At 43.5% G+C, this 63,757-nt stretch overlaps 1 protein-coding gene across 2 annotated transcripts; it reads right to left on the bottom strand.

Annotated features, from left to right (window-relative positions):
* Nucleotides 1-19,065: 19,065 nt before the first annotated feature.
* Nucleotides 19,066-44,516, bottom strand: SNX33 (sorting nexin 33). 2 transcript variants are annotated; one of them, XM_063926410.1, is made up of 5 exons: nucleotides 43,688-44,516; nucleotides 35,267-35,375; nucleotides 24,713-25,419; nucleotides 22,182-22,894; nucleotides 19,066-21,048 (listed from the first exon to the last, which is right to left on the bottom strand). In XM_063926410.1, exons 3-5 carry the CDS (start codon nucleotides 25,393-25,395, stop codon nucleotides 20,795-20,797), a joined length of 1,650 nt encoding a protein of 549 aa, XP_063782480.1. In that variant the 5' UTR covers nucleotides 25,396-25,419; nucleotides 35,267-35,375; nucleotides 43,688-44,516; the 3' UTR covers nucleotides 19,066-20,794. The 2 variants fall into 2 exon arrangements, with proteins under 2 accessions (XP_063782480.1, XP_063782478.1); XM_063926408.1 differs by lacking the exon at nucleotides 35,267-35,375 and having other exon boundaries at nucleotides 43,688-44,515.
* Nucleotides 44,517-63,757: the final 19,241 nt, after the last annotated feature.

Here is a 63,757-nt window from a genome sequence, read left to right as displayed (position 1 = left end):
ATATAAGGGACATGTTCCAATTTAAAGTAATCCTTCCCAACAATGGAAATTATTGGAAAATTAAAATAATAAAGTTGATAGACTTATATGGGGCACTCGGTAAAAGCTGTTACAGCACTATGCAGTAGTGTATCTTTGCTTGTTTTTCTCATACCCCACAGAGGAGCGCAGAAAAATGAGCAAAGATTCCTTAACGGTAATAAGTGGCAGTGTATCTGACATTGTAGCTGGTCATTGAGGATAAATCTTCCCTTATTGTTTTTTTCCAACAAAATACAAACAGCAGTGATCTATAACAACTTATCAGCAACTTCCTTTGCTTTTGTTCATGTTAAACAATGTAGGAAAATGTAGGCGGTGGCTATGTCTCTATAGGTGCATATTTGAACCTTTTTCTTTTCATCTTTACTATCGTAAATTTTTGGGACGTCTTTCCTTTTTCTTCTCTGTATGTGACACCTGTGCATCCCTGTGTTTCTTATTCCTTTATCCGATATGGTTATACATTTTTTTTATGATAACCTTGCAGTGTTGTTATTTGATGATTTTCATGAGTGTCTTTGTATTCATCTTAAGGTGGTATGGCAAACATATATAGATATAACAGGATTTTTATACCTACCGGTAAATCCTTTTCTCCTAGTCCGTAGAGGATGCTGGGGTCCACTTTATGACCATGGGGTATAGACGGTTCTACAGGAGCCATGGGCACTCTTAAGACTTTTCAATGGGTGTGAACTGGCTCCTCCCTCTATGCTCCTCCTCCAGACCTCAGTTATAGGAACTGTGCCCAGGGAGACGGACATTTCGAGGAAAGGATTTACTTTAATACTAGTGGTGAGATACATACCAGCTCACACCTCAACCATGCCGCACAACATGGCATTCAACATAACACACGCCAACAGGCATGAACCAATTACAGCAACATGCTGAAACTAATATAACAACATGTATAACCTAATGAACAAAACTGCAGGTAAAGTACAGCATCCTCTACGGACTAGGAGAAAAGGATTTACCGGTAGGTATCAAAATCCTGTTTTCTCATACGTCCTAGAGGATGCTGGGGTCCACTTCATGACCATGGAGTTTATACCAAAGCTCCAGTACGGGCGGGAGAGTGCGGATGACCCTGCAGCACCGATTGACCGAACTTGAGGTCTTCATCGGCCAAGGTGTCAAACTTGTAGAATTTTGCAAATGTGTTTGACCCCGACCAAGTACCTGCTCGGCAAAGTTGCAATGCCGAGACCCCCCCCGGGCAGCCGCCCAGGATGAGCCCACTTTCCTAGTGGAATGGGCCTTCACCGAAGTCGGTAACGGCAATCCAGCCGTAGTAAGAGCGTGCTGAATCGTACCTCTGATCCAACGCACAATAGTCTGCTTGGAAGCAGGACACCCAATCTTGTTGGGAGCATACAGGACAAACAAAGACTCTGTTTTCCGTATTCGAGCTGTTCTAGCGACATAAATCTTCAAAGCCCTAACCACTTCTAGAGACTTTGACTCAGTGAACGTGTCAGTAACTACTGGCACCACAATAGGTTGGTTTATGTGGAATGTACAGAGAGAAAAAGTAGCAGGTGCACTGTCTCACACTAGCTCAACCTGTAATAACCAGAGGCACTTAGCATATTCCTGGCCAGGGCTATGAGCTTACCCACCGCATCAAGGTAGCCTCTCATTGGGTAAGTCCCTAACAGTAACTATAGGGGTTCAGGTCCGGGGGGCAGGACACCCCAGAGCCACCCAGCCAGACAACCCCAGGGCATCGCAAGAGTGATACAAATAAAGAGTTAAAGAGGTAGGAGCAGCTGCTGCTGCATGTGTGAGTAATGTGAGGAGTAAAAGAAAATAATGTGAAAGTGTTACATATATATAAGACAAACTAAGTGCCATAGTGTAATGAAAGTGTTAAATAGCGATGCCCCAGGGACGTCCAGCCACGGCAGGCACAGGGAGCCCCGCACCCCAGAGAATCCCCCCAATATTGTCTGCCATAGTAAACCAAAATGTTGGAGTCTTACCTTAGTGTGCTCATTCTATATATGCAGGCAAAGTGCTAGACTATTTAAAATCAGTGAGGGTAGGTGGGGCAGGATGCTAAATTAGGATGAAGGTGTCACCTACCTTCAGAAATATGTATAAAATACATCAGTTACAAAGGGAAGGGGGCCCTAATTTTCACACCTTAATTAGGTAACGAGGTGCTACTCTGCTTGAGACTTAATACAATGTACAGAGAGAAAAAGTAGCAGGTGCACTGTCTCACACTAGCTCAACCTGTGATAACCAGAGGCACTTAGCATATTCCTGGCCAGGGCTATGAGTTTACCCAACGCATCAAGGTAGCCTCTCATTGGGTAAGTCCCTAACACTAACTATAGGGGTTCAGGTCTGGGGGGGCAGGACACCCCAGAGCCACCCAGCCAGACAACCCCAGGACATCGCAAGAGTGATACAAATAAAGAGTTAAAGAGGTAGGAGCAGCTGCTGCTGCATGTGTGAGTAATGTGAGGAGTAAAAGAAAATAATGTGAAAGTGTTACATATATATATATAAGACAAACTAAGTGCCATAGTGTAATGAAAGTGTTAAATTGCGATGCCCTAGGGCCGTCCAGCCACGGCAGGCACAGGGAGCCCCGCACCCCAGAGAATCCCCCCAATATTGATTGCCATAGTAAACCAAAATGTAGGAGTCTTACCTCAGTGTGCTCGTTCTATATATGCAGGCAATTTAACACTTTCATTACACTATGGCACTTAGTTTGTCTTATATATATGTAACACTTTCACATTATTTTCTTTTACTCCTCACATTACTCACACATGCAGCAGCAGCTGCTCCTAACGCTTTATTTGTATCACTCCTGCGATGCCCTGGGGTTGTCTGGCTGGGTGGCTCTGGGGTGTCCTGCCCCCCGGACCTGAACCCCTATAGTTAGTGTTAGGGACTTACCCAATGAGAGGCTACCTTGATGTGGTGGGTAATCTCATAGCCCTGGCCAGGAATATGCTAAGTGCCTCTGGTTATTACAGGTTGAGCTAGTGTGAGACAGTGCACCTGCTACTTTTTCTCTCTGTACATTGTATTAAGTCTCAAGCAGAGTAGCACCTCGTTACCTAATTAAGGTGTGCAAATTAGGGCCCCCTTCCCCTGGTTTATGTGGAAAGATGAAACCACCTTTGGAAGAAAATGTTGACAAGTTCTTAACTCTGCCCTATCTTCATGGAAGATCAGGTAAGGGCTCTTGTGAGACAAGGCCCCCAATTCAGACACCCGCCGTGCGGATGCCAATGCCAAAAGCATCACCACTTTCCACGTGAGAAACTTCAACTCTATCTCTTGTAGAGGCTCAAACCAATCCTATTGAAGGAACTGCAACACCACATTAAGGTCCCATGGTGCCACTGGAGGCACAAATGGAGGCTGGATGTGCAGAACCCCTTTCACGTAGGTCTGAACCTCTGGAAGAGAGGCCAATTGTTTTTGGAAGAACACTGACAAGGCCGAAATCTGGACTTTGATTGATCCCAATCGGTGGCCCGCCTCCACACCAGCCTGCAGAAAATGGAGAAAATGTCCCAACTGAAACTCTTCCGTAGGAGCCTTCTTGGATTCACACCAAGACACATATTTTCTCTAAATACGGTGGTAATGTTTCGATATTACTCCTTTCCTGGCCTGAATAAGGGTGGGGATGACTTCCTTGGGAATACCCTTTCGGGCTAGGATCCGGTGCTCAACAGCCATGTCGTCAGAAGTAGCTGTGGTAAGTCTTGATACACGCACAGCCCCTGCTGCAGCAGGTCCTCGCGAAGAGGAAGAGGCCGAGGATCTTCTATGAGCAACTCCTGAAGATCTGGGTACCAAGCCCTCATTGGCCAGTCTGAGGCAATGAAGATTGCTCGAACTCTTGTTCTTCTTATGATTCTGAGCACTTTTGGGATCAGCGGAAGTGGAGGGAAGACATACACCGACCGGAACACCCACTGGGCCACTAGCGCATCCACTGCTATTGCTTGAGGGTCTCTCGACCTGGAACAATATTTCTGAAGTTTCTTGTTGAGACGAGATGCCATCATGTCTACTTGAGGAACTCCCCAAAGACTTGTCACCTCTGCGAAGACTTCTTGGTGGAGGCCCCACTCTCCTGGATGGAGATTGTGTCTGCTGAGGAAGTCTGCTTCCCAGTTGTCTACTCTCGGAATGAAAATTGCAGACAGAGCCTTTACATGTCTTTCTGCCCAGAGGAGGATCTTCGTCACCTCTGCCATTGCCGCTCTGCTTTTTGTTCCGCCCTGCCTGTTTATGTACACGACTGCTGTTACATTGTCCGACTGGATCTGCACGGGATGATCTTGAAGAATATGTACTGCTTGTTGAAGGACGTTGTAAATGGCTCTCAATTCCCGCACGTTTATGTGAAGGCAGGCTTCCTGACTTGACCATTTTCCTTGGAAGCTTTCTTCCTGAGTGACAGCTCCCCAGCCTCGGATACTTGCATCCAAGGTTACCAGGAGCCAGTCCTGAATCCCGAATCTACGTCCCTTTAGCAGGTGAGAGCCGTGCAACCACCACAGGAGTGAAATCCTGGCTTTCGACAACAGGATTATCTTTCGGTGCATGTGTAAGTGGGAACCCGACCACTTGTCCAACAGGTCCCACTGGAAAACTCTGGCATGGAACTTGCCAAACTGCATGGCTTCGTAGGCCACCATCTTTCCCAACAACCGAATGCACTGATGGATCGACACATTTGTGGGCTTCAATATCTGTTTTACCATTCTCTGGATTTCCAGTGAGAAAAACTCTCTGAAGTTCTGTGTCCAGGATCATCCCGAGAAAAGACAATCTTGTCGTCGGTTCCAATTGTGACTTTGGATAATTTATGATCCAACCGTGTTGTTGGAGTATTGACAGGGAGAGTGTGATGTTTTGTAACAACTGCTCCCTGGATCTCACCTTTATCAGGAGATCGTCTAGATAAGGAATTATATTGACTCCTTTTTGACGCAGTAGAACCATCATCTCCACCATCACCTTGGTGAATACCCTCGGCGCCGTGGAGAGACCGAAAGGTAACATCTGGAACTGGCAATGGCAATCCTGAACCGCGAATCTCAGATAAGCCTGGTGAGGAGGATAAATGGGAACATGCAGGTAAGCATCCTTTATGTCTACAGACACCATGTAGTCCCCCTCCTCGAGACTGGAAGTCACTGCCCTCAGTGATTCCATTTTGAACTTGAATCGTTTCAAGGACAGATTCAGATTTTTTAGGTTTAGGATCGGTCTGACCGAGTCATCTGGCTTCGGAACTACAAAAAGGCTTAAATAAAACCCCTCCCCTTGTTGTGACAAAGGTACAAGGACTATGACCTGATCCTGACATAATTTTTGGATTGGCGCTGTTACGGCTTCCTTTTCCGGAAGAGAAGCTGGCAAGGTCGATTTAAAAAATCGGCATGGGGGGAACGTCTTGAAACTCCAGCTTGTATCCCTGGGACACTATTTGCAACACCCAGGGATCCAGGCCAGACAGAATCCAACCTTGGCTGAACAGTTTGAGACGTGCCCCCACCCGAGCGGCCTCCCGCAAAGGAGCCCCAGCATCATGCTGAAGATTTGGCATAAGTAGGGGTAAACTGCTGCTCCTGGGAACCTGAAGCCGCTGTGGACTTCTTTCCCTTTCCCCTACCTGCAAAGAAGGGGGAACCTCTCGCTTTTTTGTATTTATTGGGCCGAAAGGACTGCATGTGCGGGTGATATGTCTTTTTTGCCGGTGCAGGCGCAGAGGGCAAAAATGTCGACTTACCTGCGGTAGCCGCCGAGAGTAACGCATCCAGTCCATCGCCAAATAAGGCCTCACCTTTATATGGGAGAGCCTCCATATTTCTTTTGGAATCTGCATCCACGTTCCACTGGCGAATCCACAAAGCCCGCCGAGCCGATACTGCCATGGTAGCGGCTTGTGAACTCAAGAGTCCAATATCTTTCATCGCTTCTAGCATGTATGCGGCAGCGTCTTTGATATTCCCTAACTTAAGGAGTATCTCATCTTTACCAGTTGTGTCAATTTCTGATGACACGCTTTCTGACCATTTTTCAATAGCGCGACTCACCCACGCGCAAGCAATTGTGGGCCTGAGCAGCGTACCATTGGCAACATAAATGGATTTCAATGTAGTTTCCATCTTTCGGTCTGCCGTCTCTTTTAGTGAAGCCATGCCAGGTGCAGGGAGAATTACCTTCTTTGTCAACCTGGACAGTGCACTGTCTAACACAGGGGGTGACTTTCATTTTTTCCTGTCCTCCATCGGGAAAGGATAAGCTATCTGAATTCTCTTGGGAATACAAAATTTATTTTTGGGATTCACCCACATCCCTTCAAAGAGAGTATTAAGCTCGTGGGAAGGAGGGAAAGTGACCTTGGATTTCTTTTCTTTATAGAAATAAGCCTTCTCCTGAGGTACAGGAGTGGCTTCCGTGACTTCCAGAACTTCCCTTATAGCTACAATCATATATTGTATATTTTTTGCCAATTTATGATCTATTTCTCTGGAGTCACTAACGTCGACACAAGAATCAGTGTCCGTGTCGGTATCAGTATTCACAATATTCGCAAATGGTCTCTTATGTGACCCAGAGGGGTCGCCTGAGGATGGAAGAACAGAGTCCTGAAAAATCACATCTTCCACAGATTTTCTCCAGCACTCAGCATGAGATTCAGACTTATCTAATCTCCTATTGATATGATGCATACTATCACGTATTTCTTTCACCCATGCAGGCTCTTGGTGTGCCGGCAGTGCCACCACATTACAACTCTGTGTCCCTAAAATGGTTTCCTCCGGGGAGGAACTCCCTGCCTCAGACATGTCACACACGTGGGACTTATAGGGGACAGACCCACAGTAAAATCTGTCAGAGGGACACAGTTTAGGAGCAGCCAGTTCACAACCCCAGCGCCAGTATCTAATGCCTGTGAACACAGAATGCCCACTGACATGCAGCGTTTTACACAGTAAAACACACTTGTAAAGCTCCAAAACCGCTTGTACCCCCCCTTGTAATGCACCCCGATACTTGCAGTTAGAAGTGGAGGAGGACCAGCGTTGTCTCTGCAGCCTGAGGAGAGAAAATGGCACTGAGCAGTGTGCTGGCTGCCTGAGGAAGAAGCTCCGCCCCTGCAATGGTGCATTTTTACCTCAGAGACTTTGCATAATATTTATACTGGCAGGGGTAGGGCTGTGCCTGGGCATCTTATGCCCCCTTTTTGCCAGTTTATATAGGTATTTTGCTGCCCAGCCCCCCCCCCCCACGCCCTGCACTGCCTGTGTGTGTGGGCAGCAATGGCGCGCTGCGCTCCCGCCAGCCGTGCTGTACCTCAGCCGTCACTTTACTTGATAGAAGATCTGTCTTCTTCTACTCACCTGTCTTCTGGCTCTGTGAGGGGGGTGACGGCGTGCTGTGGGAGTGAGCATCTAGACACGGCTAGCATTCAGTACCCTTCAGGAGCTAATGATGTCCTGTCAGCCAGAAGCAGAGCCATGAAACTCTTCAGGAAGTTGGTTCCTACTTCTGCCCCCTCAGTCCCACGAAGCAGGGAGACTGTTGCCAGCAGTTCACCCTGAAAATAAAAAACCTAACATAAGTCTTTTCAGAGAAGCTCAGTACAGCTCCCCTAGAGTGCATCCAGTCTGCCTGGGCACATTTCTAAAACTGAGGTTTGGAGGAGGATCATAAAGGGAGGAGCCAGTTCACACCCATTGAAAAGCCTTAAGAGTGCCCATGGCTCCTGCGGAACCGTCTATACCCCATGGTCATGAAGTGGACCCCAGCATCCTCTAGGACGTATGAGAAATCCTAATTGTTGAGTAAAAAAAAATATTGCTTGTACATCTCATGTCCAAAAACAAATAGCAAGTTTACAGACAAGCCTGATAATTCATGTAATGTGCGGTTCTTGAAACCAAAATGAAAGAAAAACTCTACCCAGGAGCTAGAATGTAGATTTGGTGGAATTTAGTAAATTATAATGCATAGTTCTGCTTACCTGGAAGGGTCCCTGAAGGCTTGAGCAGGCCAGTATTACACTATTTTCTCTTATTACCAGTTGCCTGATTCAGATGTTAATGCCAAGCCTCCATTAACTTCCCAATCATGCAGATGTGCTCAGTAGTCAGGCTGAGAGTGCAGCTCCAGAGTGTCGGAGTCCTCCCCTTAACCCCAGGTAAGTAGACCTATACAACATATTAAAATCCACCCAAAGGTACATTTTATATTATTTGTGGAGTTATTTTTTAAGGTTTAGTATTAGTATGTTGGAATAATTGTAAAGAGCTGTGCTAGGTGGTTGTAAAGCCTACAATAAAAACATCACTGAAGTGCTCACCTTTGGCCCTGGCATAGAAGCGATTTCATCATCTTTTGAACACTACATAAACGCTTGGTGAATACTACTCTACTATACCCAATCTCTACTTTATCACTTCCATTACTCGCTGTGAAAAAAATATCATAGGTGAGAGTATAAAGTCATGCATGCTAAGTTCTTCATCCATCTTCTGTTTTCTTACAATATATATGGCTGATCCATCTTATTCATGACCGGCTGTAGTGTCACCATGGGGGTCATTCCGAGTTGTTCGCTCGCAAGCGGATTTTAGCAGATTTGCTCATGCTAAGCCGCCGCCTACTGGGAGTGAATCTTAGCATCTTAAAATTGCGAACGATGTATTCACAATATTGCGATTACACACCTCGTAGCAGTTTCTGAGTAGCTCCAGACTTACTCGGCATCTGCGATCATTTCACTGCTTGTCGTTCCTGGTTTGACGTCACAAACACACCCAGCGTTCGCCCAGACACTCCCCCGTTTCTCCGGCCACTCCTGCGTTTTTTCCGGAAACGGTCGCGTTTTTTCCCACACGCCCATAAAACGGCCTGTTTCCGCCCAGTAACACCCATTTCCTGTCAATCACATTACGATCGCCAGAACGATGAAAAAGCCGTGAGTAAAAATCCTAACTGCATAGCAAATTTACTTGGCGCAGTCGCAGTGCGGACATTGCGCATGCGCATTAAGCGGAAAATCGCTGCGATGCGAAGATTTTTACCGAGCGAACAACTCGGAATGACCCCCCATGTTCACAAAGAAATAACATTCAAAAGTTGGTAAATTAGTTTCCGAGCTTGGAAGCAGGACTTCCTGATTGGCTTAAATGAAGATGCCCAGGGACTGCTTATGTGTTCCATGGCTGGAAAATGGCACCGGATCATGGAGATAAAGTATTCACCAGCCTGTTTGTTAGGGATTTCTTTTATCTTTTTATTCCACATAGAAGCCATCCAGTACCATATGAATTAGGGAGAGGTTAGTCCATTGCTAGTAAAATGTCAAATGTCCCCTTCTAAAGGTATCTGTAAGAGTTTTTACTGTAATTTGCAAATAGGGCAGTGGTCCAGTGACTCTTCACAATAGTGAAGTCATCAATCATTGCGTCCATCTCACCATGAGCACACAGTCACACACTGGGCCTGAATTTGAGTGGGATGCTGCAGTGTCCATGTGTGAATCTGTGGCGTGTCTTGCGTATGCAGCTTTATGCCAGTACTACAAGCCCTTCCCTAGTGTAGAGTGTGCGTCTGAATGTGCCAGGACTGAGATACTCCCATGCTAGGTGCAGATTCTCTATCACAGTACGGCCACCAATGTGTACGACTAAGCGTCCAAGTTCACAATTAGTTAATCGAGATGGCCGGGACACTCCCATTATGCCCCATCTTCGTGCATCTGAACAGCCAGGCACATCCAGCACATTTCCAATACACCTCTGCAAATCTGCATACACATCATGGGACACGTTTGTAATTTTTTTAGCGACTTAGACAGATGTACAGTTGAAAAACATTGACCATTTGCCACTCACAAATGGCACACATCAACGACAGATGGTGCAACAATGTCATGATCCTAAGCAAATCATGTTGCCCTCACCTGGAGATGCTAAGTATCAACTGCAACCCCTTTTATTCCCCCCGGGAATTTGCCTCAGTTGTCCTTGTGGGAGTGTACATCCCCCCCCCCCCCCCCCCTCGCCTGCACGACCAAAGCCCTGCACCACCTGGCCATATGCATATCCGACATAGAACAAAAATACCCAGACTCTCTGCCTATAGTGCTGGGCGACTTCAACAGAACTAACCTGAGCAAGGAGCTACCTAAGTACAAACAACAAGTCACGTGTCCCACTAGGGAAGGGCGCACCCTTGACCACTGCTACACCACCCTCAAGTCTGCCTTCTGGTCTATCCCGCGTGCTGCACTCGGCCTATCTGACCACTGCCTCGTCCACCTACTCCCTACCTATACACAGAAGCTGAGAGCGGTTAAGCCTGTCATCAAGACTGTTAAGAAATAGACCAACAAGGCTAAGATGAAGCTCTAGGTCTGCTTCGACTGCACGGAATCGGGGGTCTTCGAAGCTTCGGCAACCGACCTGAACGACACTGTCACATCCTACATCAGCTACTGTGAGGACATGTGTGTACCTACCAAGACTTACCGCATTTACAACAACAAGCCCTGGTTCAACGCCCAGCTCATGCAACTTCGTCGGGGCAAAGAGGAGGCCTATAGCAGCAGTGACACAGCACTATACAACTGAACTAGGAACTCTCTGACTAAAGAAATCAGGCTAGCAAAAAAGAAAAGCTGTTCAAGCTGACAAACGATCTCTCCACCAATGACCCAGACTACAAGAAAACATCGAAGTCCACCACCATGCACCAAGACCTAGCAGACAAGATGAACCACTTTTATTGCAGGTTCGCAAAAGAAGTCCCCTGCGACCCAAACAATCACCTCTACAATGCCCTGAACACCGACGGCCAACTCCAGGCACTGCCAGTCGCCCAAGCAGAGGTGGAGGCACTGTTCAAAAGGGCCAAACCCAGGAAAGCTCCGGGTCCTGATGGAGTGTCACTATCTGCCCTGAGAGCATGTGCGGGTCAGCTCGCCCCCATATTCACCAAGATCTTCAACAAATCACTGGAGCTACAGAAAGTCCCTTCCTGCCTCAAAAGGTCCACTATCGTCCTGGTCCCCAAGAAACCCTCTATCACGAACCTGAACGACTACAGGCCGATGGCACTGATGTCTGTGGTCATGAAAACGTTCAAGCGTCTGGTTTTGAATCACCTGAAAACTGTGATTGACCCCCAACCAGACTTGAATCTGATTGAACAGCTCTGGAGAGATCTGAAACTGGCTGTGCACCAACGCTTCCCATCCAACCTGACGGAGCTTGAGAGGTGCTGCAAAGAGGAATGGGCGAAACTGCCCAAAGATAGGTGTGTCAAGCTTGTGGCATCATATTCAAAAATACTTGAGGCTGTAATTGCTGCCAAAGGTGCATCAACAAAGTATTGACCAAAGGCTGTGAATACTTATGTACATGTCATTTCTTAGTTTTTTTTTATTTTTAATAACTTTGCAAAAATCTCAAAAAAACTTTTTTCATGTAGTCATTATGGAGTATTGTGTGTAGAATTCTGAGGGGGAAAAAAATTAATTTATTCCATTTTGGAATAAGACTGTAACATAACAAAATGTGGAAAAAGTGAAGCGCTGTGAATACTTTCCGGATGCACTGTACATAGTGAATATGATGTTGAAGCTTCATTGGTTAGTATGGAACACTGTTCTGTATTGCTCCTGTGCTTATGTTGATAATCACTAGTGTTATTGCCTAAAACTGCCCGTGGACTGTATTCTGCCCTGGTTGATCTTCTGTAAAATAAAATGGCAGCTGTACTAAGTGACCCTGGATGATTTAAGGGTCTAGTTCAGGGATGGGGAACTTTTGGCCCTTCAGCTGTTTCTAAACTACACATACCAGCATGGTATTTTGCAATTTGGCAACGTTAAAACTGTTGCAGGGCATGCTGGGATGTGTAATTCAACAACAGCTAGAGGGCCAAAGGTTCCCCATTCCTGGTCTAGTTACTAAGGGGGAGCTGCACTATGCATTGAAAAGAGTGGAGAAGTTGCCAATGGCAACCAATCAGCATTGAAGTAACATTTATAATTTGCATACTATAAAATTATACAGAGCAGGTGATTGGTTGCCATGGGCAACTTCTCCACTGGCGCACATCACTCTTTTCACTGCTTAGTACATCTCCCTTTTTGCCTTGGATTGAAATAAAGTGGACAGAGATAAAGTTCCAGCCAATTAGCTCCTAACTGCCATGTCACAGGCTCTGTTTGAAAAATTAAATTTAGATTGGGATGTATTAAAATGACATCGCCGCCCAACACCACGATGCTAATCGCATATGCTTCCGATAAGAGCTATCCTCTGTGATTGCCTGCGGCAGCCTGGACTCCAGGATTCGGCCTCGAGAGTCAGTCTGCGCATGCGCAGGTTGACAGGGGCTGGTGCGGGGGCATGCTGGGAGGGATCAGATCGGATCCCTCACGCAGCGCAGCGGAGAGAAGCCCGTAGGCGTCTATGGGGTATCGCCAGCCTCCGCGGCGCTGACCCGGCGGCTGGGGCATTATACATTCCAAAAATGCGGTAATGGGAGTTTACCGCATTTTCCATTCAGTACATCCCGCCCCTTATCTCTGTCCCCGGCTTAGTAGATTGACCCCTTAATCTGAAAACTACTTCTTGTAAAAATCCTACAATGATTGTTGGATTGCTTGTCAGAAAAGTGGTGACCCTGCCTGCATCTCTGTGCAGTCCATGTTCTATGTCATTACCACATGCTCGGTGATATTCTGAGTAATGCTTGGCACACACACTACAATTATCTGGCCGATCTGCCCGACATTAGTGGATCAGCACATAATTGCAGCATGTATGTGGCCAACCGACCCAAAAAATATTGATCGGTCGGGCATTCCAGATCGTCCAGCATGTCCCTCCGATGCAATATTTTTAAGTGTCAAGTCAGTCGCATCGGGCAGTGTATGCCCTACCGCGGCCTACTAATGGACATTTCCACTGTTCCTTCACATGTCTCCTCCCCGTGGGCGGAGTGCCGATATTACATGACATACACATGTAAGATCTCGCACAGTTTATGTCCCGGATATCAGAAGGGTCCGATAAAATGGCTGTCAGTCTGACGTGCATTTTATCTTACCGTGTATGCTCAGCATAACACATATTTCTATTTCAGAAAAACCTGGAAATAATGACAAACATCAACATATATTAAATATATGTTGATATTTGTTATGATATTTTATGTGATTTAAAAAAATGATGGCGTGCCTTGGCAATTTTAAAATCTTAAGTGTGCCGCGATTTGAAAAAGATTTAAAATCATTGCTCCAGGGAGGAATTGGATCTAGGGAGGTATTGGGTCTCTGATCATAATACAACTAAAAACAGAGAAACTGATACTACTGCACCAAGTAATAGACGTTATACTGTGCATTTAGTCAAAATAAAAATAACAAAAACAAATATTACATGGACATTCAAATTGTCAAAAACGTACAAAGTAACATTTTTTGCAAAAGACAGACTTATCCGGTTTAAGACTTGTCTCATGGAAAAGAATGCAGAAAAAGAGACACCATGTCATACATGAAATATATTCCTCCTCCAGCAGGCTGGGAATGACCCAAGAAGACAGTAGCCTTATGTGTTTTAATCATTCTGCGAGGGAAGGGGATGGATAAACAAAAGACAAAAACAGAGAGCATACTGCCAGATGTTGCTGTGTGCTAAGAGAAGGGGGCGGGCACATTCCACAGATGCCAACATTTATAGCACGCGCTGCTGCTGCTGTAAAGCTCACCTTTATAAAATGTGTATATGTATATATGGACAGTCTATAGCGCTGAGCAGCAGCCTAAGCCCACAGGGGTTGTGGACAACAAAATGCAAGGAAATAAAAGAAAAAAAAGAAAAAGGGAAAAGGGAAAAAAAAAAAAAAAAAAAAAACAATGTAACTATGCAAAAGAGATGATTTTTTTTAGACCAGACATTATAGAAAACTGTATTTAATGTGCTTCTCGATTATATGCAAAACTTAGTCATTTTGCACACTATTTATATATTTCTATATAGTAATATGCTATCTGCGGCACTGTTTTTACATTAATAATGAATACGTTTATAAACCAGTTGTGTATCCTGAGAATCCCCTTTAGCAGAATTGATAGAAACACTGTAAATAAATGGGGGATGGGGCAGGTCACAGTGCATCAACATTTATAAAGCTGTTGGCTTGTAAGCAACATTTATTGAAGTCCGATTACTTGTCCTGGACCAGCAGCTCAGTACAGGCAATGGAAGTTTCAGGTTATGGATCTGGTGCACCTCTAATCTATAATCTGCTAGTGTGTATTTAGCAACAAGGCAGTGTTCATCTGTGAATCATTCACTTTTGCTGGTGTTCAGGTCTCCATTGCTAGTAGTCTATTTATACAAGAGGCATGTTGGAGCTTTTTAAAGTTTGTGCAAGGAATTATAACTGTGCTATTTCAGACATGGCCTCAGGTTGCAGAATGGTTAGGCACACCTCTGTATGCCCTAGCAGGAGTACAGTACCTTGCACAACAATGTACCACACACACAGAGTGATGCAATGTGTTTAAATGTGATGCAATCCATAGCAACCAATTGTATTACAGATGTTATTTCTTGCGCAGTTTAGAAAATGAAAGCTATTACCTTATTAGTTGGTATTATTTAAAACAAATATGAACACCCTAATATTAAATAAAGCCCTAACAGTGGCTCATGCCTCACAATAATACACAATCAACTCAAACCTACAACTCAAACGTTCCCCAGTACCACACTACCCCACTAAGGGAGTACAGTAGAAGGTTACAAGAGTATACTGAATATTAATTTTAACATTTAATAATTTAAAATATTTAATTATATTAATATGAATTAAAATGTAACATTAATTTGAATATTAAAAGTGAAGCAGTCAACATTCTGGAATAATACTTCATAAAACCACATACTTATGTGTTCTGCGCTCTAGGGGTGTATTCAATTAATCCGACAAGCCGGAAAAATGGCATTCAAGTCTGTTGCAGTTTTTCCGACTTGTCAGAAACCACGTGGATCGGCAGATTAGCCATGGATCTATGTATTTTGTCAGATTTGCGGGCGTTTCCGACAGATTTTTAGCCCATTTTCGACAATGCCGATTCAACTTAAAAAAAAGTTGGATCGGCAAAAACCTGTCGGAAATGCCTGCAAATTGAATACTGAAGTGTCGGATCCTCTTAGTTGGAGAATACTGCCCCTAGAATTCAAGCAAATAAAAAAAAAAAAAGTATTCTACATTTATTGCCATATCATGGGCACATTTAATTCAATGCTATGTGCCACTGGGCATTGCTGGGATGCTCAGCTGCGCTCATATGAGCCATAGACTATAAAGCTGCAATGGCAACTTGTGATGCCAGTGGTGTAATGTACTGTTCCAGAACTGCATATCGCACCACCTGCATTGAATTGAATTCCCCCTAAGTGTAAAGAATCAAGTTTTGCCAAGAACCTTCCATATTCCGCCAAACCCAAAAACAAAATCAAAGATTCAGCTCTGCTCTATCAAAAATCCCATTGCCATGTTGCAAAAGCATGTGTTTCTTAGACATCTTTCTATTGTAGACTGCCATGCTAAAAAAGACACTGGCTTTCTGTTGTATTTCTATGTTGCAATGATACACTAGCACCTTCCAACAGTGTACTACTGACTCATAAGAGAAACACAAACCTACTAACAGCGCACACTAACAGCTGAGCTTATGCATGTTCGTCAGGTGGAAGAGCACATTAGCATCTAGTATATCTCCCAACATGTTAAATATTCCAAGCAAAACCTCCAGATGGAGAGAGTAAAATAATAAAATATGCTTACTACACATAAAACCATTTCCAGAGAATCTGTCAATATTTCAAGGGTCAGTGAAAGGGTATGTTCAAAGACATCCTAGTAATGGATCCAAAACTAGGTGGAATAGTGAAAGCACACAGAGTCTTGGAACGAGAAGCTAGTCAGTTGTAAACTATGGTTTAACTTGTCATAACGAGTCCGATCTCCCATCTAAAGTGACAGAAGATCGGAGGGGGGCGATATGCAATAGTTCTTTTTTTATTGAGCACATTGCACCCATAATTGGCGGGATTAGCCACGTAAAGCAGCAAAACCAGACTAAACTACTGGAGGCAACGCAAAAAGGCCCGTTTGGGCGCCCAAACGGGTCACTTTTCGCTCATTTCGGCTTGCCACCTCGGGATAGTGAGTTGAAATGCTGGTGCTGGCAGCTGATCGCACCCAAACCAGGAAACAATTGAATAGCTCCGTTGGGCGCCATCTACTGGCTGCCGCTCCGAAAACAACTGAATTGCCAATTTACGTTACCATTGGCATTGCAATTGACGCATAATCAGCCCCCCATAGACATCCTAAATCACCAAATATTGCGATGCAGGATGTCTTAGCGCTGCCATTTAATGAAAATAAGTAATCAGAGAGGTGTTACAATAACTCAACCCTCCAGCGTACTTTGTGTTGCATTAGGCTAATGCTGAGTATATGTGCTATGGCTCCTGAGCAGTCTTAATGCGCATGATTTGGGAAAAACGCTAGATGTCTTCTGAACGTGTGTTACATGAACGAACACACCGACAGTCGACATTAGGAGTGTAAATACCCATAACACATCTTCAAATAGCATTATGAGTTACTTGGCAAGCGTTGGAAACCGTTACGTCACTTGGCAAGTTACCAAATCACTGCCGCCATAGCCGGCAGTGTTATTGTGTAGTAGGATTTGGGAATTGTTTATTTGCCAACAGTTCCCCATTCAACCTGATGAAACACAAGCAACATTCAGAGAAAAGTGGGTAAATTGCAGTGTTCAAATGAGCAGACACTTACTGAACAGCCTTAACTGCAGTCACACATGCTTCTACCAAGTACTAGACCTTGGAGACCCTTGAGTCTGGTCCTAACTAGGAATGTGCAAAAGCCGAGCTAGGCTACCGGCTGCAAGAGCCTGACAATGCTGCTGTATAGCAAGAGGATAATAGCCTCCTTCGGTGCAGCCTGGCATATGCTGGGGAGGAAGGAGAGCACCTCTGCTTGGAGCAGACGGTTCTCCTGCAGGAAGGGGAGGCAGAGTTGAATACACTGAGAGCAGAGGGATATCCCCGGGTGAACAGGTACCGGCCGGTGCAACAGGAGGGTGAGGCGCATACTGGAGGACGCCGAGCTTGAATGCCAGGCTGGCTGCCAGGAGACCATGATGAAAGAGGGGAGTACAAGTCAGAACAGGACTGAAAAACCCACGTGGCAGGCAGGAGAATTAGGAGCTTGTTTGGTACTGAAAGCATGCCCAGAGAGTCAACCTGGCGGTAAAGTATGTGTCTGTTGCAACCTATCTGGCCGTGTCTGAATGACCTCTACTAGTGGACCAAATTATAAGAATAACTGCTGGTGTTGCATTGGGTTGCAGTGAGCATTGGTATGTTTTAAGTGAGAGGTAAAAGCATAAATGAGACTGTAGTGCCAACTAGCCCGGCTGGCACAGTGGAGTCACATTGGTGAAAATCAGACATGGCTTGGTCTATCCAGGCCAACCCCTCTGATATATGAGTTGCTGGCAAAATGGGAAAACTTATTGGGCTATTTTGAGCTGACACTAGAGAAAACTAGTACATTACTATTGATATGGTTGGTCTCTTTGGATTAATTCCTCTGGATATATTTTATATATATATATATATATATATATATACACACATATATATATATATATATATATAAATACTGCACAAAAGACAAGTGACACCAGCATCCGCTAGGGAAGTGTGCAATTATCCTCTATTAACCTATTGCATAGAACACTTAAAAACATTTTTTATTATAAGTGTGATGTTGGACAGTCGAAGTTGGAAAATCTGTTAAGTTACTCTGGCCTGAAAGGTGGTGGGCCAATGTGCGAACTCACAGTTGTATTGGGATTAATTAATACCACTTTGGTCTAAATAGCAGTGTATCGTTGACTCCTCTACTTGGCTCTAAATTGTGAAGGGTTTGAGATGGCACACAGTCTGGTGGTAAATTATAAAGTATAAATGTACTGTGATTTTGATCTGTTTGTGTAGAAAGGCGGATTTTGGGAGAACCTCCACCTGTATTTCGACTTTCTGCCTCATATTTTGAGACTGCGACCCCTCTACTTAATGCTGGAGGTGATATGCTCTCACCACTATAATCCATTTTGTATAAAGCTGCAAGGCTAATCTTTCCCGCTAGATATTCATCATCTGCAGATCCGCTCTGTCAGTCCCTTCATTGGTTCCCGGCATACTATCGTATTAAATATAAAATACTTTTACCTAAATACCAGGCTATTAACCGAACTGCACCAACATACATCTCTTCACTCATCTCAAAATATCTCCCTACCCAACCTCTCCACTTTGCACAAGATCTGTGTCTCTCATCCACACGTATTACTTTTTCCCACTCAAAAACACAGGACTTTATCCAGGCTTCACCCACTCTTTAGAATGCCCTCCCATGCACAAAAAGACTCACCTCTAGTCTCCAAACCTTTAAATGTTCCCTGAAAACTCACCTCTTCAGACAAACCTATCAAATTCCAGACCCACCCACATAACCTTCAATGCTTCCGTATCTACTGTAATTACATCCTATCTGTACAGTACACATAACCTCACATATTTTGTCTTTCTTTACTCTCACACCCTTCTGACCCTTGGCCAACATTGCTGGGTGACCATATCATACAACCCATTAAGAACCTAGCAATCTGGTGGACCATTATGCAATAGGTAGCATCTATCCTTGTGTGTCAATGCCTATTTCCTTATAGATTGTAAGCTTGCGAGCAGGGCCTTCCTACCTCTGTCTGTCTGTTTTTACCCAGTTTTGTTCTAATACAGTTCTAATTGTAATGCGCAATGGAATATGCTGCGCTATATAAGAAACTTAATAAATAAATAATAATAAATAAGTACTAAAGCAACTAACCTACAGTATATAAAACAATGGTCTGTTTTATTGTGTGTTATTGATCAATAAAATTTTGTTGTTTTTTTCTTTTAAAATTTGACATTACAAAAATTCAAGAGGTGAAGCAGTATACTAGCATGTGACACTTACAATAGGAATAAAAATATTTCTCCAAAAGCAGAAACACCACATTTATGCAAACACGCTTCTGCTCCTCCTCCTGTATTCCGTACAAATTCAGCAAGCTCTTGTTCTGCACAATATCCTATACTCATCCAGCTCCTGCTTCTGCATGTAATAGTAACATAGAAATAAATACAAGTATGACATACTGTAGGCAGACTGTGCAAGACTTGAGCTCACAGTATACTAACCTGGTACCTTAAGCTTGCACTCATGTTCTGATCTCCTCTTCCTCTCGCTCTACACAAGTGGTGTGTGACAAATTTACCCTTACAGAATTGTTTGGTGCTGTGTGTAATGTTGTGTGGAAGAACTTGCCACTGCCTTGCTCTGAATGGATTACATTCCTAATGAGTGACATAACTCCCTCTAGGGCACACAGAGTGCGTGTATGCGAACAAATCTATACAAACACAGAGTCAGTTTCCACCCTGCTCACGACATACGCAGGCACACCCTTTACTTCTGGGGTCACTGCTTACCGAAGCCTGCAATAACGAGACTGGTTACTGGAATGTGGGATAGACCCAGGCGTCGGCTTTTTAGTAACTTTAGCAGACCAAAACACTTTGGTCGATGAAGATGAGATGTGGGGGTAAATGTAATAACCGGCGACTTGCAGGCATCAGCGAGATCTCAGAGAGCCTGGCTGATGTCTTACAGTGATAATTATTTTAAAGTTAAAACCAGGTTGGCTTTGTGTTTTAAATGAATTCCACATTAAAATATCAGCCAGACTTGCTGTGATCTTGCCGATGCCTGCAAACCGCAAGTGATTTCATTACATCCTGGTATTGGAGTATTATGCACAAAAAACTGAGTTTTTTGCTGTAGTAAAAAAACAAACAAAAAAAAAAAAACATAATCCTTGGTCTCTTCTATACAAATTAAAACACACTAAAAGACAGTGATGCAAACCAAAACCTTGATAACTACATAACAAATATTATCACATTCAAAATGTAATTTAGTTTACAATGGAATATAAAGTGCAAGTGTAACCTACACAGTGTAGGCAGCCATTTAATGGGCTGAACCAATATTTGTGGATCAGAGGCACTGAGAATGTGACTGTATCTTAGTGAATGTAAGGCCATGCTCTCAGGACTGTGGGTTTCCTCCACTGTGTGTAGGTGACAGACACGCATCATTCTAGCATCCAAGCAGTTGGTCTGTGAGCCACAGCCTCCCTGTCAATTCTCCACTTCCTAGCATTATACTGTATAATAAAGCTCCCCTTTATTTTTGCTCTTGTAACGCAGCAGCACTTTGTAAACCATATACATTTACCAATATCAACACCAATTAACAATCACCATAATCTTAAACATTTTCTCTCCATAACAAGATCTCCATCTGTAAACTCTTCCAATAACTCAAACATGTTTTCAGTCCTTCTATTCTGTCCCTTCCATTGTAAAAGGCACCTTGTTACATATATGGAAGTAAAGGAAGACATGGAGACTAATCAGAAAAAGTTCACCGAGCAATGCCAAACCAGCATTTGACAAGTCATACAATTTAAAAAGATAAAATTCCCAACCAAAAGTGATAAAGCACATCCAGGTCACAAGTTTTCATACATCACTAGAGTCTTCTCCAGTTCCTGGCTCACCCTCCGATAAAAGAGAATTTGTTCCTTTAAATAATGCTGGACTGCCTGCTTAAAGTCCAGCAGCCTCCTCTGGTGAAAATGGTTAATTTCTGCTTGTAAAGCAAAGCCCACTACACGGCATCTCTTCCGGATTCCATCTGCTTCATCTTGCTCCATCTTCCCTTCATCACTCATGCGCTGGCTGTCTTTCACCTTTGCAAATGCTCCTGAGGGAACCAAAAAATAAGAGGAGAATGATATTTTCTTCCTTTTATCAGTACTTTAAAGTCAACTGCAAATGCTGCCAAGGCTCATCCAAACAGCAAGCTAGAATATGGCTGGAGGCATACTGTAATAAGTTCGTGTTTCCCTTTTAGCGTGTCTCCATCTTTCTCTGACTTACTACATTTAATAGGAACCAATCAAAAAAAAAAATTCAATATTGTGAAGTAATATTTAACATTGGGACTTTGCCTGCGATGTGTGCTGTTCACCTGATCCATTGGTTCTCTGAAGTCTCCATGGTCTCACCTTTTACCGGTTTTAAAATAGACTGAGCTGTTGACAATGCCCCGGCCTTGTGTAAGCATCACTGGGAAGTACACAGGGTAGGGACACTGGAAATAGCTATGCCTGTTTCATAAAGGAAGCACACAGGATGAGCAGCATGAGATAAGGGCGGCTTCAAGGACCTTGCTAAATGAGCTAACAGAACATCACAAGTAAAGCACTGATTGGATAGTTACTCTGTAAACACCACCTAATTCTAGACTAAGTTTTGGTTGGAGTTCAAATTAAACTTTATCAGCTGTAATATTCAGAATACAAATGAACTCAAGACTATCCTGTTCACCCAAGCATATCCAGAATTGTCCCCTTAATATCTCCATGCTCTATGTATTTTATAAAAAGTTTTTCTGTTCTCCATTGTTCTGTAATGTATTATGTTAAGTCTGTTAAGTGCCTTGAGTCCTATTGGAGAAAAAGCACTACATAAATATAATAATAATAATAATAATAATAATAATAATAATAATTATTATTATTATTATTATTATTATTATAATAATTATAAACTGTAGCTGCACATCTCTGCAGCGGCAAAGGGGGTGGGGGAGGGGAGTATAAAGAGTGCCTGACAGGTCCCCCTGAGATTGGCAGCCCCAGGGATATTATCTTTTAGCAGCCACCCAGCGGGCGTTTCTGGCTGGTCGCATCAGATGTGACCATGTCAGGGATAGCCCAGCCTGGTGTGGTCACACCTGATTAATCATGAAGAATAAAAACAATGGCTGTACTATTCCATGGCTGAAGCCAATGAAGTCACATGATAGGAGGTAAGCAAAAGATCAGGACATACCTTTTTGTAGGTGAATGATGTCTGGAAAGTTGGACAACAATCCTTGGTATAGGGACAGTGTGTCAAGAAACCTAAACTGGTCATTCTTAGGCTGCTCAGCAAACATCTCTCCTACTATTTCATAGGTGCGCCCAGTATGAGAGAGAGCTCCGACCAAAGGCTCTGATCCGTAGGGTGGATCTAGCTGGAAGGAGTGACTTAGACCTTGCAGAGCACCTCCAAGCTTCTGAAACTCCTTCCGAAAGCCTCCCAAATGTTTACGTGCCAATTCAGATACCACACTACTTAACTGCAGGACATTCTCATCCATCTTTTTGGAAAATGCTTTAAAGGCATCCACTCGCTCTTCCACATCCTGAAGGTCCTGATGTTCAGAAGGTATTTGCAAAGTCAGCAGAAAGCTCGCACCCACCATCTCATCTTTCTCTGTACGCCTTTTGCCTGCTTTCCATTGTTTTTCATCTCGACAGGTCAAGAAATGCTCAAAGCCATCATACTGTGAAAGAACAGGATGACTGGTCATATGATCCATCCACAGGACCAACCGACGCTTGCGCTTTTGGATGAAGTCCTCTTCAAAGCGTCCTGTGGCTTGCTTCTCTGGCAAGTGGGGAATAGAAATGACAGTAAATTTGTGTAGGAGGCGGTTGTACAACCAGTCAAAGTGCTTGTATCGTCGGTAAACTGGAGAGACTGTGTGGCCCGGAGTCAGCCTAAGGAATAAAAAAATGTAAGTCATTGTAAAAGACCGCAAAAAAAATGAATGATCACAGTTAGAAACATAGAAACATAGAATTTGACGGCAGATAAGAACCACTTGGCCCATCTAGTCTGCCCCTTTTTTTTTATCCTTTAGGTAATCTCAACCCTTTTTGAACCTTAATTCTTTGTAAGGATATTCCTATGCCTATCCCAAGCATGTTTAAATTGCTCTACAGTCTTAGCCTCTACCACCTCTGATGGGAGACTATTCCACTTATCCACTACCCTTTCTGTGAAGTAATTTTTCCTTAAATTTCCTCTGAACCTCCCCCCCTCCAGTTTCAGTGTATGTCCTCGAGTTCTAATATTTCTCTTCCTTTGAAGAATGTTTCCCTCCTGAACTTTGTTAAGACCCTTGATATATTTGAAAGTTTCTATCATGTCACCCCTTTCCCTTCTCTCCTCCAAACTATACATGTTAAGATCTTTTAGCCTTTCCGGGTAAGTTTTGTGATGTAGGCCATGCACCATTTTAGTTGCCCTTCTTTGTACACTCTCTAATGTATTTATATCCTTCTGGAGATAGGGTCTCCTGAACTGGACACAGTATTCCAGATGGGGCCGCACCAATGACCTATACAGTGGCATTATCACTTCTTTTTTCCTACTACTGATTCCTCTCCCTATGCAACCAAGCATCTGACTTGCCTTTCTCATTGCTTTGTTGCATTGCTTTCCTGCCTTCAAGTCACTTGAAATAGTGACTCCTAAATCCCTTTCCTCCTCAGTAGTTTCCATTATAGTACCCTTGATACTATATTTAGCCTTTGGGTGTTTGAGACCCAAGTGCATGATTTTGCATTATTTAGCATTAAACTGTAGTTGCCACGTTCAAGCCTACCTAGGTCATCAATCATTTGTTTTACCCCTCCCGGTGTGTCTACCCTGTTGCATATCTTTGTATCATCTTCAAAAAGGCATACCTTCCCTTCAATACCATCTGCAATGTCACCAACAAAGATATTAAAGAGAACTGGACCAAGTACAGATCCCTGGGGTACTCCACTGGTTGCTAGTTGCTAGTGATGTAACAGCTTAGATAAAAGTATAAGGTAAACAAAGTGGAGATATCCGTAACTGGAGTCATCACCAAGTATAACTCCATACAGAATGCAAAATGGGGATTTGGAACTCAAGTAATACACCTTTACTGTACAGGAACAAAGTTGTACACAGGACATGGATTTTGGTCATTCAGAGCATCATGGAGACCTCAGAGAGAATTATGCGACTGATTAAATGACAAAGTAGGCTAATTTTGTGAGCAAAAATGGGCGTTTATTTTACAACAAGGGCCTAAGGATAAGGGCTATGTGAGGCAACCCCTAATCTTTTTCAATAAAACTTTTTCAATAAAACATTTGACTGTTTTTTTAAATGTTTTTTTTACTTAATTACCCAATCCTTAAAATGCATAGAAACAGATGGAACGTGTCACTCAACCTGCATAGTGACAGTAAACCAATTCTGACACCCTCCCACACCCTTTATTTACTCCCTGCAGTGACACAGTGACCTGAAAACTCTGTGACAAGACTAAAGTCACATAAACAATGGACTAATGCTGACCATTGTTGTCACACCCACATATATTACTGAAATTCATACTCCCCCCTAGTACAAAATATGTAACTAATGACACAAGTATCCTTGCTTTCGAAATAAAATAAAAAAAAGGAAACAACAACAATAGTGCAGTATTTGTAAATATTTTTTTGCTCACTATGCCAACAAAAATGGTTTGCACGTCCTGTTATGTGCTCTCTCACCTGTAGGAGATGTAACTCTTAATTCCTTTGAACTTTGTTTGTTTAGTGGGTTCCTCTACAGAGCAACTGAATGAGTTAGGATTTGGTTTCCATTGTGGCCCCATGGGTCCCATCTCAATTGCATGGTTTTCAGGCACTCTGCCTAACTGGGGGACATCACCAAGAATGAACGCTTCCACACCTGACCTTACAAAGCTGGAGAATCTATTCAAATTCCTCCCCACCACACTGCCCCGCTTCCCACTGGCCACACTGTCCTGACGCTCTAATTGTGGCCTTGGTCGGTGGGCATATTCAGCTCTGGAATAATAGTGATGCTGTGGCTGATTGTGTGGTACCCCATTTGAACCACTGGGTTCTTCTGCCACAGACTGTCCATCATCCCAGTCATCCCAATCGTCATCATCCTCTTCCTCATCATCATAACTTCCATGATGAGTGGATTCGGTGTAGCCTGTATGGTGTGTCGGGCAGTCAACTTGTACTGAACCGGAGCGGGGTGGGTGAAGGATCTCCACATAGGAGGCTGGAAAGAGCCCTGTCTGACCACGGCTGTTTGTGCCCTGAAGCCATCCATCTAGAGAAACATCACTGAAAAGACGTAGTTCCTCATTCTCTAGGATATCTATCTCTTCCTTGTTTTCACTCTGGAAGTTGTACAGAGCCCGGGCTTTCAATGCCATGATGAAAAAGATTGAGGAGAAACACTGCAATATAAAAGGATAACATTAATTGCACATTCAGGCAACATATAATAACAGTATAATCTTTCACAAACAATTTTCAGTGTTCCTTCATGTTTAATTCTACTCAACTGATTCATTTTATATATAAAGTACCGTATTTGCCGGCGTATAAGACGACTTTTTCCCCCTGAAAAACATGCCTCCAAGCGGGGGGTCGTCTTATACGCCGGGTGTCGTCTTATACGCCGGGCGGGAAGTCGCCCGGCGTGGGAAGTCACGAAACAGGGGCGTGGCCTAGCATAAGGGGCGTGGCCTCGCGGGCGGACCCCCGTTTTCAGCAATGGTGGTTGAGAAGATGATGTTGGCTGCCCCCCCCCACTTCCCCCGTGAAGTGCCTCTATCTGTACGGTGAGTGTACGGGTGAAGCTGTGTGAAGTCCGGCTCCTACACAGGGACAGGAGCCAGGTGCTGCACGTATTGTTACAGTGCAGCACCCGGCTCATGTCACTGAGCAGGAGCCGACATTCAGCAGTGACAGGCGGACATCGGCAGCACTTACAGTATAAGAGATTTGGTATGCATAAGAAGGGGGGGGGGGGGGACAGCGGCTTAGGCAGGGGGGACAGCGGCAGCACTGCAGGGAAGCTGCAGGTGAGGGGGGCTTAATACTGGTACTACAGGGCAGACCAGACAGCTGCTAGTGACAGGGAGACGGCAGGGACCAATCCAATCAGGCTTTGTATACAGCCAACAGCCAACCACAGTACTGCACCATTGTACAGTACAGTATAGCATAGCAAAATGCCTGCCTGTGTTTCTGAGAAATCAAATCTGATGTTCTTTTACGTTTTATTTGGTGTGTGGAAGGTGTGCGGAAGAGGGGGTAGTCTTATATGGCGAGTATATAACAAACTCTATATTTTGAGTGGAAATGTTGGGGGGTCGTCTTATACGCCCAGTCGTCTTATACGCCGGCAAATACGGTATATCTATCTTCCCACAGTGCTTGTTATGATTGGTACAGTATTGCTACTTTTATAGTTTGGGTTCTCAGAGGAAAGAGTCACAAAGACAGAGTTTAATTATGTTGGAATTGGTCACAATATCCAGCTTGACATCGAAATCTATTTAATCTGGTTTTATTTGGCATTGTGTTCATTACTAGCATGATGCTGTCTTTTTGTATAATGAATACATCAGTCAATGTGAGGAAATAACCACAGGAGGCTGTTTCCTATGTTTTGCTACATCAGGATCTGCATGTAGCCCAGGACATTGGCTTCAGTGTGTGTGATGGGGTTGCTGTGCTACTTATCCTGTAATACAGATATTGAGAATATGAAATTAAATTGTCAGATTTAGTGGATTGTGAGGTGTAAATTTACTTCTCATTGTTCATTCTTGGAACTATCTGTATTTGGTAGGTTGTTTTAGAGGATTAGGGGGATGTGGTCTTTTGTTTTCCAGACTAAATCTGTGTAAAAGGTTATACAGGTTGGGTATCCCTTATCCAAAATGCTTGGGACCAGAGGTATTTTGGATATCGGATTTTTCCGTATTTTGGAATAATTGCATACCATAATGAGATGTCATGATGATGGGACCTAAATCTAAGTACAGAATGCATTTATGTTTAATATACACCTTATACACACAGCCTGAATGTCATTTTAGCCAATATTTTTTATAACTTTGGGCATTAAACAAAGTGTATGTATATTCACACAATTTATTTATGTTTCATATACACCTTATACACACAGCCTGGGGGTCATTTAATACAATATTTTTAATAACTTTGTGTATTAAACAAAGTTTGTGTACATTGAGCCATCAAAAAAACAAAGGTTTCACTATCTCACTTTCACTCAAAAAAGTCTGTATTTCGGAATATTCCGTATTTCGGAATATTTGGATATGGGATACTCAACCTGTACTGCTGCTAGCAGGAATATACATAGTGTTGTTCTGAGAGCCTTCACAGCAAGCCCGTGACAATCACATCTGCCCCAGGACAGAACCGTGCAGTGGCTATTATATATGGTAGCATTACCAGCTAACCACCTACAAACGTCTTTCCATAAAGCAATGATTGTTATGTATGCGGTTGCACGATTATCGCCTTCTGCTGCACTTAATCAACTGCTCCAACTAACTAGTGTTAGAGTTATGTTGCTAAAGCATTTATCTAAATCACATGTTAAACTCTACTCCAAAACAAGACGTTATATGTGGATCTATATGAGGATACATGAATTATTGAGGCTGAATTACTGTACTTTTGTAGTTCATAAGCATACTACTACAGTCATGTATGCTGCGTGATTTTTAAGTCAAGAGGTGGGGAAGTATGATGGCGCAATGATTAACTTGCTGCCTCACAACACTAAAGGTGCATACACACTGAGCGCTTTTCCCCCCTGCCCAGCGATGTCAGCGGGGGTGAGCGGCTTTCCATAGCAGGACGCTATGGAAAGCCGCTCACCCCGCCGTTCATCTACTGCTAATACAAAAAGTGAGCTGCTTTCAGCTCAAAATCGCCAAGTGTGAATGGGCTTATGGTCTTGGGTTCAAATCCGCACCACAGCCCTAACATTACTGTGTGTGTTTTCTCTGGGTGCTTTGGTTTCCTTCCACAATCCAAAAATATACAGGTATATTAATAGGCTTCTGACAAAAATGAACTCTAATGTGTATGTGTGAATCCATGTGGTAGGGAATATGGGTCTGGGACTGAGGGTCGACAGCACAACGGTCGACACACCTTAGGTCGACGCCAATTGGTCGACACACCTTAGGTCGACATGGACAAAAGGTCGACATGGAAAAAGGTCGACATGAGTTTTTTATGTTTTTTTGGTGTCGTTTTCTTCGTAGAGTGACCGGGAACCCCAATTAGTGCACCGCGTCCGCTCGCCATGCTTCGGGCATGGTGCCTTCACTCCGCTACCGCTTCGCTCGGCACACTTTACCGTTCCAAACGTAGTCCACGTGGATCGTTAAGTTTGAAAAGGTTCAAAAAAAGAAAAAAATCGTGAACTCATGTCGACCTTTTTCCATGTCGACCTTGTTCCTGTCGACCTTTTTTCCACGTCGACCTTTTGTCCATGTCGACCTAAGGTGTGTCGACCAATTGGCGTCGACCTAAGGTGCGTCGACCTTTGTGCTGTCGACCTGGAGTCCGGATACCAGGGAATATAGCCTGTAAGCTCCACTGCGGTATGGACTGATGTGAATGGCTAAATATTCTCTATACAGCGCTGTGGAATATGTGTGAGCTATATAAATAAACCTCATAAATATAAACAATGCATAAAGGTGACACAGTTCTTGCAAATTTTCACAATTCAATTTTTATTCATAGGCGTATTTATTACAATTCAGACTCCTGAACATCTGGATTAAGAACACTAGCAGGAATAAATTCCTATGATTCTTTCCTTACATTCCTTGCATTTGGCACCTAGAAAGAAGCATAATGTGACATTTATGGATTGAGCAAACAGCTGAATGTGCCAGTTTTCTGTTCAAATGTGCAAGCAATCTAATATGTTTGCACTGTAAAGCCACCTAGTTGTGCACGGGAAGACGGTCCACATAATTGATAGCAGCTCCATGTAACTTTTATTAGAACACCTGTTCTAGAATATCGTAGGACAGCTACTATTCATTAATTATTAATAAATTAAAGCAACATGCACACCAATTATTGACATAGACACATATATAAATTTGTCCAATAACGTCCCTGGAGACGGAATTTTTGGAAGGGGGAGATTTGATAACTTTTCTACACCTTCACAGTCAGGAGGTCCCGATTTATGTTAGGGAGAACCCGTTGCTCTGGGTTCCCAGGAAAATGTGGCACACACTGCAACATAAACACAATTTAAATGCACATAAGTCTCTTTATCTCCCTTTCATGTCTAATCCTGATTGTCAAGAGGGCCAGGCTAGGCACCCTTTTAATATCTGGAGAGTTAGAGGGGTAATTAATATAGGATGTTTCATCCACACATCAACTAAACGGCCTCTCAAGTTCCAGGAGGCAACTGAGAAGTTCCCTGTATTGGCCACATACCCTGTGGCATTTCTTTTGGCTCAACATTACGTCAGTTTGACTATTCGCCACTTTTCTCAAGCTGACTGGTCATATCCTCTTGACACCTTTCTCCAGCAATCACCGGACAGTAAAAGACAATTTCTGTGGCCTATAGACATTTACAACTTCTTTTAGAATATTCTGTTTTCCAAGGAGGCCCTCAGACATGGATTTCACAGCTCCTGGGCCTTAAGACAGCTCATACTAGGTCATGTGCTTTCCTCTACCATGTATACAGAGATGTTCCTAAATATATTACATAGATTTATTATTATTATTATTATTATTATTATTATCCTTTATTTATATGGCGCCACAAGGGTTCCGCAGCGCCCAATTACAGAGTACATAAACAAATAATCAAGCAGGAAAACAGCAACTTACAGTTGACAATATAGGACAAGTACAGGGTAAATAAACATAGCTACATCAGCAGATGACAGTGGAATAAGTATCAGGTGGCAGAAGACTGCTGGATTTGGTGCAGTTGAATATTATTAAAGTAAGAAAAGGATAAGCACATGAGGGAAGAGAGCCCTGCTCGTGAGAGCTTACATTCTAAAGGGGAGGGTAGACAGACAGGGGTGAGACAGATGGGGTACATAGAGAGCGTGGAACAGAGGTTTAGGATGAGATTTGGCTGGGTTTGGTGAAGAAGTGGGTCTTGAGAGCCCGTTTGAAGTTTTGTAGAGAGGTGGAGAGTCTGAGGGGGAGAGGTAGGGAATTCCAGAGAAGTGGTGCAGCACGTGAAAAATCTTGGAGGTAGGAGTGGGAGGAAGTAATCCGTAGGCAGGAGAGTTGACGTGAATTAGCAGAGCGAAGAGGACGGGTGGGAGTGTAAAGGAAGATAAGGTCAGAGATATAGATGGGAGAGGAGTGGGTGAGGGCTTTGTAAGCAAGTGTGAGAAGCTTGAAATGGATTCTGAAAGGGAAGGGGAGCCAGTGAAGGTCTAGTAAGAGAGGAGAGGTGGACGTAGTGCGTTTGGTGAGGAAGATGAGCCGGGCAGCAGCATGGAATATAGATTGGAGTGGAGAGAGGTATTTGTCAGGAATGCCAGTTAGGAGGAGATTACAGTAGTCCAGTCTGGAGATGACCAGTGAGTGGATAAGAGTCTTAGTAGCATCCTGGGTCAGAAAGGGTCTGATCCTGGAAATATTTTTTAGATGAAAAGGGCAGGTATGTGAGAGGTGCTGAATGTGTGGTTTGAAGGAGAGGGAGGAGTCAAGGATTACTCCAAGACAGCGCACTTGGGGGCTAGAGGAGATAGTAGTGCCATCAATAGATAATGAGATTGTAGGAGGTGAGGTTATGCGGGAGGGAGGGAAGATGATCAGCTCGGTCTTAGACATGTTAAGTTTAAGATAGCGCTGGAACATCCAGGAAGAGGTAGCAGAGTCAGTTGGAGATACGAGTGAGGAGAGCAGGGGAGAGGTCTGGAGAGGAAAGATAGATTTGAGTGTCATCAGCATAGAGATGATATTGGAAACCAAAAGAACTAATGAGCTTACCTAGTGAGGACGTGTAGAGAGAGAAGAGTAGAGGACCAAGGACAGAACCTTGGGGTACCCCTACAGTTAGTGGAAGTGAGGGGGAGGTAGAGTCATAAGAGGAGACAGAGAATGAACGGTCAGAAAGGTAGGAGGACAGCCAAGGGCAGTGTCACGCAGACCAATGGAGTGAAGGATTTGCAGTAGGAGAGGATGGTCCACAGTGTCAAAAGCAGCAGAGAGATCCAGTAGAATAAGTAGAGAGTAGTGTCCCTTAGATTTAGCAGCTTGGAGGTCATTGCATACTTTTGTAAGGGCAGTTTCAGTGGAGTGGAGAGGACGGAAGCCAGACTGGAATGTGTCAAGCAGTAAGTGTGAGGAAAGAAAGGAAGTAAGGCGGTTTTAGACAATACGCTCAAGGAGTTTGGAGGCAAAAGGGAGGAGAGAGATGGGTCGGTAGTTGGAGAGAGTGTTTGGATCAAGGGTAGGTTTTTTAAGAATAGGAGAGATGAGTGCATGCTTGAAGGCAGAGGGGACAGTGCCTGATGAGAGGGAGAGATTGAGAAGGTGGGAAAGATGGGAACAAGCAGAAGGAGAGAGGTAGCGGAGGAGGCGGGAGGGGATAGGGTCAAGTGGGGAGGTGGTGAGGGGACAGGAACGAATGAGGGCCATGACTTCCTCTCCAGATGCATGGGAGAAAGATGTCAGAGTTGGTGCGAGGGATGGGGAGGGTTGGTAAGGGATGGGAGAAGGCTGGTTACTGATGGTCTGGTGTGATGTGATGTCCTGACGTATGGAGTCAATTTTGGATGTGAAGTAAGTGGCAAAGTCAAGAGCAGAGAGTAAGGAAGGGAGACGAGGTGGAGGTGGGCAGAGGAGTGAGTTGAGAGTGGTAAAGAGGCGCCGGGGGTTGGGAGACTGGGAGGAGATGAGGTTCTTGAAGTATGACTGTTTAGCAAGAGAAAGGGCAGCACTGAAGGATGAGAGCATAAGTTTGAAATGGAGAAAGTTCGCCTTAGAGCGTGATTTCCTCCAGTGTCGCTCAGCAGTACGTAAGCATTTAGATCCTACCTGTATCCACATAGGAAATTTAAGATTGGGCTTTCAACAACTCACTCCTGGATTAAATGTGGCCAGTCCCAAGCCGATCTATTCCATTGTTTATGGTCATGTCCGTTAATTCATAGATTTTGGTTGCAAATACTCAATTACTCCCAAGAACATTTGTTTAACTATGGGGTATATTCAATTGAAGTCGAAAGCTACCGTCTGTCGAAAAGACGACAGTTTTCAACTTTTTTAGGTTTGAAGGGGTTCCGACCTATTCAATCTAACCCCAAATAATTCGACAAGTCGAGGAATTCGACTTGTCGAAAAGCACATGGATCGGCGGAATAGCTGCCGATTTGCGTGCTTCCTTTTCGACCATCTCAATTCGACTTTAAAAAAAAGTCGAATTGGGATGCGGGAGCAGAGACGGGGAGAGAAGGAGACAGGGGGGGGGGGGGGGGAGGAGAGACGAGGAGGAGACGGGGGAGAGCTATGGGCAGACGGGGGAGAGCAGCGCTACAGCAGCGGCTACAGCAGTGTAGCCGGAGGATGTGTCACAGCCGCCGCTCAATGCAGCGTCCACCCGGCTCCAGCAAGTGAGGTCTCGCTTGCTGCAGCCGGGTGGACGCTGCTGTGAGCAGCTGTGTCACAGCTGCTCTGAGCAGCAGCTGTGACACATCCTCCGGCTATGCTGCCATAACCGCTGCTGTAGCGCATGGGACAGCTGCACAAATTCATAACAACATACTTCTCCAAAATACCAAGATTTTAGTGGATCTTAAGTTATATACCCCTTTCACATCTCCAATGCCGGATCCCACACGGGAATTAAAAACTGGTCCTTCCCGGGTGGGATCCGGCATTGGAGACTCTCCTACCCCTTTTGGCTGGTTGTCTGACACGGCAATATACCGGGTCGGTTACCATAGCGGCGGGGGCAAAGCCGGCAACGGGGGCGGAGCTGGGAGATGACCTCATCTCCGTGCCACCTCTCCCTATCTAGTAAACGGGTCCCAGGTCGCATCGACCCGGGAATCAGTTTACGCAGCCATTGACCCGGTATTCAACCCGGGAATAACATTGCTTATAACCCGGGTTGAATTAACAGGTCAGGTGACCCGGGAATTTGGACCTGGCGCTTTCACACCGCACACTGACACGTGTCGACCCGGCAATATGCCAGGTCGATACCGGGTTATTTGTGGGATGTGAAAGGGGTATTATAGGGTAAGGCATTGCTACTAAGAAATGTTTTCGTATAACAGCAATTTCTTAACTAGCCAATTTAAAGGGAATTTTTTTTTTTTAAAGCGTGTGATGCACAGGGCTTTATGTTCACTTTCTTGAGAATCACCCATATATAAAAAAAAAAATCTGATAACTAATTTGCATGTCGCACAAAAATGTATAGTTTCTGGTAATTAGAGCAGTCAAATGGCTACTTAAAGTAGTGGCTTTACTGGCAGATTGGCCATGGAAGTTTTCTTTATATTACTTTAAGAAAATGTCAACATAATATAAAAACAACACAGTGGGAGAGTGGAATATGAAATACACAAAAGGTGGGGAAAGGGTTGCAGCTCTGTTTAAAGGGAAATCAGTAAAGTATGCTTAGAGTGAGGGGATGTAGTACGAGCCAAGGTGGCTCCTTAATCAAAGAGCTCATATCACCATGCCCAGGATTTAATAAGTCTTTAGCCACCTAAAGCTACAAAGAAAGTTTATTGACAGGCAACTCAGAGGAGTGTCCGTATAGATGGGGCTTGTGCTCTATATAATAATAAGAATGGATACCAGTATTGCTGCTCATATGGGATCTGACATAGAGGTGATTGCACACCCCTTAGTGGAGCATATCCTGTGTGAATTTGCACTGTGCATGCTCAGAAAATGGGTGCAAGCAAGTACGGGCACTGAAGAGTTGTATCTATTTAGATCATATTTATTTGCATGTATTTAGGGCCTAATTCAGTTAGGAATGCAAATTCTGCTAATTTTGCTATCATGCTGGGAGCTGCCCATAGGTATTACTGCATCTATCAGGGAAGTGATGAAAGAGGACTCAGCAGTAGGTAATCACAGCATACAGCAAACAGGAGGAGTTTAGTGGCACACAATAACCTTTCCAAAATCTTACTTGATTTGCAGAAGGAATAACACGTCAGGAAAACGCAGACAACCAGTTTATGAGAAATAATCTAATAAAATAACAAGTGTTCGTAAACTGGGAAAATACGTTTTTTTTATGGAATATACTGTTTATAAACACATGCTCGTGAATATGAACTGGACACAGGGGACTATATATTATTGGCAGCATAGCTTCCCCAATACGAATCACTTCTTACCACGGCATTGCGCAACAATAAGAAATGATTTGTTGGTCAAATGTAATAAAAGGAACAACAACAAAATAAATCTCTTGCAGGGACAAAGGTCTGATAGGAGATTGTCCCTTTGTAGGGAAAAAAGTTAAGTGATATCTTACACCATCAACTTTACTTTCTGGTTTGGTTCAGGTTTTCTCGCTGCGCATGCTCGGTCATCAGACCACGCATGTGTGACCTATTTTCAGATCCCTCGCCAGAAAGTTTGGTGATATTGCAGCCAATAAGTTATAATTTTGTTAGCTAGCAGAGGCCAACTCCAAACAGAAAAGTTCTTCACAGTTAGATACATTTAGCAATCCAGCAGTCCCCACAGAAACCTTTGGGGACTGCTTTTGCGATCAAAAATGGAATGACTACAACATATATCTCCGATCTCCGCTGCAGCACCCTTTTAAAACATTTTGGTGAGACTTGTCGTTGACGAAATTCCTCTGAAAGGACAGTTTTTGGAGATTTCCCTGCAAAGGTTATATATGCTCCTGAATGTATTAATAGAGCCCGAAGTAGAACACACCACCAATGGATGTCATAATTCAGTGTTACGACTACTGATTTACCACATTCTATCTGGGAAGGCACCAGAAATCATAAATTTACACTTCAGGAGACAAACGGTGTGTACCCAAGGAATCGCAGTTGCAATTGAGACACAATCTAGGAAATGTACAGGAAATGTATTGGGTGTTCGTAGGCGGTGACTGTGAGGTGGCTATCAGATGCATGGAGATGTACTGTACACCCTAGATGGCTGCCTCACTTGGTACCCTGTAAGGGTGGAATACACAACCCATGGAAGCTATTACTCAAAATGTCTACACCAATCCTGCATTATGCTTACCGTGCGCTCTAGGTTTTCTTTTTTTGTGTCTGTGCAGCTTGTCTATCGCTATTACTTATCCTTCTGTATTGTGTGCATTGTTTTTGATGTCTGTAAAGCACCTTAAGTCCTGTTGGAGAAAGAGCACTATATAAATAAAATTATTATTATTACTGTCTTATGTGTGTTATCGGAGTGTCGCTGTTTTAGATGAGAACTCTGACACTAAATCGGTTACATTGGAATCCATACTCTGATAGAGAATCTGCACTTAGCATGGGGCAGGTGCAAGTTTCCATGGTATGCCTTATGGTAGCAAGCAGGATTGTTGCTTCTAAAAAAGCACAAAGTGGGCCGTCCAGTCTTTGCACATCAGACGCACACGTGTACACCATGTGATGGGCTGATACTGTCATTAGCATAAAGTCACAGACATCACTAAGGCAAAAGATGCTAAAGTGGTCACAGCAGCTTGTGACTCACAATCAGCCCCTAGACCAGTGGTTTCCAAACTTTTTTGAATCACGGCGCTCTAGGATATCAGAATTTTTTTCACGGCACCCCTAGGCCAAAAATTTCTTATTGAGAAATTTAGAAAGAAATGTTACATTAAGTAGATCGCGTTTATATGTCATCCTTAGGATCAGTTGTGTGGTGAGGGACAAGATTTGCTTCTGTTTGGCCACATATTTTATTACTGGCAGCCACCAGCACTGGTTTTGCCTATTATATTGACCATGAATAATTTGAATTGGTCCTGGACCACCAACCCAGGGCACCCCTGCAAGTGTCCCGAGGCCCCAGGGAGCCACGGCACACAGTTTGGGAACCTCTGCCCGAAACCTTTGCTGCATGATGAAATTGCTCCCTTCTGTACTGTGATACGCCGCAGAGTAGTAACAGAAAGGTCCCTTTTCCAAAGTGCATATAGGGCTACATTCCTTTGTAGGTACCTTTAATTCAGATTACGCTGCATAGGTGACATTTTGTATAATGTGGGTTCAATAGAAAAAAAATTCCTCCATCACTTTCTTTTGTGTTTCGAGAACACAATAAATTACCTCAACTTTTCTTTCGCTTCAGGTAAAGATTACCGGAGATGGGCTATCAGGTGGCGTTATGCTGTTACAGCTACTTTAGATTGTTTAACGCTTTAGTTGGCAGCTCTGTGACCACTTTGTCCTTAGCAGGCATATAGTTCAGCTGTGTAAGCCACCAAGGGCTAATCAACATGAAGCCAATAGTTGATGAATTCCAATGTTTTTTTTTTTGTTTCTGCTGCATAATAGTTGTGTCTTATAATCGCAGTTTGTTTTCCTACAGGAAATCCATTTTAGTCCACTCTCATATCCTAAATATTTAGATAAAACTTTTCAGTGACATCCATATAGATTATTCCCAGGAAACGACAAGGAATGTTGTCATTCTGATTTTTAAACAAACCACTTTAATTTGCTGATTACTGACCCAAATGTCTAGTGCCAGATGTTTATGAAGAAATGCGTTGGACACCATTTATGGCCCTAATGAAGGTCACCCAGCACAGAGAAAACCCTCTTTAGAAACAGTGGCAATACCAATATATTGCTATAACAATGTATATCCCATTAAGGTCTCTAGTTAGCAATGATTTATAACACCTATTCCACAGGGGTGTGGTATGATATGTCGACACTTATCATTAGACTACTGACCATGTCAACATACATCATGTAAACACTGATGAAATATCAACATAGAGTTCCTGGTGGCCCAGTGGTGACTTTCCTGCTCCGGACAGCAGAAGTGCTGCTTTATGGGTCCCGGAGATCATGTGACCATCACTTCCTGGGTTAGACCTCGGATCCTCCGGCATTCCAGTAAGTAAACCTATCCCTAACTACTAACCATGAAATTACAATTTAGAGTATTTTTCAAATATTATATTTACAGATATTTTAAAAATACTAAACATTTAAAATATGTAATATTTTCTTACAAGCATATGTTAAACAGCGGTCAATGGTGATACAAATCATGCAGTTTTATCTAACACTGTACGCCTGTTATATGTTTATGCCAAGAACTTTGCATAAAGTGATCTTCCAATAACAATTTAAATTAAATAAATAAATAAATAAATAAATAAATAAATAAGAGCATATTATATCATTAGCATTGTTACGCCCACACCATAACTTGGATGCTAGGGCTACTTTGGGTCTCCTGTCAGGGAACTTGCTTTAATTTAACTTAAAGAAGAATTTAAAATAGAAAAACTATAGAAAATGTTCTATGTGATGAACTCATCTGAGCTGTGGACACTATAGCGCTGTAACCTGTCATTGCACTTCTATTCCCAGAGCGCATTTTTGCAATGCAAGTCTATCAGTCACCGGGAAACGCACCTCTCTCCTAACATGGCAACGTGCTACATACAGAGTAAATAATATGTACACACACAAGTCCGCTAAGTAACACACAGTCTTTCCTTAGCATTCATAATAAATAGCTGATTTACTTGGACTTAACATTTAATTTACATGCACAGATTCAGACATTATATTTGTAGCAATAGACCAATAGCCTAAAGAATTTACATGCTACAATTTTGTACAGACAGTCAATAGACAGACACAGACGTTAGGTCGACAGGGTCAAAAGGTTGACATGAAAATGGTAGACATAAAAAAGGTAGACAGGGTTTTTTCTTTAATTTTACATGTTTTTGGACTTTTTCATACCTTCTCTATCCATGTCGGCATAGAGTTTGTTATAAACCTTGAGCCCGAAGCGTTGCAAACCCCGCAAGGGATGCCTTTCTACAATTGGGGTTCCCAGATGACAAAACTATCCACACAAAAATGCAACAACAAAAAAAAAATGGTGTCTACCTTTTTTATGTCGACCTTTTGAACTATCTTTTTTTCATGTCTAACTTTTGACCATGTTGACCTTTTGACTGTCTAACATGTGGTGTCTATCTATTGACTGTCTAACTAGACACTGTCTATCTATTATACCACACCCACAAATCCACCCATAACCCAAACCAGAGAGCCAGCTTGGACTGTGGCTCTCGGCATTGATCAGTCTAGAGATCACATGTAGGCCAGAGGATGGGCAAGAATGTATTGGTGTCCCAGGTGTGTGCTCATCAGCTTTCATTTGTAAGGTGCAACAAAACTTCCAGGTCATTGAAAATACAAATTAATCATTAGTTAATCATTTGTGATTAACTAATGATTGTGGGGACTTACAATATAGGATAGAGCACTTTTTGGCTTTTAGGGCTCACCTAAAGGGGTAAGGCTGTCTTAAAGTTGCTTTCCTTACATTCCAAAGCAAATGTGCTACTCCGAAAACTGCTTATATTGTGCTCTCCCATTCCTACTGCCTTAAACTCCTTTCTAGCTGCTGTTAGAGCCTCATTCAAAGTGTTGGAGCATATGAATTGCTAAGTAAACCACAAACTGAGGGGGTGATTCAATTGTTTTGCCTGCGGCTCTGCCTAATGGACACCTGACAAAACAATTCAATTGTTGCTCTGTTCAGTGGTGACATTTCTGGTCACAGCCTTCTGAGGTGGTGAGCAAAAATGTGTGAAAAGGGTCTGTTTGGACGCCCAAATGGCACATTTCGAGTTGCGGCCTGTACTTTAGTAGGATTTAGCTGCTACACAGGGATAAAACACGGTTGTCTATTTTGGAGCGACAAGCACAATAATTAATGGGCGCCCAGAACAATTGTGTGTAAAATTTTTGTTTTGTATTGAGTTTTGTATTTTGACTTAATAAACAGTTTCAGCAGTTTTAATATATTTGCATAAATGGGTGTGTTGGAGATGTTCCCCTCCAATCAGATTGAGTCGGTCATCATCATTATCATCATCATTATCAGTGTGCAACGTACACCAGGGTTTTAGCACCTGGACATCAGACCCTCCAGGCAAAAGTCATCATGTTTGTCCGGCAGACATTTCAGTCTACACACACACTCAAACTACATCCTTACTGTACTTTGGGCGCATCTGAACCCCACCTACGTGCGCACAAGAAAAAGTCAGAAAATAAGCCGCAGACTGTGTTTAGGTTCAAATAATAAGATCTTAGGCCGGTATCAATAACAACAGCTAATGGATTCGGCTGGGGCTATTCCATCAGCCCCGATAAGCGGCATTTAATCGGGGATTATGCTTTGGGTGTGCATAATCTGTGATAAACATCCGTTGGAACCGCAATAACACAATGGATCAGAAAGTTATCCCGTATCCCAAGTGTTATTGCACGATCGCGGGTCCTTTTCAGCAGATAAAAACAGCCTATAATTAGACAGCACGATAATGACCAATAGTCAAAAATTGAGCTAGCAGGCGGTTTTATCGACTGAAAAAGAATCGCACCTAATAGGATACCAGCCTTAGGGCCTTATTCAGGTTGGATCACTATTGAGACAGAAATTGCGATTTTCTCAATCCTGCTTCTGCTAAAAATCGAATGTGAAGAGCCGCCCAGAAAGGTAAAAAATAATTGTGTATGCAGTCACATAACTGCGATGCATATCCAAAACTCGAGCACCATCGACAGTCGCGGATGACTCAGGGCTATTCAGAATGTTTTAAGTCGTAGCAATCGCAGCTGACGTCAGATGCATGCTCCGAAAACGTCCATGACAAGCCTGCATTTTTCCAACCACTCCTAACAAAGCTCCATGTTACTTCCCACTAACGGTCACTTCCTTTGCTGGGCCTGAGATCGCATATCGGCCTTCATAATCAGACGATTTGCGATTTTGTAACTGAACCTAAAATCAGGAACTTAACTGGCATGGTAATATAACATGCGACTGCGCCGCCCCACTGTGTCCCCCAGTTTTTTATGAGAAGATCCGTTCTGCAGATGTGCATAATATCATTGTTAAATATTTTTAAAAATACTTTTGAAACTAAATTAAATTGTCAGGTGAATGTCTGAAATACCATTCAACAAGTCCATCCTCCAACTCAGTCATAATAATCTTTCTTTAAATCTGAAATAAAAACATACTTCCTGGATCACATACACTGTTGCGACACCTCAACCATGTCTGTACTGGATGAGCTGTACTTACACCTGCCAGTAGCACATTCATTTTATAGCCATTTACCTACATTCAATCCATGTATATATTTCTGTCCAAATCGCTTACAGCAGTGATTCCCAAACTTTTTTAAATCAAGGTTGCCTATAGTATCAGCATTATTTTCATGCCACCCCTAAGACAAATGTTTTTTATTGAAAAATTCCCCCCCGAAAATACTGAACAAAGTAAATTGTGCTTATACGTCACCCTTATGGGCCCTACATACTGCGCGATAGTAATGAAAGATATGAACGATCTCGTTTATTAATGAATGAGATACCGTTCATATCTTTCAGTGTGGAGGCACCAGCGATGAACGATGCGCGGCCCCGCGCTCGTTCCTCTCTGGGATCCCGTCGCTTGTGCATGCAGGCCAGTATGGACGATCTCTTGTCCACATATTTTATAACTGGCAGGCACCAGCTCTGGTTTTGCCTATCACATGGACTATAAATAATTTGATCTGGTCAAGAACCATCAACCACAGCACTACTGGCTTGCAGGGTTTCCCAAACTTGGACCTCAAAGCACCCCAACAAACCTGAATATAAGGAAATTCATGCTTGAGCACAGATGGTTAAATAAAACTGACTGAGATACTAATTGAGTCACCTTTACTACAGTATGGTTATCATTAAAACCTGGACTGTTATGGTACCTTGAGGAATGGGTTTGGGAAACACTGGCGCCTTATGGGCCCTACACACTGGCAGATTTCACTGAACGATATGAACGAGAATTCATTCATATCATTCAGTGTGGAGGCAGCAACGATGAACGATGCGCAGCCCCGCGCTCGTTCATCGTATCGGCCGTCGGGCACCTCAGCGGCACATCGCCATATGTGTAGGGCCCTTAAGACTGTAAACATTTCTAGTAACAGCTCACACACTAGCTGGTCCTGACATTTCGCCTGAACATTAGGATGCATTTCCAACTTGCCCTTCCATTTGGCACTTGGATGAACTATTAGAGAGATGACCAAACACAAAGGACGACAGACGTTAACTGTTGACTGGAGTAACGAGCAAGCCAAAAATGTATTTATTTATCTAGCGCACACATATTACACAGTGCTTTACAGAGAATATTTAGCCATTCACATCAGTCCATACTCCAGTGAGAACACAAACTGAGGCCAGGAACACATTACATCGATCGCGGCCAACAGGACACCCAATGTAAAGATACTCAGAACGCTGTATCGCTCAGTGGCAGGAGCATGCCATCGTCCGCGTCATCACATCTGATGTGCAGATCATCAGACCTAATGATATTGCAGGAGCACGCAATTGAAGGTACACACTAGATGAAGTGGATAATATGTCGCTCCAATCCACAGTATTGAACGACATATCGTCTAATGCAAAGGTTCTCAAACGCGGTCCTCAAAGCACTCCAATGGTCCAGGTTTTAGTTTATCCATGCTTGGCCACAGGTGACTTAGGTGTCTATTTACTAAGCCTTGGATGGGGATAAAGTGTATGGAGATAAAGTACCAGCCAACCAGCAACTACCTGGCATGTTACAGGCTGCGTTTGAAAAATGACAGTTAGGAGCTGGTTGGTTGGGACATTATCTCCATCTGAGGCTTAGTAAACAGACCCCTATATCAGCCCCTCAGTCAATTTGATGTAACCATCTGTGCTGAGCCATGGATATAACTAAAACCTGGACCGTTGGGGTGCCTTGAGGACTGAGTTTGAGAACCTCTGATCTAATGTGTACCCACCCTTACATACCAGGGTTATTTATTTTTTACCAGAAGCCAATTTACCTACTAAATGTTTTGGAGTGTGGGAGGAAACCGGAGCACCCTGGAAAAAAACAACATAGACTCAGGAGAACATACAATCTGCACACAGATAGTGTCTTGGTAATGAATCTAACTCATGACTTAAGTTAAGAGCTGTGAAGCAGCAATGCTAACCACTACGCCAACTGTGCTTATTTAGGTAATTCTTTGGTATCACTTGTTTTGGGGCCACAGTTTGTTGCTATCACTGCATGTGTGATCAGCTGTGAGTCTTATCCTATACAGTTTACACTTGCTACTTTTCTCGGTTTCTTAGTTTTATATACCAAAAGGCACTTTGTGCATCCCTGTTGTCTGGATGCTGGCAGTCATGTGACTCAGGAGACCGGCGCCAGATCACAGACAGCTGACATCCCATGGGTAAGTATTGTGGTGGGGGTTAGGGCCCGGGGGTTTAGCCCTAGCTGCTGCCCCCCCTTCCGCCCCGTGGCTTAGTCGTAGCCGCCACCCTCGGAGGGCAAGACCTAGCCGCCACCTCCGAAGGGTTAGGGATGGGTGGGGGGTAGAAATACTTACCCCCTTTCGATGTTAGAATCTTCAATGTCGGGATGCCGCATTCAGTCACGTGACCGTCGACATCCCGACAGCTGGGATATAGTATGTATTCCCTTCATGCATTGTGTGGCAGTGCTAATGAAATTGAAATATGCATGCAGTAATTAAATGTTTATTAAGTTTAATTGAAAAGTTATAACAACCCTTAACGTTTATAAACCTAATAGTGTATATGAATCTGTCCTGAAGCCACGCACAATGCAAAACATGCATAATTACTCATTTATTAATATAATTATCTATTTTACTGAGAGCCTCATCTCATTTTATCCGCTGCCATTGTTTATGGGACAGTACAGCACAATGCAGCGAAATATAGGCCCTCATTCCGAGTTGATCGGTCGCAAGGCGAATGTAGCAGAGTTACACACGCTAAGCCGCCGCCTACTGGGAGTGAATCTTAGCTTCTTAAAATTGCGACCGATGTATTCGCAATATTGCGATTACTAACTACTTAGCAGTTTCAGAGTAGCTCCAGACTTACTCTGCCTGTGCGATCATTTCAGTGCTTGTCGTTCCTGGTTGACGTCACAAACACACCCAGCGTTCGCCCAGGCACTCCCACCGTTTCCCCGGCCACTCCTGCGTTTTTTCCGGAAACGGTAGCGTTTTCAGCCACACGCCCCTGAAACGCCGTGTTTCCGCCCAGTAACACCCATTTCCTGTCAATCACATTACGATCGCCGGAGCGAAGAAAAAGCCGTGAGTAAAAATACTTTCATCATAGTAAAGTTACTTGGCGCAGTCGCAGTGCGAACATTGCGCATGCGTACTAAGCGGATTTTCACTGCGATGCGATGAAAAATACCGAGCGAACAACTCGGAATGAGGGCCATAAACCCTTAGCACAGAGAGAACATACGTCTATGCACTACCAGCTACACAAACAGGTATGACGTGAATGTCAGCACTGAGGCAGCGCTTACAGGACGGATCCCAACACAAACAAACCCTAACAATACAGCACTCACCGCAAGTGTTATCCGCCCGGGGGCGCCGCGCAGGCTCCGTGCACAGCGCAAAGACTGGCGAGATTCACTAAAAGCCCCTCGTATTCCTGATATCGCCGCTGTGGGGAATTTCCTCGCACATTTCCAGACCACTTTAGAAGAGACGAGATGCGCCCATCAGTCACCCAAAAAGTTCAAGGATCAAACTTTAGCATTTCCAAAGGGAATGAAGTTGTGAGGCAGCCGGACTCGGATGCGCAGGAACTCCAGACACATACATGTCACACGGCGCTTCCCCTGTGATGGAAGGAGTCACAACCTCAGGAATTCACTGCCGAAGAAAAAAAAAATCTATTTCCGTTTGCAGAAATGAACACGACACGCAGGGAACATCCATGTGCCACCGGGATCACCCCACCAGCAGCACCACGTCCGCAGCCAGCGAGCTGCACGCTGTCATCCCGGGAGGCACTCGGTGCCTCTGGCCTCTCACACAGAGGTCTGCGAGTTGCACAGAAAGAAGAAACAGAGGAATTCCTACATGATCCTCCCGAGTCTCAGAGCAGCAATCTGCAGCAGCAGGGATGTGTTACCTTCACCCTGGAGGTGGGCAGAGGGTGTGACAGGCAAGGCCAGCCCAGCCCTACCACCTAGGGGGATGGGCGATCTCTTTTTAGGATAAAAGATCTTTTAGGGTCCTAGGGAACCCACAACAACCCCCTCTGCTGCTGCTTCTTACCCCTGTGTTATGTAAACTCCTCCTTTCGTTCATCCCTCCTTCCCAGAGGAGGTGCTACTAGCGTCCGGGAGCAGAGTGAGAGCAGCCAGCAGCAGCAGAGCAGTGACCAGTCCCCCTCCTTCTCCTCCTCCTCCTCCTCCTACACAAGTGCTGGCTGCTTGTAGGCACAGGCACACGCTGCATTTAGAATAATAGTATAAGTAACATCTTAGTTGGTATTACAATTAAAGTGAGAGGCTAGAATGAACCAGGTTCCCAGGCAGACATCATCACTCCAATGCTTTCCTCTGTGAACATTCTGGGACATTTTTTTAGATGTATTTGCTGATGTTATTCAAATGATTGTAACAAATATCTGCCATAACCGTCTTTGCAACGTACTGTGGGGTAAACTTTAATCACAGTTTTAGTGCTGCCTGCAGTCAAGTTTTGGTCTGTAGCTTTCCAGTCTGCATGCTGTTGTCTGTCATATTAGATTCCCTTCATTGTTTTTCCATGATGTCAGGCCCAACACACAGACACAACAGGGCGTGAAGGTGAGAGCGCAGGGTGCAAGCAGCTGGGGAAGGAAGTCAAAGTGCCACATGTATATATATCAGTGGCTTACTGTCAGGGGAGGCTGAGCCTCACCTGTCATACTCCAGTATATTCCAGAGTTTTGACTATAAAAATGATTAGAATAATACAAAGAAGATATGTATAACTCCCCTCCTATAGTAACAAAGCATATACTGCTGCACTTTTGTATAATGCCTGCATGCAAGTCTGATGCCTATATAAAGTATTAAAAAAATGTTTTCATACAAGCAATATATCACTGATCTGTTACCTATAAATATCTTTACTCAGACGCTCCCTCATTTGGAACACGAGGCAGAAGTTAGCTTCTTATTCGGCCAGCTTCTTATTCACTTCTTATTCACTTCTTTTTCGGCTCCAGCTTCTTATTCAGAAATTATTATATTAAAATAAATTAAATAAGGATAGATCACTAAGTTAACATTGCATAAACGTCAAATAGTGTCCCTTACACCAATTTACATGACATTTTGCATTAAACAAAAATGATTTAGGCATGAAAATGGTGGTAAAGCGGGCACAGACACCAGATTTCATCATTTTGAATAAGAAGCTGTAGTTCTGCAAGGGTTAAACAGCGTTGGTCAACAGATTTGATACTTGAAACTCACACAGGGTGGTCACATACATATCACCCACTTGCAATTTGCCTTGACCAACAAGCATTTGAACATGAAAATGGTGGCAAGGCGGGCACAGACACCAGATTTCATCATTTTGAATAAGAAGTTGTAGTTCTGCAAGGGTTAAGCAGCGTTGGTCAAAAGATTTGATACTTGACACTCGCACAGATTGGTCACTTACATATCACCCACTTGCAGTTTGTCTTAACCAACAAGCATTTGGGCATGAAAATGGTGGTAAAGCGGGCACAGACACCAGATTTCATCATTTTGAATAAGAAGCTGTAGTTGTGCAAGGGTTAAACAGCGTTGGTCAACAGATTTGACCCTTGAAACTCACACAGGGTGGTCACTTACATATCACCCACTTGCAGTTTGTCTTGACCAACAAGCATTTGGGCATGAAAATGGTGGTAAAGCGGGCACAGACACCAGAAATCATCATTTTGAATAAGAAGCTGTAGCTGTGCAAAGGTTAAACAGCAATGGTCAAAAGATTTGACACTTGAACCTCACACAGGGTGGTCACTTACATATCACCCGCTTGCAATTTGCCTTGACCAACAAGCATTTGGGCATGAAAATGGTGGTAAAGCGGGCACAGACACCAGATTTCATCATTTTGAATAAGAAGCTGTAGTTGTGCAAGGGTTAAACAGCGTTGGTCAACAGATTTGACACTTGAAACTCACACAGGGTGGTCACTTACATATCACCCACTTGCAGTTTGTCTTGACCAACAAGCATTTTGGCATGAAAATGGTGGTAAAGCGGGCACAGACACCAGAAATCATCATTTTGAATAAGAAGCTGTAGCTGTGCAAGGGTTAAACAGCATTGGTCAACAGATTTGACACTTGAAACTCACACAGTGTGGTCACTTACATATCACTCACTTGCAATTTGCCTTGACCAATAAGCATTTGGGCATGAAAATGGTGGTAAAGCGGGCACAGACACCAGATTTCATCATTTTGAATAAGAAGCTGTAGTTGTGCAAGGGTTAAACAGCGTTGGTCAACAGATTTGACACTTGAAACTCACACAGGGTGGTCACTTACATATCACCCACTTGCAGTTTGTCTTGACCAACAAGCATTTGGGCATGAAAATGGTGGTAAAGCGGGCACAGACACCAGATTTCATCATTTTGAATAAGAAGCCTTAGCTGTGCAAGGGTTAAACAGCGTTGGTCAAAAGATTTGACACTTGAAACTCACACAGGGTGGTCACTTACATATCACCCACTTGCAAGTTCCCTTGACCAACAAGCATTTGGGCATGAAAATGGTGGTAAAGCGGCACAGACACCAGATTTCATCATTTTGAATAAGAAGCCTTAGCTGTGCAAGGGTTAAACAGCGTTGGTCAAAAGATTTGACACTTGAAACTCACACAGGGTGGTCACTTACATATCACCCACTTGCAAGTTGCCTTGACCAACAAGCATTTGGGCATGAAAATGGTGGTAAAGCGGGCACACACACCAGAGTTCATCATTTTGAATAAGAAGCTGTAGCTGTGCAAGGGTTAAACAGCGTTGGTCAAAAGATTTGACACTTGAAACTTACACAGGGTGGTCACTTACATATCACCCACTTGCAATTTGCCTTGACCAACAAGCATTTGGGCATGAAAATGGTGGTAAAGCGGGCACAGACACCAGATTTCATCATTTTGAATAAGAAGCTGTAGTTCTGCAAGGGTTAAACAGCGTTGGTCAACAGATTTGATACTTGAAACTCACACAGGGTGGTCACATACATATCACCCACTTGCAATTTGCCTTGACCAACAAGCATTTGAACATGAAAATGGTGGCAAGGCGGGCACAGACACCAGATTTCATCATTTTGAATAAGAAGTTGTAGTTCTGCAAGGGTTAAACAGCGTTGGTCAAAAGATTTGATACTTGACACTCGCACAGATTGGTCACTTACATATCACCCACTTGCAGTTTGTCTTAACCAACAAGCATTTGGGCATGAAAATGGTGGTAAAGCGGGCACAGACACCAGAAATCATCATTTTGAATAAGAAGCTGTAGCTGTGCAAAGGTTAAACAGCGTTGGTCAAAAGATTTGACACTTGAACCTCACACAGGATGGTTACTTACATATCACCCACTTGCAATTTGCCTTGACCAACAAGCATTTGGGCATGAAAATGGTGGTAAAGCGGGCACAGACACCAGATTTCATCATTTTGAATAAGAAGCTGTAGTTGTGCAAGGGTTAAACAGCGTTGGTCAACAGATTTGACACTTGAAACTCACACAGGGTGGTCACTTACATATCACCCACTTGCAGTTTGTCTTGACCAACAAGCATTTTGGCATGAAAATGGTGGTAAAGCGGGCACAGACACCAGAAATCATCATTTTGAATAAGAAGCTGTAGCTGTGCAAGGGTTAAACAGCGTTGGTCAACAGATTTGACACTTGAAACTCACACAGTGTGGTCACTTACATATCACTCACTTGCAATTTGCCTTGACCAATAAGCATTTGGGCATGAAAATGGTGGTAAAGCGGGCACAGACACCAGATTTCATCATTTTGAATAAGAAGCTGTAGTTGTGCAAGGGTTAAACAGCGTTGGTCAACAGATTTGACACTTGAAACTCACACAGGGTGGTCACTTATATATCACCCACTTGCAGTTTGTCTTGACCAACAAGCATTTTGGCATGAAAATGGTGGTAAAGCGGGCACAGACACCAGAAATCATAATTTTGAATAAGAAGCTGTAGCTGTGCAAGGGTTAAACAGCGTTGGTCAACAGATTTGACACTTGAAACTCACACAGTGTGGTCACTTACATATCACTCACTTGCAATTTGCCTTGACCAATAAGCATTTGGGCATGAAAATGGTGGTAAAGCGGGCACAGACACCAGATTTCATCATTTTGAATAATAAGCTGTAGTTGTGCAAGGGTTAAACAGCGTTGGTCAACAGATTTGACACTTGAAACTCACACAGGGTGGTCACTTACAAATCACCCACTTGCAGTTTGTCTTGACCAACAAGCATTTTGGCATGAAAATGGTGGTAAAGCGGGCACAGACACCAGAAATCATCATTTTGAATAAGAAGCTGTAGCTGTGCAAGGGTTAAACAGCGTTGGTCAACAGATTTGACACTTGAAACTCACACAGGGTGGTCACTTACATATCACCCACTTGCAGTTTGTCTTGACCAACAAGCATTTTGGCATGAAAATGGTGGTAAAGCGGGCACAGACACCAGAAATCATCATTTTGAATAAGAAGCTGTAGCTGTGCAAGGGTTAAACAGCGTTGGTCAACAGATTTGACACTTGAAACTCACACAGTGTGGTCACTTACATATCACTCACTTGCAATTTGCCTTGACCAATAAGCATTTGGGCATGAAAATGGTGGTAAAGCGGGCACAGACACCAGATTTCATCATTTTGAATAATAAGCTGTAGTTGTGCAAGGGTTAAACAGCGTTGGTCAACAGATTTGACACTTGAAACTCACACAGGGTGGTCACTTACATATCACCCACTTGCAAGTTGCCTTGACCAACAAGCATTTGGGCATGAAAATGGTGGTAAAGCGGGCACAGACACCAGATTTCATCATTTTGAATAAGAAGCCTTAGCTGTGCAAGGGTTAAACAGCATTGGTCAAAAGATTTGACACTTGAAACTCACACAGGTTGGTCACTTACATATCACCCACTTGCAAGTTGCCTTGACCAACAAGCATTTGGGCATGAAAATGGTGGTAAAGCGGGCACAGACACCAGAGTTCATCATTTTGAATAAGAAGCTGTAGCTGTGCAAGGGTTAAACAGCGTTGGTCAAAAGATTTGACACTTGAAACTTACACAGGGTGGTCACTTACATATCACCCACTTGCAATTTGCCTTGTCCAACAAGCATTTGGGCATGAAAATGGTGGTAAAGCGGGCACAGACACCAGATTTCATCATTTTGAATAAGAAGCTGTAGTTGTGCAAGGGTTAAACAGCGTTGGTCAACAGATTTGACACTTGAAACTCACACATGGTGGTCACTTACATATCACCCACTTGCAATTTGCCTTGACCAACAAGCATTTGGGCATGAAAATGGTGGTAAAGCGGGCACAGACACCAGATTTCATCATTTTGAATAAGAAGCTGTAGTTGTGCAAGGGTTAAACAGCGTTGGTCAATAGATTTGACACTTGAAACTCACACAGGGTGGTCACTTACATATCACCCACTTGCAGTTTGTCTTGACCAACAAGCATTTGGGCATGAAAATGGTGGTAAAGCGGGCACAGACACCAGATTTCATCATTTTGAATAAGAAGCTGTAGTTGTGCAAGGGTTAAACAGCGTTGGTCAACAGATTTGACACTTGAAACACACACAGGGTGGTCACTTACATATCACCCACTTGCAATTTGCCTTGACCAACAGGCATTTGGGCATGAAAATGGTGGTAAAGCGGGCACAGACACCAGATTTCATCATTTTGAATAAGAAGCTGTAGTTGTGCAAGGGTTAAACAGCGTTGGTCAACAGATTTGACACTTGAAACACACACAGGGTGGTCACTTACATATCACCCACTTGCAATTTGCCTTGACCAACAGGCATTTGGGCATGAAAATGGTGGTAAAGCGGGCACAGACACCAGATTTCATCATTTTGAATAAGAAGCTGTAGTTGTGCAAGGGTTAAACAGCGTTGGTCAACAGATTTGACACTTGAAACTCACACAGGGTGGTCACTTACAAATCACCCACTTGCAGTTTGTCTTGACCAACAAGCATTTGGGCATGAAAATGGTGGTAAAGCGGGCACAGACACCAGAAATCATCATTTTGAATAAGAAGCTGTAGCTGTGCAAGGGTTAAACAGCGTTGGTCAAAAGATTTGACACTTGAAACTCACACAGGGTGGTAACTTACATATCACCCACTTGCAAGTTGCCTTGACCAACAAGCATTTGGGCATGAAAATGGTGGTAAAGCGGGCACAGACACCATATTTCATCATTTTGAATAAGAAGCTGTAGTTGTGCAAGGGTTAAACAGCGTTGCTCAACAGATTTGACACTTGAAACTTACACAGGGTGGTCACTTACATATCACCCACTTGCAATTTGCCTTGACCAACAGGCATTTGGGCATGAAAATGGTGGTAAAGCGGGCACAGACACCAGATTTCATAATTTTGAATAAGAAGCTGTAGCTGTGCAAGGGTTAAACAGCGTTGGTCAAAAGATTTGACACTTGAAACTCACACAGGGTGGAAACTTACATATCACCCACTTGCAAGTTGCCTTGACCAACAAGCATTTGGGCATGAAAATGGTGGTAAAGCGGGCACAGACACCAGATTTCATCATTTTGAATAAGAAGCTGTAGTTGTGCAAGGGTTAAACAGTGTTGGTCAAAAGATTTGACACTTGAAACTCACACAGGGTGGTCACTTACATATCACCCACTTGCAAGTTGCCTTGACCAACAAGCATTTGGGCATGAAAATTGTGGTAAAGCGGGCACAGACACCAGATTTCATCATTTTGATTAAGAAACTGTAGTTGTGCAAGGGTTAAACAGCGTTGGTCAAAGATTTGACACTTGAAACTCACACAGGGTGGTCACTTACATATCACCCACTTGCAATTTGCCTTGACCAACAAACATTTGGGCATGAAAATGGTGGTAAAGCGGGCACAGACACCAGATTTCATCATTTTGAATAAGAAGCTGTAGCTGTGCAAGGGTTAAACAGCGTTGGTCAAAGATTTGACACTTGAAACTCACACGGGGTGGTCACTTACATATCACCCACTTGCAGGTTGTCTTGACCAACAAGCATTTGGGCATGAAAATAGTGGTAAAGCGGGCCCAGACACCAGATTTCATCATTTTGAATAAGAAGCTGTAGCTGTGCAAGGGTTAAACAGCGTTGGTCAAAAGATTTGACACTTGAAACTCACACAGGGTGGAAACTTACATATCACCCACTTGCAAGTTGCCATGACCAACAAGCATTTGGGCATGAAAATGGTGGTAAAGCGGGCACAGACACCAGATTTCATAATTTTGAATAAGAAGCTGTAGTTGTGCAAGGGTTAAACAGCGTTGGTCAAAAGATTTGACACTTGAAACTCACACAGGGTGGTCACTTACATATCACCCACTTGCAATTTGCCTTGACCAACAAGCATTTGGGCATGAAAATGGTGGTAAAGCGGGCACAGACACCAGATTTCATCATTTTGAATAAGAAGCTGTAGTTCTGCATAGTGATGAGCGGGTTCGGTTCCTCGGAATCCGAAGCCCCCCGAACTTCACCCATTTTACACGGTTCCGAGGCAAACTCGGATCCTCCCGCCTTGCTCGGTTAACCCGAGCGCGCCCGAACGTCATCATCCCGCTGTCGCGAGATTCGTATTCTATATAAGGAGCTGCCCGTCGCCGCCATTTTCACTCGTGCATTGGAGATGATAGGGAGAGGACGTAGCTGGCGTTCTCTCAGTTTGTTCAGTGTGCTGCAAATATCTGTGCTCAGTGAGCTGCAAATATCTGTGCTTAGTGAGCTGCAAATATCTGTGCTCAGTGTGCTGCAAATATCTACGTTCTCTGCCTGAAAAACGCTCCATATCTGTGCTGCATTGTAGTATATAGGAGTACAGTGCATAATTTTGCTGACCACCAGTATATAATAGCAGTATGGTACAGTAGACCACTGCTCTACCTACCTCTGTGTCGTCAAGTATACTATCCATCCATACCTTTGGTGCATTTCAGTTTTTGTGCGCAGTATATATATAGTAGTAGGACAGTGCATCATTTTGCTGACCACCAGTATATAATATATAGCAGTACGGTACAGTAGGCCACTGCTCTACCTACCTCTGTGTCGTCAAGTATACTAGCCATCCATACATGTGGTGCATTAAAGTTTTTGTGCGCAGTATATATATAGTAGTAGGACAGTGCATAATTTTGCTGACCACCAGTATATAATATATAGCAGTACGGTACAGTAGGCCACTGCTCTACCTACCTCTGTGTCGTCAAGTATACTAGCCATCCATACCTGTGGTGCATTTAAGTTTTTGTGCACAGTATATATATAGTAGTAGGACAGTGCATCATTTTGCTGACCACCAATATATAATATATATCTCAGTACGGTACAGTAGGCCACTGCTCTACCTACCTCTGTGTCGTCAAGTATACTATCCATCCATACCTGTGGTGCATTTAAGTTTTTGTGCGCAGTATATATATAGTAGTAGGACAGTGCATAATTTTGCTGACCACCAGTATATAATATATAGCAGTACGGTACAGTAGGCCACTGCTCTACCTACCTCTGTGTCGTCAAGTATACAATCCATCCATACCTGTGGTGCATTTAAGTTTTTGTGCGCAGTATATATATAGTAGTAGGACAGTGCATCATTTTGCTGACCACCAGTATATAATATATAGCAGTACGGTACAGTAGGCCACTGCTCTACCTACCTCAAGTATACTAGCCATCCATACCTGTGGTGCATTTAAGTTTTTGTGCGCAGTATATACAGTAGTAGGCCATTGCTATTGATATATTACTGGCATATAATTCCACACATTAAAAAATGGAAATGCCATCAACGCCGTCTGCCAAGGCCGATGACCAATGTCATAGTAGAGAGCATGTAAAATCCAAAACAATAAAGTTCAGTAAAATGACCCAAAAATCTAAATCAAAATTGTCTGAGGAGAAGCGTAAACTTGCCAATGTGCCATTTACGACACGGAGAGGCAAGGAACGGCTGAGGGCCTGGCCTATGTTCATGGCCAGTGGTTCAGCTTCACATGAGGATGGAAGCACTCATCCTCTCGCTAGAAAACTGCAGTGCCACTCCTAGATGGGCCAGGTGTTTGTGTCGGCCACTTGGGTCGCTTAGCTTAGCCATCCAGCGACCTTGGTGCACCTCTTTTTTTCTTTGCATCATGTGCTGTTTGGGGACAATTTTTTTAATCTGCCATCCTGTCTGACACTGCAGTGCCACTCCTAGATGGGCCAGGTGTTTGTGTCGGCCACTTGGGTCGCTTAGCTTAGTCACACAGCTACCTCATTGCGCCTCTTTTTTTCTTTGCATCATGTGCTGTTTGGGGACAATTTTTATAATCTGCCATCCTGTCTGACACTGCAGTGCCACTCCTAGATGGGCCAGGTGTTTGTGTCGGCCACTTGGGTCGCTTAGCTTAGCCATCCAGCGACCTTGGTGCACCTCTTTTTTTCTTTGCATCATGTGCTGTTTGGGGACAATTTTTTTAAGTGCCATCCTGTCTGACACTGCAGTGCCACTCCTAGATGGGCCAGGTGTTTGTGTCAGCCACTTGGGTCGCTTAGCTTAGTCACACAGCTACCTCATTGCACCTCTTTTTTTCTTTGCATCATGTGCTGTTTGGGGGACAATTTTTTTAATCTGCCATCCTGTCTGTCACTGCAGTGCCACTCCTAGGTGGGCCAGGTGTTTGTGTCGGCCACATGGGTCGCTTAGCTTAGTCATCAGCGACCTCGGTGCAAATTTTAGGACTAAAAATAATATTGTGAGGTGTGAGGTGCTCAGAATAGACTGAAAATGCATGGAAATTATGGTTATTGAGGTTAATAATACTATGGGATCAAAATTACCCCCAAATTCTAAGATTTAAACTGTTTTTGAGGGTTTTTTTGTAAAAAAACACCCAAATCCAAAACACCCAAATCCAAAACACACCCGAATCCGACAAAAAATTTTCAGGGAGGTTTTGCCAAACGCGTCCTAATCCAAAACACGGCCACGGAACCGAATCCAAAACCAAAACACAAAACCCGAAAAATGTCCGGTGCACATCACTATGCACAACTACAGCTTCTTATTCAAAATGATGAAATCTGGTGTCTGTGCCAGCTTTACCACCATTTTCATGCCCAAATGCTTGTTGGTCAAGGGAACTTGCAAGTGGGTGATATGTAAGTGACCACCCTGTGTGATTTTCAAGTGTCAAATCTTTTGACCAACGCTGTTTAACCCTTGCACAACTACAGCTTCTTATTCAAAATGATGAAATCTGGTGTCTGTGCCCGCTTTACCACCATTTTCATACCCAAATGCTTGTTGGTCAAGGCAAATTGCAAGTGGGTGATATGTAAGTGACCACCCTGTGTAAGTTTCAAGTGTCAAATCTGTTGACCAACGCTGTTTAACCCTTGCACAGCTACAGCTTCTTATTCAAAATGATGAAATCTGGTGTCTGTGCCCGCTTTACCACCATTTTCATGCCCACATGCTTGTTGATCAAGGCAAAGTGCAAGTGGGTAATATGTAAGTGACCACCCTGTGTGAGGTTCAAGTGTCAAATCTTTTGACCAACGCTGTTTAACCTTTGCACAGCTACAGCTTCTTATTCAAAATGATGATTTCTTGTGTCTGTGCCCGCTTTACCACCATTTTCATGCCCAAATGCTTGTTGGTCAAGACAACCTGCAAGTGGGTGATATGTAAGTGACCACCCTGTGTGAGTTTCAAGTGTCAAATCTGTTGACCAACGCTGTTTAACCCTTGCACAACTACAGCTTCTTATTCAAAATGATAAAATCTGGTGTCTGTGCCCGCTTTACCACCATTTTCATGCCCAAATGCTTGTTGGTCAAGGCAAATTGCAAGTGGGTGATATGTAAGTGACCACCCTGTGTAAGTTTCAAGTGTCAAATCTGTTGACCAACGCTGTTTAACCCTTGCACAGCTACAGCTTCTTATTCAAAATGATGAAATCTGGTGTCTGTGCCCGCTTTACCACCATTTTCATGCCCAAATGCTTGTTGGTCAAGGCAAATTGCAAGTGGGTGATATGTAAGTGACCACCCTGTGTGAGTTTCAAGTGTCAAATCTTTGACCAACGCTGTTTAACCCTTGCACAGCTACAGCTTCTTATTCAAAATGATGAAATCTGGTGTCTGTGCCCGCTTTACCACCATTTTCATGCCCAAATGCTTGTTGGTCAAGGCAAATTGCAAGTGGGTGATATGTAAGTGACCACCCTGTGTAAGTTTCAAGTGTCAAATCTTTGACCAACGCTGTTTAACCCTTGCACAGCTACAGCTTCTTATTCAAAATGATGAAATCTGGTGTCTGTGCCCGCTTTACCACCATTTTCATGCCCAAATGCTTGTTGGTCAAGGCAACTTGCAAGTGGGTGATATGTAAGTGACCACCCTGTGTGAGTTTCAAGTGTCAAATCTTTTGACCAACGGTGTTTAACCCTTGCACAGCTACAGCTTCTTATTCAAAATGATGAAATCTGGTGTCTGTGCCCACTTTACCACCATTTTCATGCCCAAATGCCTGTTGGTCAAGGCAAATTGCAAGTGGGTGATATGTAAGTGACCACCCTGTGTGAGTTTCAAGTGTCAAATCTGTTGACCAACGCTGTTTAACCCTTGCACAGCTACAGCTTCTTATTCAAAATGATGAAATCTGGTGTCTGTGCCCGCTTTACCACCATTTTCATGTCCAAATGCTTGTTGGTCAAGGCAAATTGCAAGTGGGTGATATGTAAGTGACCACCCTGTGTGAGTTTCAAGTGTCAAATCTGTTGACCGACGCTGTTTAACCCTTGCACAACTACAGCTTCTTATTCAAAGTTATGAAATCTGGTGTCAGTACCCGCTTTACCACCATTTTCATGCCCAAATGCCTGTTGGTCAAGGCAAATTGCAAGTGGGTGATATGTAAGTGACCACCCTGTGTGAGTTATAAGTGTCAAATCTTTTGACCAACGCTGTTTAACCCTTGCACAGCTACAGCTTCTTATTCAAAATGATGAAATCTGGTGTCTGTGCCCGCTTTACCACCATTTTCATGCCCAAATGCTTGTTGGTCAAGGCAACTTGCAAGTGGGTGATATGTAAGTGACCACCCTGTGTGAGTTTCAAGTGTCAAATCTTTTGACCAACGCTGTTTAACCCTTGCACAGCTACAGCTTCTTATTCAAAATGATGAAATCTGGTGTCTGTGCCCGCTTTACCACCATTTTCATGCCCAAATGCTTGTTGGTCAAGGCAAATTGCAAGTGAGTGATATGTAAGTGACCACCCTGTGTAAGTTTCAAGTGTCAAATCTGTTGACCAGCGCTGTTTAACCCTTGCACAGCTACAGCTTCTTATTCAAAATTATGATTTCTGGTGTCTGTGCCCACTTTACCACCATTTTCATGCCCAAATGCTTGTTGGTCAAGGCAACTTGCAAGTGGGTGATATGTAAGTGACCACCGTGTGTGAGTTTCAAGTGTAAAATCTTTTGACCAACGCTGTTTAACCCTTGCACAGCTACAGCTTCTTATTCAAAATGATGAAATCTGGTGTCTGTGCCCACTTTACCACCATTTTCATGCCCAAATGCTTGTTGGTCAAGGCAAATTGCAAGTGGGTGATATGTAAGTGACCACCCTGTGTAAGTTTCAAGTGTCAAATCTGTTGACCAACGCTGTTTAACCCTTGCACAGCTACAGCTTCTTATTCAAAATGATGAAATCTGGTGTCTGTGCCCACTTTACCACCATTTTCATGCCCAAATGCTTGTTGGTCAAGGCAAATTGCAAGTGGGTGATATGTAAGTGACCACCCTGTGTGAGTTTCAAGTGTCAAATCTTTGACCAACGCTGTTTAACCCTTGCACAGCTACAGCTTCTTATTCAAAATGATGAAATCTGGTGTCTGTGCCCGCTTTACCACCATTTTCATGCCCAAATGCTTGTTGGTCAAGACAACCTGCAAGTGGGTGATATGTAAGTGACCACCCCGTGTGAGTTTCAAGTGTCAAATCTTTTGACCAACGCTGTTTAACCCTTGCACAGCTACAGCTTCTTATTCAAAATGATGAAATCTGGTGTCTTTGCCCGCTTTACCACCATTTTCATGCCCAAATGCTTGTTGGTCAAGGCAAATTGCAAGTGGGTGATATGTAAGTGACCACCCTGTGTGAGTTTCAAGTGTCAAATCTTTGACCAACGCTGTTTAACCCTTGCACAGCTACAGCTTCTTATTCAAAATGATGAAATCTGGTGTCTGTGCCCGCTTTACCACCATTTTCATGCCCAAATGCTTGTTGGTCAAGGCAACTTGCAAGTGGGTGATATGTAAGTGACCACCCTGTGTGTGTTTCAAGTGTCAAATCTTTTGACCAACGGTGTTTAACCCTTGGGCTACAGCTTCTTATTCAAAATGATGAAATCTGGTGTCTGTGCCCGCTTTACCACCATTTTCATGCCCAAATGCCTGTTGGTCAAGGCAAATTGAAAGTGGGTGATATGTAAGTGACCACCCTGTGTGAGTTTCAAGTGTCAAATCTGTTGACCAACGCTGCTTAACCCTTGCACAGCTACAGCTTCTTATTCAAAATGATGAAATCTGGTGTCTGTGCCCGCTTTACCACCATTTTCATGTCCAAATGCTTGTTGGTCAAGGCAAATTGCAAGTGGGTGATATGTAAGTGACCACCCTGTGTGAGTTTCAAGTGTCAAATCTGTTGACCGACGCTGTTTAACCCTTGCACAGCTACAGCTTCTTATTCAAAATGATGATTTCTGGTGTCTGTGCCCACTTTACCACCATTTTCATGCCCAAATGCTTGTTGGTCAAGGCAAATTGCAAGTGGGTGATATGTAAGTGACCACACTGTGTAAGTTTCAAGTGTCAAATCTGTTGACCAACGCTGTTTAACCCTTGCACAACTACAGCTTCTTATTCAAAGTTATGAAATCTGGTGTCAGTACCCGCTTTACCACCATTTTCATGCCCAAATGCCTGTTGGTCAAGGCAAATTGCAAGTGGGTGATATGTAAGTGACCACCCTGTGTGAGTTTTAAGTGTCAAATCTTTTGACCAACGCTGTTTAACCCTTGCACAGCAACAGCTTCTTAGTCAAAATGATGAATTCTGGTGTCTGTGCCCGCTTTACCACCATTTTCATGCCCAAATGCTTGTTGGTCAGGCAACTTGCAAGTGGGTGATATGTAAGTGACCACCCTGTGTGAGTTTCAAGTGTCAAATCTGTTGACCAACGCTGTTTAACCCTTGCACAGCTACAGCTTCTTATTCAAAATGATGAAATCTGGTGTCTGTGCCCGCTTTACCACCATTTTCATGCCCAAATGCTTGTTGGTCAAGGCAAATTGCAAGTGAGTGATATGTAAGTGACCACCCTGTGTAAGTTTCAAGTGTCAAATCTGTTGACCAGCGCTGTTTAACCCTTGCACAGCTACAGCTTCTTATTCAAAATTATGATTTCTGGTGTCTGTGCCCACTTTACCACCATTTTCATGCCCAAATGCTTGTTGGTCAAGGCAACTTGCAAGTGGGTGATATGTAAGTGACCACCGTGTGTGAGTTTCAAGTGTCAAATCTTTTGACCAACGCTGCTTAACCCTTGCACAGCTACAGCTTCTTATTCAAAATGATGAAATCTGGTGTCTGTGCCCGCTTTACCACCATTTTCATGCCCAAATGCTTGTTGGTCAAGGCAAATTGCAAGTGGGTGATATGTTAGTGACCACCCTGTGTGAGTTTCAAGTGTCAAATCTGTTGACCAGCGCTGTTTAACCCTTGCACAGCTACAGCTTCTTATTCAAAGTGATGATTTCTGGTGTCTGTGCCCACTTTGCCACCATTTTCATGCCCAAATGCTTGTTGGTCAAGGCAAATTGCAAGTGAGTGATATGTAAGTGACCACACTGTGTAAGTTTCAGGTGTCAAATCTGTTGACCAACGCTGTTTAGCCCTTGCACAACTACAGCTTCTTATTCAAAGTGATGAAATCTGGTGTCTGTGCCCGCTTTACCACCATTTTCATGCCCAAATGCTTGTTGGTCAAGACAACTTGCAAGTGGGTGATATGTAAGTGACCACCCTGTGTGAGTTATAAGTGTCAAATCTTTTGACCAACGCTGTTTAACCCTTGCACAGCTACAGCTTCTTATTCAAAATTATGATTTCTGGTGTCTGAGCCCGCTTTACCACCATTTTCATGCCCAAATGCTTGTTGGTCAAGGCAACTTGCAAGTGGGTGATATGTAAGTGACCACCCTGTGTGATTTTCAAGTGTCAAATCTTTTGACCAACGCTGTTTAACCCTTGCACAGCTACAGATTCTTATTCAAAATGATGATTTCTGGTGTCTGTGCCCGCTTTACCACCATTTTCATTCCCAAATTCCTGTTGGTCAAGGCAAATTGCAAGTGGGTGATATGTAAGTGACCACCCTGTGTGAGTTTCAAGTGTCAAATCTTTTGACCAACGCTGTTTAACCCTTGCACAGCTACAGCTTCTTATTCAAAATGATGAAATCTGGTGTCTGTGCCCGCTTTACCACCATTTTCATGCCCAAATGCTAGTTGGTCAAGGAAAATTGCAAGTGGGTGATATGTAAGTGACCACCCTGTGTAAGTTTCAAGTGTCAAATCTGTTGACCAACGCTGTTTAACCCTTGCACAGCTACAGCTTCTTATTCAAAATGATGAAATCTGGTGTCTGTGCCCGCTTTACCACCATTTTCATGCCCAAATGCTTGTTGGTCAAGGCAAATTGCAAGTGGGTGATATGTAAGTGACCACCCTGTGTGAGTATCAAGTGTCAAATCTTTGACCAACGCTGTTTAACCCTTGCACAGCTACAGCTTCTTATTCAAAATGATGAAATCTGGTGTCTGTGCCCACTTTACCACCATTTTCATGCCCAAATGCTTGTTGGTCAAGGCAAATTGCAAGTGGGTGATATGTAAGTGACCACCCTGTGTGAGTTTCAAGTGTCAAATCTTTGACCAACGCTGTTTAACCCTTGCACAGCTACAGCTTCTTATTCAAAATGATGAAATCTGGTGTCTGTGCCCGCTTTACCACCATTTTCATGCCCAAATGCTTGTTGGTCAAGACAACCTGCAAGTGGGTGATATGTAAGTGACCACCCCGTGTGAGTTTCAAGTGTCAAATCTTTTGACCAACGCTGTTTAACCCTTGCACAGCTACAGCTTCTTATTCAAAATGATGAAATCTGGTGTCTTTGCCCGCTTTACCACCATTTTCATGCCCAAATGCTTGTTGGTCAAGGCAAATTGCAAGTGGGTGATATGTAAGTGACCACCCTGTGTGAGTTTCAAGTGTCAAATCTTTGACCAACGCTGTTTAACCCTTGCACAGCTACAGCTTCTTATTCAAAATGATGAAATCTGGTGTCTGTGCCCGCTTTACCACCATTTTCATGCCCAAATGCTTGTTGGTCAAGGCAACTTGCAAGTGGGTGATATGTAAGTGACCACCCTGTGTGTGTTTCAAGTGTCAAATCTTTTGACCAACGGTGTTTAACCCTTGGGCTACAGCTTCTTATTCAAAATGATGAAATCTGGTGTCTGTGCCCGCTTTACCACCATTTTCATGCCCAAATGCCTGTTGGTCAAGGCAAATTGAAAGTGGGTGATATGTAAGTGACCACCCTGTGTGAGTTTCAAGTGTCAAATCTGTTGACCAACGCTGCTTAACCCTTGCACAGCTACAGCTTCTTATTCAAAATGATGAAATCTGGTGTCTGTGCCCGCTTTACCACCATTTTCATGTCCAAATGCTTGTTGGTCAAGGCAAATTGCAAGTGGGTGATATGTAAGTGACCACCCTGTGTGAGTTTCAAGTGTCAAATCTGTTGACCGACGCTGTTTAACCCTTGCACAGCTACAGCTTCTTATTCAAAATGATGATTTCTGGTGTCTGTGCCCACTTTACCACCATTTTCATGCCCAAATGCTTGTTGGTCAAGGCAAATTGCAAGTGGGTGATATGTAAGTGACCACACTGTGTAAGTTTCAAGTGTCAAATCTGTTGACCAACGCTGTTTAACCCTTGCACAACTACAGCTTCTTATTCAAAGTTATGAAATCTGGTGTCAGTACCCGCTTTACCACCATTTTCATGCCCAAATGCCTGTTGGTCAAGGCAAATTGCAAGTGGGTGATATGTAAGTGACCACCCTGTGTGAGTTTTAAGTGTCAAATCTTTTGACCAACGCTGTTTAACCCTTGCACAGCAACAGCTTCTTAGTCAAAATGATGAATTCTGGTGTCTGTGCCCGCTTTACCACCATTTTCATGCCCAAATGCTTGTTGGTCAGGCAACTTGCAAGTGGGTGATATGTAAGTGACCACCCTGTGTGAGTTTCAAGTGTCAAATCTGTTGACCAACGCTGTTTAACCCTTGCACAGCTACAGCTTCTTATTCAAAATGATGAAATCTGGTGTCTGTGCCCGCTTTACCACCATTTTCATGCCCAAATGCTTGTTGGTCAAGGCAAATTGCAAGTGAGTGATATGTAAGTGACCACCCTGTGTAAGTTTCAAGTGTCAAATCTGTTGACCAGCGCTGTTTAACCCTTGCACAGCTACAGCTTCTTATTCAAAATTATGATTTCTGGTGTCTGTGCCCACTTTACCACCATTTTCATGCCCAAATGCTTGTTGGTCAAGGCAACTTGCAAGTGGGTGATATGTAAGTGACCACCGTGTGTGAGTTTCAAGTGTCAAATCTTTTGACCAACGCTGCTTAACCCTTGCACAGCTACAGCTTCTTATTCAAAATGATGAAATCTGGTGTCTGTGCCCGCTTTACCACCATTTTCATGCCCAAATGCTTGTTGGTCAAGGCAAATTGCAAGTGGGTGATATGTTAGTGACCACCCTGTGTGAGTTTCAAGTGTCAAATCTGTTGACCAGCGCTGTTTAACCCTTGCACAGCTACAGCTTCTTATTCAAAGTGATGATTTCTGGTGTCTGTGCCCACTTTGCCACCATTTTCATGCCCAAATGCTTGTTGGTCAAGGCAAATTGCAAGTGAGTGATATGTAAGTGACCACACTGTGTAAGTTTCAGGTGTCAAATCTGTTGACCAACGCTGTTTAGCCCTTGCACAACTACAGCTTCTTATTCAAAGTGATGAAATCTGGTGTCTGTGCCCGCTTTACCACCATTTTCATGCCCAAATGCTTGTTGGTCAAGACAACTTGCAAGTGGGTGATATGTAAGTGACCACCCTGTGTGAGTTATAAGTGTCAAATCTTTTGACCAACGCTGTTTAACCCTTGCACAGCTACAGCTTCTTTTTCAAAATTATGATTTCTGGTGTCTGAGCCCGCTTTACCACCATTTTCATGCCCAAATGCTTGTTGGTCAAGGCAACTTGCAAGTGGGTGATATGTAAGTGACCACCCTGTGTGATTTTCAAGTGTCAAATCTTTTGACCAACGCTGTTTAACCCTTGCACAGCTACAGATTCTTATTCAAAATGATGATTTCTGGTGTCTGTGCCCGCTTTACCACCATTTTCATTCCCAAATTCCTGTTGGTCAAGGCAAATTGCAAGTGGGTGATATGTAAGTGACCACCCTGTGTGAGTTTCAAGTGTCAAATCTTTTGACCAACGCTGTTTAACCCTTGCACAGCTACAGCTTCTTATTCAAAATGATGAAATCTGGTGTCTGTGCCCGCTTTACCACCATTTTCATGCCCAAATGCTAGTTGGTCAAGGAAAATTGCAAGTGGGTGATATGTAAGTGACCACCCTGTGTAAGTTTCAAGTGTCAAATCTGTTGACCAACGCTGTTTAACCCTTGCACAGCTACAGCTTCTTATTCAAAATGATGAAATCTGGTGTCTGTGCCCGCTTTACCACCATTTTCATGCCCAAATGCTTGTTGGTCAAGGCAAATTGCAAGTGGGTGATATGTAAGTGACCACCCTGTGTGAGTATCAAGTGTCAAATCTTTGACCAACGCTGTTTAACCCTTGCACAGCTACAGCTTCTTATTCAAAATGATGAAATCTGGTGTCTGTGCCCGCTTTACCACCATTTTCATGCCCAAATGCTTGTTGGTCAAGACAACCTGCAAGTGGGTGATATGTAAGTGACCACCCTGTGTGAGTATCAAGTGTCAAATCTTTTACCAACGCTGTTTAACCCTTGCACAGCTACAGCTTCTTATTCAAAATGATGAAATCTGGTGTCTGTGCCTGCTTTACCACCATTTTCATGCCCAAATGCTTGTTGGTCAAGACAACCTGCAAGTGGGTGATATGTAAGTGACCACCCTGTGTGAGTTTC

This window comes from Pseudophryne corroboree, chromosome 6 (assembly GCF_028390025.1).
Source record: "Pseudophryne corroboree isolate aPseCor3 chromosome 6, aPseCor3.hap2, whole genome shotgun sequence".
NCBI lineage: Eukaryota > Metazoa > Chordata > Amphibia > Anura > Myobatrachidae > Pseudophryne > Pseudophryne corroboree.
This window is presented reverse-complemented; position numbering and strand designations above follow the sequence as displayed.

Coding starts and splice junctions, on each gene's coding strand:
- SNX33 (XM_063926410.1), bottom strand. CDS start 25,395: ATGGCATTGAAAGCCCGGGCTCTGTACAACTTCCAGAGTGAAAACAAG. Junction 22,895..24,712: donor AAGAGTTACATCTCCTACAG/GTGAGAGAGCAC, acceptor TTTATTCCTTAG/GCTGACTCCGGGCCACACAG. Junction 21,049..22,181: donor CATCATTCACCTACAAAAAG/GTATGTCCTGAT, acceptor TGGTTCCCTCAG/GAGCATTTGCAAAGGTGAAA.